General features: G+C 38.2%; 1 protein-coding gene and 9 long non-coding RNA genes across 19 annotated transcripts in view; 6 read left to right on the forward strand and 4 right to left on the reverse strand.

The window, feature by feature from the left end:
* The first annotated feature begins 17,138 nt into the window (after positions 1-17,138).
* LOC137248144 (uncharacterized) lies at positions 17,139-19,245 on the forward strand. Of its 2 annotated transcripts, none has more exons than XR_010952092.1 (4): positions 17,139-17,166; positions 17,232-17,379; positions 17,443-17,657; positions 17,729-19,245. It is a non-coding gene; the product is annotated as an uncharacterized lncRNA (long non-coding RNA). The 2 variants fall into 2 exon arrangements; XR_010952093.1 differs by having other exon boundaries at positions 17,763-19,245.
* A 709-nt stretch (positions 19,246-19,954) lies between these two features.
* LOC137250208 (uncharacterized) lies at positions 19,955-24,977 on the reverse strand. 3 transcript variants are annotated; one of them, XR_010952859.1, is made up of 6 exons: positions 24,663-24,976; positions 24,473-24,590; positions 23,891-23,933; positions 23,738-23,829; positions 23,538-23,654; positions 19,955-20,289 (listed from the first exon to the last, which is right to left on the reverse strand). It is a non-coding gene; the product is annotated as an uncharacterized lncRNA (long non-coding RNA). The 3 variants fall into 3 exon arrangements; XR_010952858.1 differs by having other exon boundaries at positions 23,891-24,590; positions 24,663-24,977; XR_010952860.1 differs by lacking the exon at positions 23,891-23,933 and having other exon boundaries at positions 24,663-24,975.
* A 696-nt stretch (positions 24,978-25,673) lies between these two features.
* On the forward strand, positions 25,674-27,675 carry LOC137248146 (uncharacterized). The gene is made up of 3 exons (XR_010952095.1): positions 25,674-25,953; positions 26,014-26,170; positions 26,242-27,675. It is a non-coding gene; the product is annotated as an uncharacterized lncRNA (long non-coding RNA).
* On the reverse strand, positions 27,505-28,632 carry LOC137248145 (uncharacterized). The gene is made up of 2 exons (XR_010952094.1): positions 27,920-28,632; positions 27,505-27,842 (listed from the first exon to the last, which is right to left on the reverse strand). It is a non-coding gene; the product is annotated as an uncharacterized lncRNA (long non-coding RNA).
* A 1,690-nt stretch (positions 28,633-30,322) lies between these two features.
* LOC137248147 (uncharacterized) lies at positions 30,323-33,405 on the forward strand. Of its 2 annotated transcripts, XR_010952097.1 has the most exons (5): positions 30,323-30,491; positions 30,551-30,622; positions 30,986-31,289; positions 31,346-32,285; positions 32,350-33,405. It is a non-coding gene; the product is annotated as an uncharacterized lncRNA (long non-coding RNA). The 2 variants fall into 2 exon arrangements; XR_010952096.1 differs by having other exon boundaries at positions 30,551-31,289.
* A 1,156-nt stretch (positions 33,406-34,561) lies between these two features.
* On the reverse strand, positions 34,562-36,522 carry LOC137248148 (uncharacterized). Its single transcript, XR_010952098.1, has 3 exons — positions 36,188-36,522; positions 35,971-36,127; positions 34,562-35,899 (listed from the first exon to the last, which is right to left on the reverse strand). It is a non-coding gene; the product is annotated as an uncharacterized lncRNA (long non-coding RNA).
* Positions 36,523-37,695: 1,173 nt separating this feature from the next.
* Positions 37,696-42,880, forward strand: LOC137250209 (uncharacterized). 2 transcript variants are annotated; one of them, XR_010952862.1, is made up of 5 exons: positions 37,702-38,004; positions 38,077-38,194; positions 38,733-38,775; positions 38,837-39,085; positions 42,546-42,880. It is a non-coding gene; the product is annotated as an uncharacterized lncRNA (long non-coding RNA). The 2 variants fall into 2 exon arrangements; XR_010952861.1 differs by having other exon boundaries at positions 37,696-38,004; positions 38,077-38,775.
* Positions 42,881-43,601: 721 nt separating this feature from the next.
* On the reverse strand, positions 43,602-45,743 carry LOC137250210 (uncharacterized). The gene is made up of 4 exons (XR_010952863.1): positions 45,682-45,743; positions 45,469-45,616; positions 45,191-45,405; positions 43,602-45,119 (listed from the first exon to the last, which is right to left on the reverse strand). It is a non-coding gene; the product is annotated as an uncharacterized lncRNA (long non-coding RNA).
* Positions 45,744-59,702: 13,959 nt separating this feature from the next.
* Positions 59,703-68,217, forward strand: LOC137250211 (succinate--CoA ligase [ADP/GDP-forming] subunit alpha, mitochondrial-like). Of its 4 annotated transcripts, none has more exons than XM_067782632.1 (6): positions 59,703-60,168; positions 60,256-60,339; positions 60,731-60,904; positions 60,977-61,207; positions 66,304-66,484; positions 66,555-68,217. In XM_067782632.1, the coding sequence occupies exons 3-5, from the start codon at positions 60,767-60,769 to the stop codon at positions 66,310-66,312; spliced, it is 378 nt and encodes a 125-aa protein (XP_067638733.1). In that variant the 5' UTR covers positions 59,703-60,168; positions 60,256-60,339; positions 60,731-60,766; the 3' UTR covers positions 66,313-66,484; positions 66,555-68,217. The 4 variants fall into 4 exon arrangements, with proteins under 4 accessions (XP_067638733.1, XP_067638734.1, XP_067638735.1 ...); XM_067782633.1 differs by having other exon boundaries at positions 59,703-60,006; XM_067782634.1 differs by lacking the exon at positions 60,256-60,339 and having other exon boundaries at positions 59,703-60,006.
* Positions 68,218-68,613: 396 nt separating this feature from the next.
* Positions 68,614-72,089, forward strand: part of LOC137250212 (uncharacterized) — an 8,017-nt gene continuing 4,541 nt past the window's right edge. The window contains exons 1-3 of one of the 2 annotated variants that reach the window (XR_010952866.1): positions 68,614-68,967; positions 69,363-69,536; positions 69,609-69,839. This is a non-coding gene — a long non-coding RNA (uncharacterized lncRNA). Of the gene's footprint in view, positions 69,537-69,608; positions 69,840-72,089 lie in introns of both variants that reach the window. The other variant, XR_010952865.1, reaches the window with a different exon arrangement.

Raw genomic sequence — 72,089 nt, forward strand, 5'->3', positions numbered from 1 at the left:
TTAAAATACTTTACTTTCCTACACCATACTACGAGTAGCACAGTTTTCGACAACCAATTTTCGCCTTACGAGTTAGTCTTTGGGAAAAAGACAACTTTGCCTAATGAATTAACAACAGAAAAAATTGACCCAATCTATAACGTCGAAAACTATGCCAAAGAAGTTAAGTTTAGGATGCAGAAAACGCACAAAATCTAATTGGTAAAAATAAATTACAAAGTAAAAATCTGTACGATAAAACGGCACGACCTCTAATTGTAAAAATCGGAGATAAAGTACTTTTACAAAAAGAACCACATCATAAACACGAAAATATTTACCAAGGTCCTTTTATTATAACTAAAATTAACGAACCTAACGTAACTATTTTCGATGAAGTTAAAAACAAAGAAAAAGTGGTGCATAAAAACCGCCTAAGTAAAGTAAATTAACATTACTCCAATTCGTTTACTTTAAATTTGATTAAAAAAGAAATCCAAAATTTACTTGCTAGCATTTAAGCAGCCACGAAAGCTTAAAACTGTTAAAACAACAAAAAGCAAAAAGAGAAAATAACACAAATTTTGTATATTCAAAAATAAACTTTTTTTTATAAAATTGTCCGTAACGCAAAAATACATACTTAATATGTAATACAAAATGTAAAACTTTAAATTGAATATGTAAAGCACAAATATTTACAAAAAAAAAAAAAAAACATTCAACATATTTTACGTATATTATTAATATTTATACCTTTTATTTAAGTTACAATGAACTATAAAAATGTAACTAAAATTTAACTATTCGATGTATAAAATCTTTTTTCAATTATTAATAAAAATGGTTCCGAAACCAACGAATTAAAAAGGGGAGGAACACCCTAATATAAATATATATTCGTTTGTTCGCAACAATTTTTATAAGTCTTTGGTCAAAGAAGAATGTGACAAAATTTATCACTTTGTCAATTCTTCTTTTTCCCCAAAGCGGATGATGTAACAGAGCCCTAATAAATATTAAAATTTCACCCTGTGTTCAAGTTGCTGCAACACCCGTTGTTTACCCACGGGTGTGGAACAACTTGAACACAGAGCAATTCGGCTCTGGATAAAGCTGGAGTCATTGGTGCCGTTTGTCGTATCGCTGTAGTCGTATCCCTAACGTAATCAGCTGTTTATCGTCACGACGGTACCAAAACCCAATTGGTTGGTTACGATACGGTTACGACCTTAGTGGCACCAATAATCGATTGCATTGATTCTCATAAGGTTGGTCGAATCAGCTGTTAAAAGGTTACCGATACGGTTACCGATAAAGCACCAATGTCTCCAGCTTAATTCAATTAAAAATTTGCCAGACGTAGCATTCAGACATGCTTGTCCGAAAAACTAAAATTAAAATAAACATGTTTAAATTAAAAGTAAAAAGAAGTGTTTTTATTTGTACCGAGTGAATGGCCGGCGGGAAAGACCGCCCTTTCTTCACCATAACCTACAGAAGAGCATCGATTTGGAGGCGGCGCCCTCCACGGCAAGTACCCAAAGAAGGCAACCTAATGCGGATAGACATCCGCCTGGTAAGGAGAGTTTATAGCAACTTAGCCACGATTATACTCCACTTGGCGCATACAATCTGGCATCATAATCAGCGTTAAAATTTATTTTTAAATAAATGTCAATTTGTATGACAAAATGTCAAAAGGAAATGGAAACAAACAAATGGCATCTCCAAATGTAAACGCCACTTAGAACTTACATAGAAAATCAAAATTCAACAGACTTCTAAAGCTCCCATTACTGATACTTAGCATAGACTTGACTTGACTTGGCGTAAACTTGGCAACTTAGCCACGATTATACTCCACTTGGCGCATACAACCTGGCATCATAATCAGCGTTGAAATTTACTTTTAAATAAATGTCAATTTGTATGACAAAATGTCAAAATGAAATGGAAACAAACAAATGGCATCTCAAAATGTAAACGTCACTTAGAACTTACATAGAAAATCAAAATTCAACAGACTTCTAAGTCAAATTAAGTGTTGCTAAGTTTTGAGTAATCAGTAACATGCAATGTTCATTTAACAGAACTGTAAGTGACAGTTCGCAAGCCAAGTCTACGCTAAGTATCAGTAATGGAGCCTTAAGTCAAGTGTTGCCAAGTTTTGAGTAATCAGTAACATGCAATGTTCATTTAACAGAACTGTAAGTGACAGTTCTCAAGTCAAGTCAAGTCTATGCTAAGTATCAGTAATGGAGCCTTCTGACATGGAAAAGTAACCAACTCCCAAATTTTGTTACAAGCGACACATAAGGAGAAGAATTTGACATTTGCTTTGGCTAAGGGTGTTGGCACATTTTGGAAGTGAAATTATTTTTCCCACTGGTTGGTAAATTTTATAACATTTTTCGCAAGTAGGTTAGGAAAGGTTAGGTTCAAGTGGCTGCCGTCCACATCGGAGCAGCACACTTAGGCCTTTATAGGGACATAGTGAAAGCACCCGGGTTTGTTCCTACTCTCCTAATCAAACCATTTCGTTGAGTTTGTGAAGCTAACTAAGCGTCGTGTATTGGCCTCAACTGTATCAGTCAGATCTACGAGAAACACCTTGCCCATAAAACCTTGCCTCCTTCTACCGAGCGCTGGACATTCAAAGAGTAGATGCCTAACAGTTTCAGGCTCTTCTTCGTTGCCGCAGCTTCTAAAATAATCATAACATGGAGCGCCAATCCTTTCCGCATGCGGTCCAATACAAACATGACCATTGAGAAGACCTACAACTAAGGAAAGATCCCTTTTACGGAGGGACATGTGAGCACCAGCTCCGTTTTATTTGGGTACACGCCCAGACCATTATCAACTGCCCATGCTTCGACCCTTCTTAATTCCACCTGCATCATATCACAGAGAGTTTGTGGAAACTTCCCACCTATCACCAAGGCAAGGTCGTCAGCATATGCTATATCCTTACAGCCCCTCTCCTCCTCCATGTCCCTTAGCAGCTGATTCATCGCCAAGACCCACAGCAGAGTGGATAGGACTCCACTTTGAGAAGTTTCTCTACTGACGAACCTGCTCACCGATACCCCTGCAAGTTCTGCATGTACTACCCTGCACAGCAGCAATTGGTGCACAAGGCCCACCAGCTGGGATTCGCCTTGCCCATTCAAATACAAAATTTCGCGAAGCACTGGTATAAATATTCTTCCTATGGAACAATAATATTTTCTAACATATTTTAGTGTCGTATTCATTTGTTATATTGCAGTTTTTACTTGCGAAAAATGTTATAAGCTTGTGTTAAACTCATCTATATAAAAAACGGCTTATGTAACGGAGCTATTACACGCATCTATTTGAGAAATGTCATTGTGCCGCGGTCTTTACTGGGATGCAAAAGATTGCACTGAACGCATTTATACTCTGCAAAAATTGTTGGATTAAGTGTTCCATTTTCTTCATGTTGGAGTACTCTAATGCGGCAGTTACTCACGAACGTACGTACCAAAAACGTGTCAGCTGACACGACCTGTCTTATGAGTGTGCAATGTAAACGAAAACACACCGACGTGCAACGCCCGTACGTATGTACGTAGCCAAAGAGGATAAATATAATAAGAGCCGTCACTCGTTATTTTTTAGGCATTTTCTCGATCTAAACTATGAGGTAGTCGCTAATTTTGTTTTATGAGGGACATTTTTGAATTGCCTTCCATTTATCCATGCGGTGTTGTCACTTTATGCAAACGTGTTTTTTGGAAAGAGAACTAAATAATTAATTAAATACAGTCGGAAAAATAAACACAAATACCCCACGAAAATGTATAGAAGACATTTATAAACATCTCGCCCAAAAAAAGTAGCGACTACCTCATAGTTTACATCGAGTAAATGCCTAAAAAATAACGAGTGACGGCTCTTATTATATTTATACTCTTTGACGTAGACCGGAACGTAGAAATCAAAACAATTTTGATTTTTTCCGTAAGAACGTGTCAGCTGATCGCACTCTCACTAGACAGAGTTGCCTAGTAAACTTTTGTGGGCTAATTTTTGACCGTTAGCAGTTTTATGCAAAAACACCTAATTAAAGTTTGAAAAATTGTGAAAATAATTCGAAATATTTATGTAAAAGTGAAGACTATAAATATGTTATCTATTTGTATTTATTTAATATTAATTCCAGCCTTTTACAACATCAAAAATTAAATTGGAAAATGTTGATGTTTCCATAAGCATGCATGCAAACTGGTAAATGGCAACAGTGCTTATCTGTAAACAATACACACAAAAATATGTTATGTACATGTACACAGACGCAAACATTAATTCCTACGGGCTTCAGGGTTCGGTCAAACGTGTTTCGTACGACAAACGTCCGTACGTACGGCACACGTCGTTAAGTAATTGCCGCTTAACAATACTCCTTTGCAATGCGTTTGCGGACCACCATCAGCGGTTCATTGCTCGTTTTTTAACGACCGTGATCACGACACGATGACGATCGAACAGAGTTGCCAAAAGTAAAATATTGCATACAAATAACCATGGTACAATAACCAAGTAAAAGCATCAGAGTTGCATTTTACATGTTTTTTTCATTCGAAGCTAGTTATAAAATGTCAAAATTTGTTTATGTTTACATTTTTTGTTTATTTACTTTTGATGTGAAAATTTATTAGGTAATTCTTTACTTTAGCTCACAACTACTAAAACTCGCCCAAAAATATCGGGAGAGGTGTCAAAAGACGCACTTTGGACCCAGGACCATGAATCCACCAACGGAAATTGAAAATTGTATTTCTTTCCAGATATAATTACAAACCAAATTTGTTTTTTTTCATGTGGCTCTTGTAATTTTGATGGTGATGTTTACCCACAAAAAAAACTGTGGGTAAAAGAGTTTTGCGCGGATATAGATTTGGTCTCTCATGGTAATTTTTTATAAGCGCGGCCGAAGGCCGCCATTGCAGAAAGGTAATCTGCGCAAAAATATTATGGATTCCACCCCCGGTTTTGGAGCGCTCCGGTGCCATTTTTCATTTTTTTGGGAATATTTTTTGACAGAAATAAAATTTTTAATTTTCGCTTTCGGATTCGTCATCCTGTGTGCAAAACACATTTTTTGACACCTCTCCTGATATTCTTGCACGAGTTTTTGCAATTGTGAGCTAAAGTAAAGAATTACCCCGCAAGATCAAGGAAGAGGAAATATTGGGAAAACGTTTATGGCGGTAGCTCCCCTAAAATGGCTTAATTTGTTCGCTCCAGGCTTTCAGGCCTGTGACCTTATTGTGGGAGCTCAGAGAGTAAATTTGATGCCCAACTCCACTCCATCGGTATATTTACCGTCTTTGATGTAAATATTCAGTTTCCCGAATGTTGTAATATAAAAAATGTAATATAATTTTATGTATGACTTAGCAGTGCTAATCAAGAGTTTGTAAAAACGGAAGTTGTCTCCTCGTCCCCAACGGTCATTCCTACAGTTATCTACCAAAATATCGGACAATACTTTCGCCGCCACAACGTGAAGGAAGCACGAAGGATAAATAATATAGTCCCTTCTACATGTTCGCTTTTTTTAATTGACACCGTTGGAGCGAAAGGCCAATACTTGGCACGGAACAGCTGCAGCACACAAACGGATATGCATGATGTACTACGAATAAGCTATGAAACCCAGACGCAGTAAGCTCCCCTAGTTTCAGGGGCACCATTAGTTTACAAAGAGCGAAAATATGATATACAAGTATACACAAAAAGTCCCTTAACAGGGCCACCACTAGTCAACAAAGAGAAAAAATTGCTAAACAATTATACCTACGAAAAGCGGCCCTTGTCAGGGCCACAAACAGTTTACGAAGAGAAAATATTGCTAGAAAATTCAGTTTTACATGCTAGAGATTTACTTTTGGATTATTTATATCATCCATATGATGACAAGAAAAAAACTGGAGTATAACCGATACTGGAGTTGAAAACGGAAATATTCCAAGCCGAACTTTTGCCGTAGCAGGTACCAATACCAGATCCAGCCTAAAACCGAAATTGCTACAAAAGCCTCCTGGCTTTAGCCAGAAGGAAAACCCGGAACCGTAATTGAAGTCAGTACTACAACCGAACTAGTGTCCAAAAATTAAACCGAAAGCAAAATCGGTTCCGAACAGAAGAGCCAAAAGAAAAATTGGATCAAAACAACCATGCAATGGCACTGAACCCGAAAGTTCTGTGGCATAGCGACTCAATTTGAAATTTTCAACACACACATGCTTTTTATACTCAGTTGAGCAGAGCTCACAGAGTATATTAAGTTTGATTGGATAACGGTTGGTTGTACAGGTATAAAGGTATCGAGATAGATATAGACTTCCATATATCAAAATCATCAGGATCGAAAAAAATTTGATTGAGCCATGTTCGTCCGTCCGTCCGTCCGTCCGTCCGTTAACACGATAACTTGAGTAAATTTTGAGGTATCTTGATGAAATTTGGTATGTAGGTTGCTGAGCACTCATCTCAGATCGCTATTTAAAATGAACGATATCGGACTATAACCACGCCCACTTTTTCGATATCGAAAATTTCGAAAAACAGAAAAAATGCAATAATTCATTACCAAAGACAGATAAAGCGATGAAATTTCGTACGTGAGTTGAACTTAAGACGCAAAATAGAAAAATAGTAAAATTTTGGACAATGGGCGTGGCGCCGCCCACTTTTAAAAGAAGGTAATTTAGAAGTTTTGCAAACTGTAATTTGGCATTCGTTGAAGATATCATGATGAAATTTGGCAATAACGTTACTCTTATTACTATATGTCTGCTTAATAAAAATTAGCAAAATCGGAGAACGACCACGTCCACTTTTTAAAAATTTTTTTTTTTAAATTCAAATTTTAAAAGAAAAGTTAATATCTTTACAGTATATAAGTAAATTATGTCAACATTCAACTCCAGTAATGATATGGTGCAACAAAATACAAAAATAAAAGAAAATTTCAAAATGGGCGTGGCTGCGCCCTTTTTCATTAAATTTGTCTAGGATACTTTTAATGCCATAAGTAGAAAAAAAATTTACCAATCCTTTTGAAATTTGGTAGGGGCATAGATTTTATGACTTTAACTGTTTTCTGTGAAAATGGGCGAAATCGGTTGAAGCCACGCCCAGTTTTTATACACAGTCGTCCGTCTGTCCTTCCGCATGGCCATTAACACGATAACTAGAGCAAAAATCGACATATCTTTACTGAACTTAGTTCACGTACTTATCTCAACGCACTTTATTTTGGTGTAAAAAATGAACGAAATCCGACTATGACCACGCCCACTTTTTCGATATCGAAAATTACGAAAAATGAAAAAAATGCCATAATTCTATACCAAAGACGAAAAAAGGGATGAAACATGGTAATTGGATTGGTTTATTGACGCGAAATATAACTCTAGAAAAACTTTGTAAAATGGTTGTGACACCTACCATATTAAGTAGAAGAAAATGAAAAAGTTCTGCAGGGCGAAATAAAAAACCCTTGAAATCTTGGCAGGTATTACATATATAAAAAAATTGGCGGTATCCAACAGATGATGTTCTGTGTCACCCTGGTCCACATTTTGGTCGATATCTGGAAAACGCCTTCACATATACAACTACCACCACTGCCTTTTAAAACTCTCATTAGTACCTTTAATTTGATACCAATATGGTACAAACCCATTCTAGAGTCACCCCTGGTCCACCTTTATGGCGATATCTCGAAAAGGCGTCCACCTATAGAACTAAGCCCCACGCCCTTTTAAAATGCTCATTACCACCTTTCATTTGATACCCATATCGTACAAACATATTAAGCGTCCACCTATAGAACTAAGCCACACTGCCTTTTAAAATACTCGATAACACCTTTCGTTTGATACCCATATTGTACAAACGCATTCTAGAGTCACCCCTGGTCCACCTTTATGGCGATATCTCGAAAAAGCGACCACCTATACAACTACCACCACTCCCTTTTAAAACCCTCATTAATACCTTTAATTTAATACCCATATTGTACAAAAAAATTCTAGGGTCATTCCTGGTCCACCTTTATGGAAATATCTCGAAACGGCGTCCACCTATGGTACTAAGTATTACTCCCTTTTAAAATACTCATTAACACCTTTCATTTGATACCCATATTGTACAAACAAACTCTAGAGTCAACCCTGATCCACCTTTATGGCGATATCCCTACATGGCGTCCACCTATAGAACTATGGCCCACTCCCTCATAAAATACTCTTTAATAATTTTCATTTGTTACACATGTCATACAAACACATTCCAGGGTTTCCCTCGGTTCATTTTCTTACATGGTTATAATCCCTTATGTTGTCACCATAGCTCTCAACTGAGTATGTAATGTTCGGTTACACCCGCACTTAACCTTCCTTACTTGTTTTAATTAAAAAATATTACATCTCAAGACATGAAGCACATATCCTTCAAAGAAATATGCACCTCAAATACCTACAAGACGAGTTTCCAACGTTAAACGTAATTATGTATATATGTATCTTCGATATTTATTGGGTTACTAAATTACTTAATTATACTCAGTTGAGGAGAGCTCACAGAGTATATTAACTTTGATTGGATAACGGTTGGTTGTACAGGTATAAAGGAATCGAGATAGATATAGACTTCCATATATCAAAATCATCAGTATCGAAAAAAAATTTGATTGAGCCATGTCCGTCCGTCTGTCCGTTAACACGATAACTTGAGTAAATTTTGAGGTATCTTGATGAAATTTGGTATGTAGATTCCTGGGCACTCATCTCAGATCGCTATTTAAAATGAACGATATCGGACTATAACCACGCCCACTTTTTCGATATCGAAAATTTCGAAAAACCGAAAAAATGCGATAATTCATTGCCAAAGGCGGTTAAAGCGATGAAGCTTGGTAGATGTGTTGACGTTATGACGCAGAATAGAAAATTTGTAAGATTTTGGACAATGGGCGTGGCACCGCCCACTTTTACAAGAAGGTAATTTAAAAGTTTTGCAAGCTGTAATTTGGCAGTCGTTGAAGATATCATGATGAAATTGGCAGGAACGTTACTACTATTACTATATATGTGCTAAATAAAAATTAGCAAAATTGGATGAAGAACACGCCCACTTTTTAAAAAAAAATTTTTTAAAATTCAAATTTTAACAAAAAATTTAATATTTTTACTGTATATAAGCAAATTAAGTCAAAATTCAACTCCAGTAATGATATGATGCAACAAAATACAAAAATAAAAGAAAATTTCAAAATGGGCGTGGCTCCGCCCATTTTCATTTAGTTTGTCTAGAATACTTTTAATGCCATAAGTCGAACAAAAATTTACCAATCCTTCTCAAATTTGGTAGGGGCATAGATTCTATGACGGTAACTGTTCTCTGTGAAAATGGGCGAAATCGGTGGAAGCCACGCCCAGTTTTTATACACAGTCCACCGTCTGTCCTTCCGCTCGGCCGTTAACACAATAACTCGAGCAAAAACCGATATATCTTTACTAAACTTAGCCCACGTACTTATCTGAACTCACTTTATCTTGGTATAAAAAATTACCGAAATTCGACCATAACCACGCCCACTTTATCGATATCGAAAATTACAAAAAATGAAAAAAATGACATAATTCTATACCAAATACGAAAAAAGGGATGAAACATGGTAACTGGATTTGTTTTATTGACGCAAAATATAATTTTGGAAAAAACTTTGTAAAATGGGTGACACTTACCATATTAAGTAGAAGAAAATGAAAAGTTCTACAAGGCGAAATCAACAGCCCTTGGAATCTTGGCAGGAATACTGTTAGTGGTATTGCATATATAAATAAATTAGCAGTACCCCCCAGATGATTTTCTGGATCACCTGGTCCACATTTTGGTCGATATCGCGAGAACACCGTCACATATACATCTAAGGGCCACTCGCTTTTAAAACCCTCATTAATACCTTTAATTTGATATCCATATCGTACAAACACATTCTAGAGTCACCCCTGGCCCACCCTAATGGCGATATCTCGAAAAGGCGTCCACCTATAGACCTAATGCCCACTCCCTCTTAAAATGCTCAGTAACAACTTTCATTTGATACCCATATCGTACAAACATTCTAGAGTCACCCCTGGCCCACCCTAATGGCGATATCTCGAAAAGGCGTCCACCTATAGACCTAATGTCCACTCCCTCTTTAAATGCTCAGTACCACCTTTCGTTTGATACCCATATCGTACAAACATTCTAGAGTCACCCCTGGCCCACCCTAATGGCGATATCTCGAAAAGGCGTCCACCTATAGACCTAATGCCCACTCCCTCTTAAAATGCTCAGTAACACCTTTCGTTTGATACCCATATCGTACAAACATTCTAGAGTCACCCTTGGTCCACCTTTATGGCGATATCTCGAAAAGGCGTCCACCTATAGAACTTTTAAAATACTCATTACCACCTTTCATTTGATACCCATATCGTACAAACACATTCAAGAGTCACCCTGGCCCACCCTAATGGCGATATCTCGAAAAGGCGTCCACCTATAGACCTAATGCCCACTCCCTCTTAAAATGCTCAGTAACACCTTTCGTTTGATACCCATATCGTACAAACATTCTAGAGTCACCCTTGGTCCACCTTTATGGCGATATCTCGAAAAGGCGTCCACCTATAGAACTAAGGATTACTCCCTTTTAAAATACTCATTACCACCTTTCATTTGATACCCATATCGTACAAACACATTCTAGAATCCCCCTGGCCCACCCTAATGGCGATATCTCGAAAAGGCGTCCACCTATAGACCTAATGCCCACTCCCTCTTAAAATGTTCAGTAACACCTTTCGTTTGATACCCATATCGTACAAACACATCCTAGAGTCACCCCTGGCCCACCCTAATGACGATATCTCGAAAAGGCGTCCACCTATAGACCTCATGCCCACTCCCTCTTAAAATGCTCAGTAACACCTTTCGTTTGATACCCATATCGTACAAACATTCTAGAGTCACCCTTGGTCCACCTTTATGGCAATATCTCGAAAAGGCGTCCACCTATAGAACTAAGGATTACTCCCTTTTAAAATACTCATTACCATCTTTCATTTGATACCCATATCATACAAACACATTCTAGAGTCACCCCTGGCCCACCCTAATGGCAACATTTCGAAAAGGCGTCCACCTATAGACCTAATGCCCACTCCCTCTTAAAATGCTCAGTACCACCTTTCGTTTGATACCCATATCGTACAAACATTCTAGAGTCACCCCTGGCCCACCCTAATGACGATATCTCGAAAAGGCGTCCACCTATAGACCTCATGCCCACTCCCTCTTAAAATGCTCAGTAACACCTTTCGTTTGATACCCATATCGTACAAACATTCTAGAGTCACCCTTGGTCCACCTTTATGGCAATATCTCGAAAAGGCGTCCACCTATAGAACTAAGGATTACTCCCTTTTAAAATACTCATTACCATCCTTCATTTGATACCCATATCATACAAACACATTCTAGAGTCACCCCTGGTCCACCTTAATGGCGATATCTCGAAAAGGCGTCCACCGATAGACCTAAGGCTCACTCCCTCTTAAAATGCTCAGTAACACCTTTCATTTGATACCCATATCGAACAAACAAATTCTAGAGTCAGCCCTGGCCCACCTTTATGGCGATATCCCTAAATGGCGTCCATCCATAGAACTATGGCCTACTCTCTCTTAAAATACTCTTTAATACCTTCCATTTGATACACATGTCATACAACCACATTCCAGGGTTACCCTAGGTTCATTTTCCTACATGGTGATTTTCCTTATTTTGTCTCCATAGCTCTCAGCTGAGTATGTAATGTTCGGTTACACCCGAACTTAGCCTTCCTTACTTGTTTTTATACTCAGTTGAGCAGAGCTCACAGAGTATATTAAGTTTGATTGGATAACGGTTGGTTGTACATATATAAAGGAATCGAGATAGATATAGACTTCCATATATCAAAATAATCAGGATCGAAAAAAATTTTGATTGAGCCATGTCCGTCCGTCCGTCCGTCCGTTAACACGATAATTTGAGTAAATTTTGAGGTATCTTGATGAAATTTGGTATGTAGGTTCTTAAGCACTCATCTCAGATCGCTATTTAAAATGAACGATATCGGAATATAACCACGCCCACTTTTTCGATATCGAAAATTTCGAAAAACCGAAAAAGTGCGATAATTCATTACAAAAGACAGATAAAGCGACGAAACTTCGTAGATGAGTTCAGCTTATGACGCAGAATAGAAAATTAGTAAAATTTTGGACAACGGGCGTGGCACCGCCCACTTTTAAAAGAAGGTAATTTAAAATTTTGCAAGCTGTAATTTGACAGTCGTTGAAGATATCATGATGAAATTTGGCAGGAACGTTACTCCTATTACTATATGTACGCTTAATAAAAATTAGCAAAATCGGAGAAGGACCACGCCCACTTTTAAAAAAAATTTTTTTTTAAAGTGAAATTTTAACAAAAAATTTAATATCTTTACAGTATATAAGTAAATTATGTCAACATTCAACTCCAGTAATGATATAGTGCAACAAAATACAAAAATAAAAGAAAATTTCAAAATGGGCGTGGCTCCGCCCTTTTTCATTTAATTTGTCTAGGATACTTTTAACGCCATAAGTCGAACAAAAATTAACCAATTCTTTGTGAAATTTGGTAGGGGCATAGATTTTATGACGCTAACTGTTTTCTGTGAAAATGGGCGAAATCGGTTGATGCCACGCCCAGTTTTTATACACACTCGTCCGTCTGTCCTTCCGCATGGCCGTTAACACGATAACTTGAGCAAAAATCGACATATCTTTAATGAACTTAGTTCACGTGCTTACTTGAACTCACTTTATCTTTGTATGAAAAATGAACGAAATCCGACTATGACCACGCCCACTTTTTCGATATCGAAAATTACGAAAAATGAAAAAAATTCCATAATTCTATACCACATACGAAAAAAGGGATGAAATATGGTAAGGTACTTGGATTGTTTTATTGACGCGAAATATAACTTTAGAAAAAACTTTATAAAATGGTTGTGACACCTACCATATTAAGTAGAAGAAAATGAAAAAGTTCTGCAGGGCGAAATAAAAAACCCTTAAAATCTTGGCAGGTATTACATATATAAATAAATTAGCGGTATCCAATAGATGATGCTCTGGGTCACCCTGGTCCACATTTTGGTCGATATCTGGAAAACGCCTTCACATATACAACTACCACCACTCCCTTTTAAAACTCTCATTAACACCTTTAATTTGATACCCATATCGTACAAACTCATTCTAGAGTCAACCCTGGTCCACCTTTATGGCGATATCTCGAAAATGCGACCACCTATACAACAACAACCACCCCTTTTAAAACCCTCATTAATACATTTAATTTGATGCCCATATTGTACAAACAAATTCTAGGGTCACCCCTGGTTCACCTTTATGGCGATATCTCGAAAATGCGACCACCTATACAACAACCACCACTCCCTTTTAAAACCCTCATTAATACCATTCTTTTGATACCCATATTGTACAAACAAATTCTAGAGTCACCCCTGGCCCATCTTTATGGCGATATCTCGAAACGGCGTCCACCTATGGAACTAAGGATTACTCCCTTTTAAAAAACTCATTAACACCTTTCTTTTGATACCCATATTGTACAAACAAATTCTAGGGTTACCCCTGGTCCACCTTTATGGCGATATCTCGAAAATGCGACCACCTATACAACAACCACCACCCCTTTTAAAACCCTCATTAATACCTTTAATTTGATACCCATATTGTACAAACAAATTCTAGGGTCACCCCTGGTTCACCTTTATGGCGATATCTCGAAAATGCGACCACCTATACAACAACCACCACTCCCTTTTAAAACCCTCATTAATACCTTTAATTTGATACCCATATCGTACAAACTCATTCTAGAGTCACCCCTGGTCCACCTTTATGGCGATATCTCGAAACGGCGTCCACCTATGGAACTAAGGATTACTCCCTTTTAAAAAACTCATTAACACCTTTCTTTTGATACCCATATTGTACAAACAAATTCTAGGGTCACCCCTGGTCCACCTTTATGGCGATATCTCGAAAATGCGACCACCTATACAACAACCACCACCCCTTTTAAAACCCTCATTAATACCTTTAATTTGATACCCATATTGTACAAACAAATTCTAGGGTCACCCCTGGTTCACCTTTATGGCGATATCTCGAAAATGCGACCACCTATACAACAACCACCACTCCCTTTTAAAACCCTCATTAATACCTTTAATTTGATACCCATATCGTACAAACTCATTCTAGAGTCACCCCTGGTCCACCTTTATGGCGATATCTCGAAAAGGCGTCCACCTATAGAACTAATCCCCACGCCCTTTTAAAATACTCATTAACACCTTTCATTTGATACCCATATCGTACAAACATATTCTAAAGTCACCCCTGGTCCACCTTTATGGCGATATCTCGAAAAGGCGAACACCTATAGAACGAAGGCCCACTCCCTTTTAAAAATACTCATTAACACCTTTCGTTTGATATCCATATTGCACAAACAAATTCTAGAGTCACCCCTGGCCCACCTTTATGGCGATATTTCGAAACGGCGTCCACCTATGGAACTAAGGATTACTCCCTTTTAAAAAACTCATTAACACCTTTCTTTTGATACCAATATTGTACAAACAAATTCTAGGGTCACCCCTGGTCCACCTTTATGGCGATATCTCGAAAATGCGACCACCTATACAACAACCACCACCCCTTTTAAAACCCTCATTAATACATTTAATTTGATACCCATATTGTACAAACAAATTCTAGGGTCACCCCTGGTTCACCTTTATGGCGATATCTCGAAAATGCGACCACCTATACAACAACCACCACTCCCTTTTAAAACCCTCATTAATACCTTTAATTTGATACCCATATCGTACAAACACATTCTAGAGTCACCCCTGGTCCACCTTTATGGCGATATTTCGAAACGGCATCCACCTGTAGAACTAAGGCCCACTCCCTTTTAAAATACTCATTAACACCATTCGTTTGATGCCCATATTGTACAAACAAATTCTAGGGTCACCCCTGGTCCATCTTTATGGCGATATCTCGAAACGGCGTCCACCTATGAAACTAAGGATTACTCCCTTTTAAAATACTCATTAACACCTTTCATTTGATACCCATATCGTACAAACGCATTCTAGAGTCAACCCTGATCCACCTTTATGGCTATATCCCTAAATGGCGCCCACTCCCTCATAAAATACACTGTATTACCTTTCATTTGATACACATGTCATATAAACACATTCCAGGGTTACCTCGGTTCATTTTCCTACATGGTTATTTTCCCTTATGCTGTCACCATAGCTCTCAACTGAGTATGTAATGTTCGGTTACACCCGAACTTAACCTTCCTTACTTGTTACTTTACAAAATACATGAAATTTTAAAATAAATCAGTACTTGTTCATGAATATACTATTAACTCAGCATTTTATATACAATCCCAACCTAAATTTTCAACATCTCTTGAAGACAGTAACGTTAGCACTCATATATACATGTATTGAAAATAAGGTCCACTACAAAAAACATTTAGCAATAGCAATAGCATTTCCCAAATAATGACCTTAGGCAGATAAAGTAGGAACTATATTTGTATCTCACTTTACATTAAACTGCTTTGGAATATAAATACATACATTAAAAGATGCATACAATACAAAACGGTCCCTTATTTATATATCATAAACAAAATTAATGTTGCGACCATTGGATATTTTTCAAATCAATTGGTTCTAGCACCATCTCCCATAATGGAGACATTTCACGTAAACTTTCGACATGTTTGATACATGTATCTGTAATATAAGCAACCTCTTCAATGGTGGTAAAACGACCAATACCAAACCTATACTTTCAAATTAACTACACAATTCAGTACGATACACTCGTATACCTTATTGAACTATGTGCCAAATCCTCATCAGTTCCAATCGCACGTAGTACGTACAAAGGTTCCATTGATGCAGAAGTACATGCTGAGGCACTAGACAACGCTACATCTTTTAAGGCCATCAGTAATGATAAATTTAATAAACCACTATAGCTTTGCTCTGAATCACCATTACATATACCATGTGTAATCTTGAACTGATGCGATCATATAAACGTTTCGAAAGAAAATCTATAAATTTCTTATCATATTCCATTTCTTTGAGTGCAAGATCACATGCAGAACCAAATCCAATAACAATAATCCGAAGGCGAAAAAGAAACATTTTAGCTCGTTCAAAAGATATTCCCAAAAAACCGAAAAATTACCCCGGAGTGCTTCGAAACCGGGGTGGGGTCCATAGTATTTTTGCACTGGCGGTCTTTGGCCGCGCTTATAAAAAATTAACAAAACTATATCTGCGAAAAACACTTATGTCCACAATTTTTTTTTTTGTGGGTACGAATATCATCAACATTACAACGCACACATGAAAGATTTAAATTGTAAATTTTCAACTTCTTTTGCAAATATCTCTTGACCAACACAAAATATTTTGCCTCCGCCTTCGGATTATTGTTGTCGAGGTTAATGCGCGTCTTTTAACACCTATCTCGATATTTGTGGACGCGTATTATCAGTGTCATGCTGTTGTATAGAATTACCAAGAATTGATGCGCTGGAAACGTTGAAAAAATGATTCAGCTGCTATATGTAAGTAAATAATAACAATAAATTAAATATATACCATTTAAAAATCTGCTATTACCTTTATTTTCCGTTAAAAATGCCTTTTTCCTCCAGCTTCATCAACAAACCAACTTTTTTCTTTTTTTGTTTTGGCTTTGTTGGCGAAAATTACATGTGACATTATTAGCCGTGTTTTTTTAACACGCGTATATCCGTTTACGCTTAAGACTGCTAAGAGACAAGTTTTTTTGTCGCTTGTGAAATAGTAGAATATAAAATCAGTACTTCCAAGTTTCAATAAGTAGTTTTTATCGACTTTTATAGTCTGTTTTACCATCCCTAATTAAAAAACAAAATATCAGCAGGAGAAATGTAAGTACTTTTGTGTAAATATTATAAAAAATTTTAAATAATGCATATTTACTCAATTTCTTCAGAAAAGAATCAAGGAAACGTTGGACGAGGGAGGAGACGCTTCTTTTGTTGCAGTGCTACAGTACCCGAAAGGACGAGTTTAAGCAAAGCAGGAAAAGGAAGTATGCTTACGTGAACGTGTTGGAAGATATGTTTGGACGAGGCTTTTTGGTATGTTTCTTTTAGAAAATTTTGTATTCAAAGGGTTGATTATGTTTTATATTGATTTTGTAGGATACCACTGTAACAATAAAGGCGTTGGAGGCGAAGATGCGTACACTTTTGATAGCGTATAAAAGCGCCAAGGACAACAACAGGCAGACCGGTGCGACATATTGCAAAGGTCCATTTATGGAAGAAATGAATGAGATTTTTGGCCGTGAGCCAATAATCTCAAATTCTCACAGCCTGAAGGCCATTATCTGAGCGCTGTTCATTGGCTGCTGTTGGTAAATATTTCACTAATTGGTTATCTATTAGTTTCTCTTAAATACAATATTTGTTTATATTTATTGATAAGTCATGTTTACTTCGTGATACCTGTTGTTGTCCAGTGAAGACTCATCATCGAACACAGAGTCTCAGCGCAATATAGCTTGCACATCAAGGTGTTTGTCGACTTGTAATCACGATCCTTTAGGAGATATGCCAGCGTCCAGTGGAAACTCATTTTCCAGCCCAGAGTCATTGTGCTATGTAGCCTCCAACCGAGTACCTTTGACTATTGGAACAAGCAATCGCCGAAAAAGAAAGAGTGCAAAGGAGAACTATTATGAAAAAAAGTTAGAGTTAAAAAGAAAATTTTACGAGGATATCAAGAATATGATTTCGGAGAAATTAAATGCTCTTTAAGCCAAGGAATTCACACTTTTGTGTACTCAGTGCATCTGTTGTATAAACTCGGGAGATCGTGAGCATATGTGTTGTGAAGTACCTGAAAAATGCTGAAATACATTGAATCAAATCCATTTGCTTAAATATATTAGTAAACAACTTGTACGTATGTTACACTTACACTTCAATATTTCTACAATCATCTTCAATTGTTGCTAAATCGTGTTAAATAGCATTTTTCAAGTACTTCACAACACATTATGCTCACGCTCTCCCAAGTTTATACAACAGATGCACTGAGTACACAAAAGCGTGGATATCACGATCGAAAAAATAAGTGCTTCGTCTTAAGATTTCTGAAACTTCACATAAAGTTTCTTAAGCAAAAATTCAAGTAGAAGGTCGGAAGTCTTAAGCTGAAGCAATTGCTCAATTTTTATTAATATGCAAATGAATTTTAAAATTAAAAAAGTAAAAAAGAAAACAATGAATTTAAAATGTGATAAGCCATGAATTTAAAAACTTAGTGATAGTCTATTTATTTCGAAATTCAGGGCTAAGGGTAAATTAAGTATTTAAAAAAAAAATAATCGTTAGTATTTTAGAATTATAAAATTAAAAAATTAAAAAAAAAAAAAAACAATGAATTTAAAATGTGATGAGCAATGAATTTAAAAACCTAGTGATAGTGTATTCATTTCGCAGGGCTGGGGTAAATTAAGTATTTAAAAAAAAAATAAAAATAATCGTTAGTATTTTAGGCAAGTAAACGAATTTATAAACTGAATTATGTTGTGAATGTGTGTAAATATGTATGTAAATTTAAAATGATTGAATTGAGGAATTTGGTTTTGTGATAATTAGACAAATATATTTTGAATTTGATAATTTAATTTTGTTACAAAAAACAAGACTAAGTATATATAGACTACATAATGGAATACCTCGGCTGCTAGTGCGAAAACTGTTTCAGAGTTTGTTTGGAAAATGCCATGCTTATGAAATAGGGCGATTTCCAACTGTCAGCCGAGGTATTCCACTCAGCAGTCGATATAGCAATAAATAAATGTATATACATGAAGTCAGCAAATTTAAATGAATTTTATGAATTAATTTTAATTTTTGTCAATCGTGTAACACAGTACCTCTTTTAAGACAGCATACAAAACAGTTAATTAAATAAAGTATACAAGTTTAATTTTACTTCTGTTATAGTACTCAGCATGGTGGGGCATTCTATTTTGCGATAGGTCGTTTTCGGGCTTTAATACCAAGATCCATCAGCTAAAAGTGACATTAGGAATGGTATTTTCGAATGAAGAAGTTCAAGAAAATTGTGGATAGGGTAGATGTCTTTGTTCAATATTACAGCTTTTGTTTCTAGATGGCGACCGCATCGGAAATTCGCCAGGCCTGTTTTTGAATCCGTAGTAGCGAATATCCTACCCGGACGTTACTATTTTCCGTATCCCTCCATCACACTAATGTCTTTTCTTACCCTCTTTCTTTTCCTTTCTAACTTTGCCTCTATTACTACTGTTGCCCTTACCATCTACTTCTACCTTTTATCTCTACCCCAGTTTAGGCCAATACCTCGGGAGCAGAATAAGATATTGAAATAAAAACCATCATTTGTTCAAATCTTTCGTTTGAAACCCATATCGTTAAAACAAAAATCCTTGGAGGTACCTCTGGTATATATATAGCTTTATATCTCCAGAACAGAGCAAGGGTATATAAACCCTCGTTGTATGGTCTCCGGGGTCCATATTTAGGTAGATATCTCAGGGCCTTGGTTACCCAAAAGTATGAAATATATTTAGCTACGTTCTCGCACACCTACCATATATACATACAAAATTCGGTTCAGTAATTTCTGAAAGAGTTGTTCCAGTAAAACCATGACACGAGATTATAATATATAATAAATACATTTTAATTCTGATTTTCAATCATACATTAAGCCAGCAATTTTTATTAGTTATGGCATTCAACGCTGTGGTGATGCTAGAAGAAAGGAGTTTTTAGTGTAGTAAGGAAGTCTCATGTTGGGACTTTTGACCTCTAAAACTCCAGGCAGTAGAGTCATTGTGTCCTTAGCAATTAGCTTGTATTCGATTCCCGGATGAACTTTCCTTCGAGACTCCCTACAAGGGATATTTATTGCTTTCATCAAATCTTTGTCGCTTCAACGTACTGGTAGGGATACGCATGTTAAATCATAGCTATTGTTAAGGTGATGTGATGCTGTAATAGAAAAAAAAAACTTATTTAAATAACAATATGATAATGAGTGGTAGTTTTGACTTTAGGGCACTATTAACTTTATCGTTTTCAACATCAATTAAAAACAAGAAAGGACGGGACTGTCTTCGGCTGTGTCGAAGACTTCATACCTTTCATGAATGGGGCTGAACAATAATCTTATCTCGTTAGTAATCTCCAAAAAATAATCGGATGTACAAGATAAGATATACAGTGAACAGATGTACATACCTACACGATTTTTAAGATAAATATAAAATAAAAAATAGGTAGGTACTTTGTTTGAGGATGCAAAGCTTCAGGTTTTTTGTGGTCTGCGTGTAAAAACTATGACTACGAATCACGCATTTCAACAATATATGACGTAAGCGTAAGTATTTGATGAAATTTGAAGCTTCTAGCCGTAAAAAAGGGCAAAAATGACAGTTTATGTGAGGTATATATCTGTATGATTTTTTTCAGACAACAATATATACAATATACGTAAGCATTTGGTGAAATTTGAAGCTTCTAGCTGTTAAAATGGGGCTGAAATTGCGAAAAAAAAATATATATATACTATATATACCACCATATATATACTATATATACCACCGACCTTTATGATTTCTTCAGACAACAATATATGCTATATACGTAAGCATTCGCTGAAATTTTTAAGCTTCTAGCTCTTAAAATAGGGCAGTAATTACGAAAAGTTTCTTATCTGAACAATCGGTTGTGGGGGATATATACTATATACACGACCGATCTCATCAATTTTTTCAGACAACAATATGTGCAATATACGAAAGTATATGTTGAATTTTGAAGCTTCAATCTGTTAAATTGAGGAAGATATGACAAAAAATCCTCTTTTGAAAAATCGGTTGTATGGAGGATATATGCTATAGTGGTCCGATCCGGCCGGTTCCGACAAATGTCTAATCGGACACCCAAATACACCCGCTCACCAAATTTTATCGAGATATCTCAAAAATTGAGGGACTAGTTTCATACAAACAAACAGACGGACAGACGGACATGGCTAAATCAACTCAGCTCTTCATCCTGATTATTTCGGTATACTTAATGGTGGGTCTATCTATTTTCCTTTAAGGACTTACAATTTTGGGTTTCGTGACGAAATTAATATACCATTTCATTTTCATGAAAGGTATAAGAAGGAAGGACGGGACATACCTTTTATGAACGGAGCTGAACTAAGGAAGCGAAAGTAGGTAATTTGTGTGAGAATACAAAGTTTCACGTTTCTTGTGGTCTGCTTGACTCAGCTTAGAACTTATCTGAATAAAATATGACGTACACGTAAATATTTGATGAAATTTTAAACTTTTAGCTTTTAAAATGGAGCAGAAATGAAGAAAAGCTCCTTATCTGAACAATTCGTTTGTATGGGGTATAGACAATATCGCCATCACAGGGCGGTGCTCGTGGCACTTGACTTGTCAAAAGCTTTTGACACAGTCAAACAGCACGCTACTCCAAGACGTACATACATATTAGGCTCACACCTGTCCCGTTTTCTAAAAAGATGGACCGCTAATTATGTGAATGGTCGGCAAGCGTCGGTTCAATTTAGGAACGAAATCTCAAAGCTAAGGAAAATTAAAAAGGGGGTCCCACAGGATCCCCGCCTAATCTCATTTCCCTTACCCACCAGAAAGAGTTACAATCATTTCCTATGCCGGCGACTGCACGAACTGGCCGGCCGATTGCATGCTATGCGTCCCCGATATGGTCGCATTTCCTATAGACTACTCTCTGGAAGAAGCTACAGGCCTGCCAAAATACCGCCCTCAGAACCGCAACGGGCTGTCTTCTTAAGTCTCCAGAACACCATCTACATAATGAGGCGATAATACTCCCCATTAGAGAGAGAAATGAAATGCTAACCAAGCAGTTCCTATTGAATACCCAGAAACCTGGGCATCCCAACAGACATCTGATTGATGAGCCTACACCGCCCAGGGGCTTAAAGAGTCATCTCCGTAAGCCTTATGAGAAAATACGGCACCTGAGATCGCCGCCGTATGAAGCTAAAAAACAAGCAGGTCCTCAGTGAAATCCACAAACAGGCGTCGGACGCCTATGACAGGAATTGTCCGGTGAATCATGTACTCAAAAAACAATACCTAAAACTAGCAGAGGAAACGCGCGTCACTCTAGCTCAACTTCTATCTGGGTACTGTAACAGGTTAAACTCTTACCTATCCAGAATCAACCCCGACATACAAAACATATGTCCTGCTTGTAATGTGTCCCCACATGACACCAACCATCTCTTTAACTGTATTGTGGAACCAACGCCTCTAACACCCCTCTCATTATGGTCCACCCCTGTGGAAACAGCAAGTTTCCTTGGAGCCCCGTTAGAGGACATTGATGACAATTTGTGATTGCTCGCACCTATTGGATGGGACGAAACACTGTTACAACAACAACAACATCTTTCTAGTTTCTTCACCCCGTGCAACCTGGCATTATCATATCATCGACAAAGGAACAGATGCCGCAAATATTGGACGTTCACGTTGATGGTGCTACACTACCAACTGTCAGTCACCCAAAGATCTTAGGGGTAACGTTCGATAATACTCTGGCCTTCAAGGCGCATGCCACCAAAACTGTATCCAAAGCACAAAGCCGCCACAAAATCCTCAAGTAGCTTGCTGGGGAAAACATCAAGAAACATTGCTAACCATGTACAAAGCAATTGACCGGCTGCTTATGAGTAACGCGTCACCAGTTTGGTCGCCTGATCTTAAAAAAAAAAAAGACTACAGGCCTGTCAAAATGCTGCAATCAGACCTGACACCTGATGTCTCCTTATGACCGCCAAACACCACCTACATAGCGGGGCCAAAGAGCACAACGAAATGCTGAACAGACAGTTTTTTATTGTCACAAACCAGGACACCCTAGGAAACAACTGCTTGATGTAGCGCCGTCTCCGAAAGGCTTAGGGGAACATCTCCATAAGCTCTTTAACGAGATCCGGCACCTGCCGACGCAGCCGTTTAATCCAGAAAAGTATGAGGCCCTAAGCAAAATCCACACAGATCGGTAAACGCCTTTGACTGGACACGCCTGGTGAACCCTATTATCAATATACAATATCCTACACGAGTCACCCTGGCCCAACTTAACGTAATACATAGTGTATGTCCTGCATGCGATGTGTCCCCACATGTCACCAACGATCTTTTTAATTGTAATGTGGAACCTACCTCTAACACCAATCTTCTTATGGTCCGCTGCTGTTCCAACTGCCAGTTAACTTAGACTCCCGATACAGGACTTTAATGACAATTTGTAAGTGGTCGTGCCCATTGAATGGTGAAGCACTGTCAATACAAAAACAACATCAATAACAATACAACACACAACCTTAAATAGGTGTAGTGCGTTCGCCAACACTTTGTATTACCATGAATCGTGACGGAATATATTCACAACATCGCGCAAATGAAAGCCAGCTACCTCAGGCAACAGCTGTCGCTCTTCATCTGTGTGGCCACACTGGGGTGGAGAAAGAATGATAGATATGATGTTGGATCGAAATAATTTGATAATTTTTTACCTATGCTTTTGAAAGACAAAACGATTTGCAGAGGTCTCCGAGCCTAAGAATGTATCGGTAATTCTATACGACAGCATGACACTGCTAATACGCGTCCAAAAATATCGAGAGAGGTGTCAAATGACGCGCCTTGACATCAGTATTAATAATCCGAAACCGGAAAATAAAAATTTTAACTCGTTTAAAAGATATTAACAAAAAACTGAAAAAAGACCCACGGGCCCCTCCGAAAGCGGGGGTGAAATCCATAGTATTTTTGCGCATAACACCTTTCTGCGTTGGCGGCCTTCGGCCGCGCTTAGAAAAAATAACCCAGGGCTACGCCATGCCAAGTCCGGGTGTGTGGTATAATGTGGCTACCGCCACGGTGATGTCCTTCTGCGTTCACAATTTTTTTTATGGGTACAAATTACAACAACCACATGAAAAGCGCCAACTTCACTGCAAATATCTCCGGACGGAGATACAATTTTTATGTTCCGGTTTCGGATTATTGTTGTCGAGATTAATACGTGTCTTTTGACACCTCTGTCGATATTTTTGGACGCGTATTAGCAGTGTCATGCTGTCGTATAGAATTACCAATGTATCATCCAAAATTTCGACGGGACACATCCATTTTGGATCACAACCACGAGATATCTCAACTTGCTTGTGTTGCAGTAAAGTCATTGAACGCATTAAATTGCCCACCGGTCACCTGAATAGAATAAGAAGTGTTATATATACATATTTATACATACTTCGTGAACTTCAATGCATTATAGCACACCTTTGGCTTTTAGATACAAATCAGATATATTATTTTGTATATTACATTCCATTCGCAACTCCTTTTCATTAGTCAATTCATAAAGGGGTACAAAACTGTTTATACCAGCCACCACTTTGCCATTGAATTCTACCAGAGAATGGCAGGATCTATCAATTTTTGTTAAATGCAATTTGTTTGACTCAGTCTTACAAATACTAAATCCAAAAATTATTCTTATATAATCCAGCTGGTAAATTTTTTAAAGACAGCCAGTATTTCTGTTTAGTAGATTGCAAATCTATAAATAGTAAACCATTGTGAATGATGACTAAGTGTGATACCTTATCTGTCAACTGCCTGACAGGATGTTCAATATGGCTACTTTTTAGCGTTTTGACAGACTGTTCAATATGGCGGCGCCTATCTTCAGCGGGTGATAGACCGGGTTCGTGACTGCATTTATATCAGTATGCTCTGTAAACTTTAGCAATCGTCGGAACCGTGTTTTGAACAAACCGAAAGTGTTTTCTACTGTCACACGCGTTTGTGAATGCCATTGATTAAAAATTCTCTGAAGTTCCGTGAGGTGTCCATTGTCTTTATATGGAGGCACTAACCACTTTGTACTAAAATATACCGAATCTCCAAGTAAAAAAGTTGAATTCGGAAACATTTCCTCATAGCTTTGTTCAGCATGTGCGAAAAGCGAGGATCTTCTAAGAACACGACTGTCATGTAAAGCGCCTGGTTCACCACAGTAAATATCTATAAACTTTTTGTCTGCATCTACAGCCGCTTGCCAAACTAAACTGTAATTTTGCTTTCTATCAAAATAGTTTTCCTTTCCCTTAAGGCCCGATTAATGGTGACTTATAACCATAAAACCATAACCAGATAAAACAGCTGATCGAACCTACCTTATGGAAATCAATGTAATCGATTAATGGTGCCATACCATAACGATAACGCCATAACGATACCATAGCCAACCAATTGAATTTTGGTTTTCTGCCATATCCACAAACAGCTGATTGTTCATTCGCCTATTTTTTTGCCATTTTGTGTATGTGTGTATAATTTTTTTGTTTGCCAATTTTTTGTTTTGGTAATTAAAAATTCTATTGTTTCGTTTATTTGAAAGACAAATTAATTTCGTTTATTGTTTATGCATATCATAATGGATGACTGCAAATTAATTGAATTTGTACGCGATTTCCCATGCCTTTATGACAAGGCAAACCGGGATTTTAAGGACGCAAATAAAAAAGTGCCGCTTGGAAGGATATAGCAGAGAATTTAGGTGCGGATGGTAAGTAATAATGAATAATCTTATAATATGTGCGTACATAGTTATGATTATTCCCAATAGTGGCAGTAGCAGTAAGGCGATGGGGGAATTTACGAGAGCGTTTTAGTAAAGAGATAAGGAGCAGTAAAAACACTTCAGGAAGTGGTGCGTCTGATGGAAGGCAGTGGGTTTTCTTATAGAGTCTTCAGTTCTTAAGAGCCCACATTATACCCCGACCGTAAGTATAATGGAATTACTTAACATGTTTGATTATGAACAAATTTTCTATTACAACAAAATGCGGCATAGCTCTCAAAATATAAACAGAAGTGTTGAAGGTGGCAAAAATACACCCACCGTTTGCGAGTCACGCCCTGCAACTCCCAGTTTACCTGACCTGCTATCTATAAATACAAAGTCCCCTCCTATTCCTACAGCGCAGCTGTCACCTGCTTTATCTCAGTCGTCTCCGATGCCACAACCGCAGTCTGAGCCATCAAGGTCCCGCGAACGAAAACGAACGACAGCTTTGCGTGGTGAATTGGACGCTGCCCTAATGGGGACCGTCCAAACTTTTAGGGATGTAGGTGCGCGTAGAGCTCGCCGGGAGAATTACAGTGCCAATATAAGTTCGTCATATCAAGTTTGAAGAAGAAAAATCAGGCGGTGGTGATGCAACGGTGCACTGATATAGTCATGCAAGCTCAGATTGAGGAGAACGACGAAGCAGAGATTGTGGAATACTTGTATGACAACCAGTAGGGTGATTACCATTTTTGTAATTTTAAAACTAAAAGGCTGGCACTACAAATGGGTAATTGTTTACTTTACTCACAACAACTAAAACACGTCCAAAAATGTCGGGAGGGATGTCAAAAGGCGGTCCTTGACCTCGGGATCAATACGAAGGCGAAAAAAAAAATTTTTGCTTCTATCAAAAGGTGTTCAGAAACAAACAAATAACCCCCGGTTGAGCCAAAAGCCTGATCCAACGCCGGGTACGCGATCTAAATTATTTCTGCATAATTGTGGTCTACAACAAAATCATCAAAATTACAGCCACATGAATATTTGAAACCGGTTTTTGAAAATATCTATTGCCTGAAATAAACTTTTTAATTTTTGCCTTTGGATTATTTATACCGAGGTCGAAACCCGTCACCCGACACCTCTGCCAACATTTCTGGACGTGTTTTATCAGTTTGGAGCTAAAGTAAACAATTACCAAAAAAGGCAGGCACACAAATATATGTAAGTAAGAAGTTTTTTTATATCCAATTTTTATACATATTTGTATGTCTGCCTTTTTACGTTTTGTAACGCCAGCCCTTCAATAGCAAAACCTATATTTTTAGTTTATAAAGAAATTGACTGATTTTTCTATTTAATTTCCTTTTAATTTGTAATGAAATCTGAATACATCCCGTGACATATATTTAATATGCCAATATGAATGCGACTGCAAATATGCCACGGGATGTTTAGTTAAGATTCCTAATGAAAGTACAAACTGTATGTATAAGTGGATGTACAGTTTTGTTCACAAAAGCAGTAGCAAAAATTATTGCAACATTTTATCGGTTATTTGTTTCTTTAATTTAATTTTATTAATTTTTATTAATTATTATTAATTTTAGAAAAAACTTGAATGTATTGTATAACGAAAACTATGTAAACCAATTTCAAAGACGTTTTCAAACATATTAGAAATATAAATTACCGAAGCAAATACTGGCAAACCAAGATGCGTAGTTCCACCCTTTTTTGGGAAAATACATCCAACCAATTTTGTACCGTATTCCAAAGCATGTTGGTTGTGGAAAGTACCTTGTTTACCGGTAAATCCTTGGCAAATGACACGTGAATCTGCATTTAATTGTAGGTTTCTTGTTGTTTTGGCATATCCTGAGCTGAATCGCACCCCGGCAGAGATGATAAATATTAGAATAATATAACATTCATTTTTATTATTTAAAAATACACATACGTATGAATGAAAAGCAGAGAGTAAATCACGTTGCTTTGGTTGTAGCGATAAGGACACTAACCGGGAGCGATTTAGTATGACCACCTGGAACCTTCTAGGCCATTCCGTCGATTCTATACAACTTTCAGATTCTAAAAACGGATCTCGTCACGCGTCTTTTGATACACCTTTGTTTAGGTTGTGCACTGTCTTGAAATCGTTACCTTTTTTAGTTTTGGAAATCGAATCTTCCAATTCCAATTGGTGGCAAGAGGACTTGGCTGCCTCTAGTTAATGCGCCAGGTTAGTTTAGAAGTGTTAAACAGCTAACACACGTCACACCTAAAAGCCCGTAGCACAAGCACTTTTTTAGTTTAATTACCACAATTATAGTTTTTCATCGTTTTAAAATGTTTCCCGGAATAATTAATAAATTGTCGTATTAAGATGACGCTGTCATTTCGATGACAGCAAGAAACGTCGATGTGTTAGTGGAGAGCGAAAAAAGCTTTGAATGTGTGGGTGAACTAGTTACCTCCGTCTTGTAGGGTATGTGATTTGTGGGTTTTTCACAAATCACTTACAGTAGATTTTGCATTCACGAGTTCAAAATTGCTTCGTTCTGCGTAACTACGTCACACTTGTCTCCTTCAGCAAATGAAAGAAAGAGAGAAAAAAACAAGACCTAAAGGAAAATGACGTAAAAACTGCTCATAAAAAACAGCTGAACTAATGTTTACATGCGCAATGCGCCACCTTCTCTTTTTCCATCATGGTGGTTTTTCATACCCTTCAAAAAACGCGAGTACTCCATAAATAGTGTAAGGAATACTCCTTTAGGAGTATAGGAGTGTTCCAAAACTAATCTGTATTCATACAAAAAATTGCTCCAATTAACATTGCGATGTCCCAGGAGAGAAGTAGGTGATCCCATTCTCGCTTTGTTTGTGAGTATTCCATAGAGTACATATGTGAGAGTACTTTCCAAAGTACTTTCACTGTAGTACTCACAGGAGCACCCACAGAGGATCATATGCCAAAGTACTAAAGAGGAATTGTGTCGGAAAGAATTATCGGAGTGAATTTAATTTAAAATGAAAGTAAATGAAGAGGGGCAATACAACTTTTATATTTTATACTACGAATATTCTTATGTTATTTAGATTTGCGTGAATAAAGAAACTAATATTTCTCTATACTATAGTATGTATACATAAAACCAGTGCGCGGTTGCATTTTATCAGAGTTGCCATAGTAAAATTTTATTATCAGTTATTTGCATGGTACAATTACCAGGTAGAAGCAGAAGTGAAAATGGAATCCTCCTGTGTATTTTGTTGTTGCCGATCGTACATAAATTGTCAATCGTTCTTTCAATTTCTTCTGTCAAAAGTGATGGAAGAAGAAAAATAGCCGTGTTTTTTAACACGCGTATATACGTTTACGTTTACGGGTAAAACAAAACGGCCATCGACAGTTGCGCATAGCCATATAAAACATTTGGCAGCACTGCCCCGCAAATGTCAAAATGCCACAAAAACTTGGCAGAACTGTATACGTATACATATTTTTTTTGGTTTATTTATGGTTTTTAATTGAAAATGGAGGCGGTAAGAAAAGTTCTTGAGTAATACAACAATTTCATACATTCGGTCATTTATTATATAAATCGTTTTCAGAATTCCGAAAGTATGTTGCGCATTATCAATGAAGTTCTAGACATAGTTGAGTTAGCCGACGAGGTAACTTCATCCAGTTTAGATGAAGACTCTGGTAGCGAGGGCGACGCGCCTGGAAGATGTCAAGACTTTGTTGGAACTATTGATGCAATGAGCGAAAAAATTTTAAGTCCCACATGAGAATCAAGTGAGGCACTGCGGATTTCTTAATAGGCAATTTGCAAAAATGCATATCGCTTCGCGAAGTCTAATGAAAATCTTAAATTACAGAAAGATACTCTCAGAGCCTTTCAGGGCTTAGTTGCACATACATTGGAAGGTCAAAAATAAGTCCCAAATGTTGTGTTTATATTTACGTGTGGTATATTACAACACAGTTGCCTTTCGTCAACTTGGTAACTTATTTGGAGTGACGAAATCAACGGCATGGCAAGTTGTTCGAGGCGCTATTTCATGGCTTATTACCATAAGTCACGAGTACATCAAATGGCCACAAGGGCCGGAAATATCAAGGAACTGCTACAAGTTTTACGAAAAACGACAAATACCCAACGTAATTGGGGCAATAGACTGCACACATATAGCCATAAACGCGCCTAAAAGCCAAATTAAACTTCCTTAACCCTAACGCCATAGTCGTAACCATACCCATATCCATAACCATCTCTATTGTGATCGATAAATGGTGCCATAACCGTAAACAGCTGACCATTGCTGTCGCGAGCTGGGAATGTTTTGTTTATAAAAAGTGATTGTGTAAAGTGATTGCAAAATTTGGTAATTTGTAATCAAAATAAAGTAAAAGAAAACATTATTAATAGTATTTTTATTAATATTGCAACAAATTGGGTGCATATCTACATAGTGAAACAATTAGGTGGTGAATAAAGCCCCATATCTACGCGTATCTCAATGTAAGCTGTTCACATATTAAAAGTTTAACAAATGAATAAGTATTTCTGTATTCTTACAGATTTAATTAAATATATCACTACATATAGGCGAAGATTTATATATATTTGAATGCAAGGACGTGAATTTAACAGTAAGTCTCTTCAAATAAAACTCGGAAACTGCCACACAAAACCTTTTGGTGCATAGAACCGGCTGCCATGGGAAGTGCATTAATACTCTGTCGTTATATTTGGTAGGGTCTGTTAGGGATTGACGGTTGACCATATATACCAACACCAGCAAAGCGGTTGCATATCCTGAGGTGCTCTTACCGTTTTGTCTGTTGGTCGACCAATTGCTTGATCTCGGCATTGAGAGCAATAATTTTCTTATCTCCTGGGTTGGGGTTTCGTCTGCCGGCGATTCCTTGCTATCGCATCTATGAACCGCACTATATATAATGGATAATTAAGAAAAGAAGTAAATAAAACATATATATCTATTCCTGTTTAAGCTAACATGAGCAGTGACGAAGAAATTGACAACTTGTTCCTCAGCAAAATGGCGTTATATGCTGAAAGAAGGAAATTAAGACAAAAAAGACGATGGCATGCCCGCCCCATTAATGCTAATAGGGCTCAAGCCGGATATCACCAAAAGACTTTTTTAAGAATTAAGGATATGGACGAAAGCGAGTTTTTTGCGCATACAAGAATGTCCCTGCCGGTTTATGACACTTTGCTAAAACTAATGGCTCCATTACTAACCAGCTTCAAACAACAATTTGGTGTAGAAGAACGTTTATCAATTACAATTCAGTAAAAAATTTCCAGATATTAACATCGTATATTGTATTAATTAGTATGATTTTTAGGTACTTGGCACATGGTATTCCTTTCAAAAAATAGCTTGGAGCCACAAAATTGGAAAGAGCACTGTGAGGATGATTGTGTTGGAGACTTGCGAGGCTATCTGGCAAACGTTTTCCCCAATATATTTAAGTGAACCCACAGAGCAGCAATAAAAAGATATAACAACTGACTTTTTCCCAAATGTGGAACATGCCAAATTGTGAAGGTGCTATTGATGGAAAGCACGTTGCTATAAAATGCCCTCCGAAGTCAAGATCACTGTTTTTTAATTATAAACAGTTTTTCAGCATCGTCTTGTTGGCAGCATGCGATGCTAAATACCAGTTTACCGCTGTAAGCGTAGGAGCTTATGGAAGTCAAAGCGATGGAGGCATTTTTCATGCAACAAGGTTTGGGGAAGATCTGTTGGAAAATCGATTAACACTTCCACCAGATACTCCTCTTCCATTATCGTCACAACCCTTTGCGCATTTCTTCGTTGGAGATTGTGCATTTCCCTTAAAAAACAATCTAATGAAACCATATAGTGGAATGAATACGACAAGGGAACAGCGAGTTTTTAATCACAGACTGTCGCGGGCCCACCGCGTTATAGAAAACGCATTTGGGATTTTGACTGCGCGATGGAGAGTATTGAAAACCAAAATGGAGTTTTATCCTGAAATTGCAGAAAAAATAGTCTCGCATGTGTGCTGCATAATTTCATTATGTTCCACGATACTAGTCGGTGGTATTACCCAGAAAACTACACTGACGGAGAATGGGCGAGTGCAGAATGGAGGAACGAACTAAGAACTTGTGGAGGTCCGCTGCGGACAGTACACTCATTTCGAAGAAGGGGCCGAAATAGTACATACGAGTATCGGGAATACCTTACCAACTACTTTATGACCGATGGTGCAGTAGCATTTCAAAATCACATCGAGTAATATATTTCAGGAGGTAAGAACGCAACTTATATACACTTATCTAGAAGTTATTTTACATTTTGTTTACCTCCTTATAGATCATTTCGGCGGAAGGCGGATACACAACAAAACAAAGCAACAACCATTGCTGCTGCACAAACACAACGCTGCTACAAAATCATAAGCTTTTAAAATTATTTTAACATAGAATAATATAATTTATTTCATTTTTTTCTGTATACATAGAGTAAAGAACGATACTGAAACAATACTTCATATATTTTTAAAACATATATTATGGTTTTTTATATATAAAGTTAATCAAAATAATTCACTAAATCAAAAATTGGTAAAAATTGTAATCCTGCCTCATGTATATTAAATAGAGCATAATATAATACCACAAAGTTTGTATTTTGCATTCTTATTCTAGTTTTGCACTTTAGTGTTTACACATACTAATATTTAGTATAAAATGGAAAGTGCAAAATTCAAATTAAATATTTTGCCAGAAAACGAAAAATTGAATTCAAAATTTTGAAGGCAACGAAAAAAAAATTTTTAAATACGTCACGAACTTTGACACTTTTTGAGCAGAACTTTTAAAAAATCTCTTGTATGCAACTTTGTTTCTTATTCAATTTTGTTATAATAATGTGCAAGTTAGAAAGTGTTAAATTTTCATCCCCTAATGCATGAACAAAGATTTACGTTTGAGCTATTACTAACCAATGGGCAACAAAGCTGCATACTCAAAGATTACATAAAAATCAATTCTGGCAATGTGTAAACTTTGAAACTTTTATATACGTATAAGATTTTTGTTATAGATTATGCTATATTTTAAATGAATATCAATAATAACACATACAGCTGTGAACACGACAATAGCAGTGTGAATTATAAACGCTATTTTTTCATTTTATTTATTATCGTTAATTTTCGAAATAACTTCAATGAATTGTATAACCAAACACATGTAAACTAATTTCGAAAACATTTTCGGGAAAATTCGAAAGGTGTTAAAAAATCTTCATGCAAATTTCAAACTTTTATTTAAAGTTTTCCGATTTTTTTTTGTGTGAAGTTTTGTAGTCCAATCAATTTTAGTATAACAAAGTGTATGTTTGAAGTCTCTCAAAAATCACATTAATTTTTGCCAGTTTTTTTTTAAAGAGTGTTTTAGATTTTCTTCCATATTAATATTTACTCTTTGTATGGAACCAAATCTAAAACAGTCTTTGAAAAAAAATTGGGAAAAATCAATGCGATTTTTGAGAGACTTCAAACATGCACTTTGTTATACTAAAATTGATTGGACTACAAAACTTCATACTAAAAAAAATTCTGAAAACTCTAAATAAAAGTTTGAAATTTGCATGAAGATTTTTTAACACCTATCGAATTTTCGCATTTTCCCGAAATTGTTTTCGAAATAAATTTACATTTGTTTGGTTATACAATTCATTGAAGTTATTTCTACCATTAACGAAAATAAATAAAAGGAGAAAATAACTGATAAAATACATCAGTAATTTTCACTGCTATTTTAGTGCTCGCAACTGTACATCAATATATGTTACGAATAAAACTATTTTCACTATTAATATGAGCAGGTGTTTACATATCTGCTATTATAAAAATTTAACTTCTTGTGTGTGTTTCTTTGTTACATTATCACAATTCAATAGTCACCATAATTTTTTATACTCGAATTAACGTATTATTATATTAGGATAGGTCAACTTTCATGTTACATGCAATACAACATATAATACATTTATAAATAAAGAAATTAATGTATCACAATTCGATTTTCAATCTACATTTTGTACTTTCTTGGGAATCTCAAATATATCTGCATACAAAAATTATTGGAACATTTTATCAGTTATTTGTTTCTTTTATTTAATTTTATTAATTTTAGAAAAAACTTGAATGTATTGTATAACGAAAACTATGTAAACCAATCTCAAAAATGTTTTCAAACAAATTAGAAAATTCAATAAGTTTTTGAAGTCTTTATAAAAAATTCAAACTTTTTACTTGGAATTTTAAAAAAAATTTTGAGTATGGAGTTTAGTAGGTTAATAAATTTTAGTCTAACAAAGTGTGTCAAAAATCAATGCGAATTTTGGCAGACTTCAAAATTGCACTTTGTTAGACTAAAATTCATTAACCTACAAAACTCCAAACTAAAAATTTTTCTAAAATATCCAAGTAAAAAGTTTGAAATTTTTATGAAGATTTACAAAAACTTCTGGAATTTTCTAATATGTTTGAAAACGTCTTTGAAATTGGTTTACATAGTTTTCGTTATACAATACATTCAAGTTTTTTCTAAAATTAATAAAATTAAATTAAAGAAACAAATAACCGATAAAATGTTGCAATAATTTTTGCTACTGCTTTTGTGAACAAAACTGTACATCCACTTATACATACAGTTTGTACTTTCATTAGGAATCTTAACTAAACATCCCGTGGCATATTTGCAGTCGCATTCATATTGGCATATTAAATATATGTCACGGGATGTATTCAGATTTCATTACAAATTAAAAGGAAATTAAATAGAAAATTCAGTCAATTTCTTTATAAACTAAAAATATAGGTTTTGCTATTGAAGGGCTGGCGTTACAAAACGTAAAAAGGCAGACATACAAATATGTATAAAAATTGGATATAAAAAAACTTCTTACTTACATATATTTGTGTGCCTGCCTTTTTTGGTAATTGTTTACTTTAGCTCCAAACTGATAAAACACGTCCAGAAATGTTGGCACAGGTGTTGGGTGACGGGTTTCGACCTCGGTATAAATAATCCAAAGGCAAAAATTAAAAAGTTTATTTCAGGCAATAGATATTTTCAAAAACCGGTTTCAAATATTCATGTGGCTGTAATTTTGATGATTTTGTTGTAGACCACAATTATGCAGAAATAATTTAGATCGCGTACCCGGCGTTGGATCAGGCTTTTGGCTCAACCGGGGGTTATTTGTTTGTTTCTGAACACCTTTTGATAGAAGCAAAATTTTTTTTTTTCGCCTTTGTATTGATCCCGAGGTCAAGGACCGCCTTTTGACATCCCTCCCGACATTTTTGGATGTGTTTTAGTTGTTGTGAGTAAAGTAAACAATTACCCATTTGTAGTGCCAGCCTTTTAGTTTTAAAATTACAAAAATGGTAATCACCCTACTGGTTGTCATACAAGTATTCCACAATCTCTGCTTCGTCGTTCTCCTCAATCTGAGCTTGCATGACTATATCAGTGCACCGTTGCATCACCACCGCCTGATTTTTCTTCTTCAAACTTGATATGACGGACTTATATTGGCACTGTAATTCTCCCGGCGAGCTCTACGCGCACCTACATCCCTAAAAGTTTGGACGGTCCCCATTAGGGCAGCGTCCAATTCACCACGCAAAGCTGTCGTTCGTTTTCGTTCGCGGGACCTTGATGGCTCAGACTGCGGTTGTGGCATCGGAGACGACTGAGATAAAGCAGGTGACAGCTGCGCTGTAGGAATAGGAGGGGACTTTGTATTTATAAATAGCAGGTCAGGTAAAGTGGGAGTTGCAGGGCGTGACTCGCAAACGGTGGGTGTATTTTTGCCACCTTCAACACTTCTGTTTATATTTTGAGAGCTATGCCGCATTTTGTTGTAATAGAAAATTTGTTCATAATCAAACATGTTAAGTAATTCCATTATACTTACGGTCGGGGTATAATGTGGGCTCTTAAGAACTGAAGACTCTATAAGAAAACCCACTGCCTTCCATCAGACGCGCCACTTCCTGAAGTGTTTTTACTGCTCCTTATCTCTTTACTAAAACGCTCTCGTAAATTCCCCCATCGCCTTACTGCTACTGCCACTATTGGGAATAATCATAACTATGTACGCACATATTATAAGATTATTCATTATTACTTACCATCCGCACCTAAATTCTCTGCTATATCCTTCCAAGCGGCACTTTTTTATTTGCGTCCTTAAAATCCCGGTTTGCCTTGTCATAAAGGCATGGGAAATCGCGTACAAATTCAATTAATTTGCAGACATCCATTATGATATGCATAAACAATAAACGAAATTAATTTGTCTTTCAAATAAACGAAACAATAGAATTTTTAATTACCAAAACAAAAAATTGGCATACAAAAAAATTATACACACATACACAAAATGGCAAAAAAATAGGCGAATGAACAATCAGCTGTTTGTGGATATGGCAGAAAACCAAAATTCAATTGGTTGGCTATGGTATCGTTATGGCGTTATCGTTATGGTATGGCACCATTAATCGATTACATTGATTTCCATAAGGTAGGTTCGATCAGCTGTTTTATCTGGTTATGGTTTTATGGTTATAAGTCACCATTAATCGGGCCTTAAGGGAAAGGAAAACTATTTTGATAGAAAGCAAGGTAATAGTCTAGTTGAGGGGTCGACTGCTAATACGCTACCAAAAATATCGAGAGAGGTGTCAAAGGACGCGTCTTGACATCAGTATTAATAATCCGAAGGCGGAAAATAAAATATTAACTCGTTCAAAAGATATTAACGAAAAACCGAAAAAAGACCCAGGGGTACCTCCGAAACCGGGGGTGGGATCCATAGTATTTTTGCGCAGAACACCTTTCTGAGTTGGCGGCCTTCGGCCGCGCTTATAAAAAATAACCCTGGGCTACGCCATGCCAAGTCCGGGTGTGTGGTATAACCGTGGCTACCGCCACGGTGATGCACACATTTTTTTGTGGGTACGAACACAACAACAACCACATGCAAATCGCCAACTTCAACTGCAAATATCTCCGGACATGGATAAAATTTTTCTTTTCCGCCATCGGATTATTGTTCTCGAGATTAATACGCGTCTTTTGACACCTCTCTCGATATTTTTGGTAGCGTATTAGCAGTCGACCCCTCAACTAGACTATTACCGAAAGCAAAATTACAGTTTAGTTTTGCAAGCGGCTGTAGATGCAGACAAAAAGTTTATAGATATTTACTGTGGTGAAGCAGGCGCTTTACATGACAGTCGTGTTCTTAGAAGATCCTCGCTTTTCGCACATGCTGAGCAAAGCTATGAGGAAATGTTTCCGAATTCAACTTTTTTACTTGGAGATTCGGTATATTTTAGTACAAAGTGGTTAGTGCCTCCATATAAAGACAATGGACACCTCACGGAACTTCAGAGAATTTTTAATCAACGGCATTCACAAACGCGTGTGACAGTAGAAAACACTTTCGGTTTGTTCAAAACACGGTTCCGACGATTGCTAAAGTTTACAGAGCATACTGATATAAATGCAGTCACGAACCCGGTCTATCACCCGCTGAAGATAGGCGCCGCCATATTGAACACTCTGTCAAAACGCTAAAAAGTAGCCATATTGAACATCCTGTCAGGCAGTTGACAGATAAGGTATAACACTTAGTCATCATTCACAATGGTTTACTATTTATAGATTTGCAATCTACTAAACAGAAATACTGGCTGTCTTTAAAAAATTTACCAGCTGGATTATATAAGAATAATTTTTGGATTTTGTATTTGTAAGATTGAGTCAAACAAATTGCATTTAACAAAAATTGATAGATCCTGCCATTCTCTGGTAGAATTCAATGGCAAAGTGGTGGCTGGTATAAACAGTTTTGTACCCCTTTATGAATTGACTAATGAAAAGGAGTTGCGAATGGAATGTAATATACAAAATAATATATCTGATTTGTATCTAAAAGCCAAAGGTGTGCTATAATGCAGTGAAGTTCACGAAGTATGTATAAATATGTATATATAACACTTCTTGTTCTATTCAGGTGACTGGTGGGCAATTTAATGCGTTCAATGACTTTACTGCAACACAAGCAAGTTGAGATATCTCGTGGTTGTGATCCAAAATGAATGTGTGCCGTCGAAATTTTGGATGATACATTGGTAATTCTATACGACAGCATGACACTGCTAATACGCGTCCAAAAATATCGAAAGAGGTGTCAAAAGACACGTATTAATCTCGACAACAATAATCCGAAACCGGAACATAAAAATTTTATCTCCGTCCGGAGATATTTGCAGTGAAGTTGGCGCTTTTCATGTGGTTGTTGTAATTTGTACCCATAAAAAAATTGTGAACGCAGAAGGACATCACCGTGGCGGTATCCACATTATACCACACACCCGGACTTGGCATGGCGTAGCCCTGGGTTATTTTTTCTAAGCGCGGCCGAAGGCCGCCAATGCAGAAAGGTGTTATGCGCAAAAATACTATGGATTTCACCCCCGCTTTCGGAGGGGCCCGCGGGTCTTTTTTCGGTTTTTTGTTAATATCTTTTAAACGAGTTAAAATTTTTATTTTCCGGTTTCGGATTATTAATACTGATGTCAAGGCGCGTCATTTGACACCTCTCTCGATATTTTTGGACGCGTATTAGCAGTGTCATGCTGTCGTATAGAATTACCGATACATTCTTAGGCTCGGAGACCTCTGCAAATCGTTTTGTCTTTCAAAAGCATAGGTAAAAAATTATCAAATTATTTCGATCCAACATCATATCTATCATTCTTTCTCCACTCCAGTGCGGCCACCACATATGAAGAGCGACAGCTGTTGCCTGAGGTAGCTGGCTTTCATTTGCGCGATGTTGTGAATATATTCCGTCACGATTCATGGTAATACAAAGTGTTGGCGAACGCACTACACCTATTTAAGGATGTGTGTTGTATTGTGTACGACCACCTACAAATTGTCATTAAAGTCCTGTATCGGGAGTCTAAGCTAACTGGCAGTTGGAACAGCAGCGGACCATAAGGAGATTGGTGTTAGAGGTAGGTTCCACATTACAATTAAAAAGATCGTTGGTGACATGTGGGGACACATCGCATGCAGGACATACACTATGTATTACGTTAAGTTGGTCCAGGGTGACTAGTGTCTCCCTTGGTAGTGTGCTTTGTTCTTCTGCGAGAGTAGGATATTGTATATTGATAATAGGGTTCACCAGTCGTGTCCAGTCAAAGGCGTTTACCGATCTGTGTGGATTTTGCTTAGGGCCTCATACTTTTCTGGATTAAACGGCTGCGTTGGCAGGTGCCGGATCTCGTTAAAGAGCTTATGGAGATGTTCCCCTAAGCCTTTCGGAGACGGCGCTACGTCAAGCAGTTGCTTCCTAGGGTGTCCTGGTTTGTGACAATAAAAAACTGTCTGTTCAGCATTTCGTTGTGCTCTTTGGCCCCGCTATGTAGGTGGTGTTCGGCGGTCATAAGGAGATATCAGGTGTCAGGTCTGATTGCAGCATTTTGACAGGCCTGTAGTCTTTTTTTTTAAGATCAGGCGACCAAACTGGTGACGCGTTACTCATAAGCAGCCGGTCAATTGCTTTGTACATGGTTAGCAATGTTTCTTTATGTTTTCCCCAGCAAGCTACTTGAGGATTTTGTTGCGGCTTTGTGCTTTGGATACAGTTTTGGTGGCATGCGCCTTGAAGGCCAGAGTATTATCGAACGTTACCCCTAAGATCTTTGGGTGACTGACAGTTGGTAGTGTAGCACCATCAACGTGAACGTCCAATATTTGCGGCATCTGTTCCTTTGTCGATGATATGATAATGCCAGGTTGCACGAGGCGAAGAAACTAGAAGTTGTTGTTGTTGTAGCAGTGTTTCGCCCCATCCAATAGGTGCGAGCAATCACAAATTGTCATCAATGTCCTCTATCGGGGCTCCAAGGAAACTTGCTGTTTCCACAGGGGTGGACCATAATGAGAGGGCTGTTAGAGGCGTTGGTTCCACAATACAGTTAAAGAGATGGTTGGTGTCATGTGGGGACACATTACAAGCAGGACATATGTTTTGTATGTCGGGGTTGATTCTGGATAGGTAAGAGTTTAACCTGTTACAGTACCCAGATAGAAGTTGAGCTAGAGTGACGCGCGTTTCCTCTGCTAGTTTTAGGTATTGTTTTTTGAGTACATGATTCACCGGACAATTCCTGTCATAGGCGTCCGACGCCTGTTTGTGGATTTCACTGAGGACCTGCTTGTTTTTTAGCTTCATACGGCGGCGATCTCAGGTGCCGTATTTCCTCATAAGGCTTACGGAGATGACTCCTTAAGCCCCTGGGCGGTGTAGGCTCATCAATCAGATGTCTGTTGGGATGCCCAGGTTTCTGGGTATTCAATAGGAACTGCTTGGTTAGCATTTCATTTCTCTCTCTAATTGGGAGTATTATCGCCTCATTATGTAGATGGTGTTCTGGAGACATAAGAAGACAGCCCGTTGCGGTTCTGAGGGCGGTATTTTGGCAGGCCTGTAGCTTCTTCCAAGGAGTAGTCTTTAGGAAATGCGACCATATCGGGGACGCATAGCATGCAATCGGCCGGCCAGTTCGTGCAGTCGCCGGCATAGGAAATGATTGTAACTCTTTCTGGTGGGTAAGGGAACTTTGATATGTAGAAATGAGATTAGGCGGGGATTGGACACCATCCTGTGGGACCCCCTTTTTAATTTTCCTTAGCTTTGAGATTTCGTTCCTAAATTGAACCGACGCTTGCCGACCATTCAGATAATTAGCGGTCCATCTTTTTAGAAAACGGGACAGGTGTGAGCCTAATATGTATGTACCTCTTGGAGTAGCGTGCTGTTTGACTGTGTCAAAAGCTTTTGACAAGTCAAGTGCCACGAGCACCGCCCTGTGATGGCGATATAGTATATACCGCATACAAACGAATTGTTCAGATAAGGAGCTTTTCTTCATTTCTGTTCCATTTTAAAAGCTAAAAGTTTAAAATTTCATCAAATATTTACGTGTACGTCATATTCTATTCAGATAAGTTCTAAGCTGAGTCAAGCAGACCACAAGAAACGTGAAACTTTGTATTCTCACACAAATTACCTACTTTCGCTTCCTTAGTTCAGCTCCGTTCATAAAAGGTATGTCCCGTCCTTGTTATACCTTTCATGAAAATGAAATGGTATATTAATTTCGTCACGAAACCCAAAATTGTAAGTCCTTAAAGGAAAATAGATAGACCCACCATTAAGTATACCGAAATAATCAGGATGAAGAGCTGAGTTGATTTAGCCATGTCCGTCTGTCCGTCTGTTTGTTTGTATGAAACTAGTCCCTCAATTTTTGAGATATCTCGATAAAATTTGGTGAGCGGGTGTACTTGGGTGTCCGATTAGACATTTGTCGGAACCGGCCGGATCGGACCACTATAGCATATATCCTCCATACAACCGATTTTTCAAAAGAGGATTTTTTGTCATATCTTCCTCAATTTAACAGATTGAAGCTTCAACATTCACCATATACTTTCGTATATTGCACATATTGTTGTCTGAAAAAATTGATGAGATCGGTCGTGTATATAGTATATATCCCCCACAACCGATTGTTCAGATAAGAAACTTTTCGTAATTACTGCCCTATTTTAAGAGCTAGAGGCTTAAAAATTTCAGCGAATGCTTACGTATATAGCATATATTGTTGTCTGAAGAAATCATAAAGGTCGGTGGTATATATAGTATATATATGGTGGTATATATAGTATATATATTTTTTTTTTTCGCAATTTCAGCCCCATTTTAACAGCTAGAAGCTTCAAATTTCACCAAATGCTTACGTGTAGAGCATATATTGTTGTCTCAAAAAATCATTGAGATCGGTGATATATATAGAATATATCTCATACAACCGATTGTTCAGATAAGAAACTTTGCCTAATTTCTGCCCCATTTTAACAGCTAGAAGCTTCAAATTTCACCAAATGCTTACGTATATTGTATATATTGTTGTCTGAAAAAAATCATACAGATATATACCTCACATAAACTGTCATTTTTGCCCCTTTTTTACGGCTAGAAGCTTCAAATTTCATTAAATTTCATCAAATACTTACGCTTACGTCATATATTGTTGAAATGCGTGATTCGTAGTCATAGTTTTTACACGCAGACCACAAAAAACCTGAAGCTTTGCATCCTCAAACAAAGTACCTACCTATTTTTTATTTTATATTTATCTTAAAAATCGTGTAGGTATGTACATCTGTTCACTGTATATCTTATCTTATACATCCGATTATTTTTTGGAGATTACTAACGAGATAAGATTATTGTTCAGCCCCATTCATGAAAGGTATGAAGTCTTCGACACAGCCGAAGACAGTCCCGTCCTTACTTGTTTTTAATTGATGTTGAAAACGATAAAGTTAATAGTGCCCTAAAGTCAAAACTACCACTCATTATCATATTGTTATTTAAATAAGTTTTTTTTTCTATTACAGCATCACATCACCTTAACAATAGCTATGATTTAACATGCGTATCCCTACCAGTACGTTGAAGCGACAAAGATATGATGAAAGCAATAAATATCCCTTGTAGGGAGTCTCGAAGGAAAGTTCATCCGGGAATCGAATACAAGCTAATTGCTAAGGACACAATGACTCCACTGCCTGGAGTTTTAGAGGTCAAAAGTCCCAACATGAGACTTCCTTACTACACTAAAAACTCCTTTCTTCTAGCATCACCACAGCGTTGAATGCCATAACTAATAAAAATTGCTGGCTTAATGTATGATTGAAAATCAGAATTAAAATGTATTTATTATATATTATAATCTCGTGTCATGGTTTTACTGGAACAACTCTTTCAGAAATTACTGAACCGAATTTTGTATGTATATATGGTAGGTGTGCGAGAACGTAGCTAAATATATTTCATACTTTTGGGTAACCAAGGCCCTGAGATATCTACCTAAATATGGACCCCGGAGACCATACAACGAGGGTTTATATACCCTTGCTCTGTTCTGGAGATAGAAAGCTATATATATACCAGAGGTACCTCCAAGGATTTTTGTTTTAACGATATGGGTTTCAAACGAAAGATTTGAACAAATGATGGTTTTTATTTCAATATCTTATTCTGCTCCCGAGGTATTGGCCTAAACTGGGGTAGAGATAAAAGGTAGAAGTAGATGGTAAGGGCAACAGTAGTAATAGAGGCAAAGTTAGAAAGGAAAAGAAAGAGGGTAAGAAAAGACATTAGTGTGATGGAGGGATACGGAAAATAGTAACGTCCGGGTAGGATATTCGCTACTACGGATTCAAAAACAGGCCTGGGGAATTTCCGATGCGGTCGCCATCTAGAAACAAAAGCTGTAATATTGAACAAAGACATCTACCCTATCCACAATTTTCTTTAACTTCTTCATTCGAAAATACCATTCCTAATGTCACTTTTAGCTGATGGATCTTGGTATTAAAGCCCGAAAACGACCTATCGCAAAATAGAATGATTTCCCAATAGCCCCACCATGCTGAGTACTATAACAGAAGTAAAATTAAACTTGTATACTTTATTTAATTAACTGTTTTGTATGCTGTCTTAAAAGAGGTACTGTGTTACACGATTGACAAAAATTAAAATTAATTCATAAAATTCATTTAAATTTGCTGACTTCATGTATATACATTTATTTATTGCTATATCGACTGCTGAGTGGAATACCTCGGCTGACAGTTGGAAATCGCCCTATTTCATAAGCATGGCATTTTCCAAACAAACTCTGAAACAGTTTTCGCACTAGCAGCCGAGGTATTCCATTATGTAGTCTATATATACTTAGTCTTGTTTTTTGTAACAAAATTAAATTATCAAATTCAAAATATATTTGTCTAATTATCACAAGACCAAATTCCTCAATTCAATCATTTTAAATTTACATACATATTTACACACATTCATAACATAATTCAGTTTATAAATTCGTTTACTTGCCTAAAATAGTAACGATTATTTTTATTTTTTTTTTTAAATACTTAATTTACCCCAGCCCTGCGAAATGAATACACTATCACTAGGTTTTTAAATTCATTGCTCATCACATTTTAAATTCATTGTTTTTTTTTTTTTTAATTTTTTCATTTTATAATTCTAAAATACTAACGATTATTTTTTTTTTAAATACTTAATTTACCCTTAGCCCTGAATTTCGAAATAAATAGACTATCACTAAGTTTTTAAATTCATGGCTTATCACATTTTAAATTCATTGTTTTCTTTTTTACTTTTTTAATTTTAAAATTCATTTGCATATTAATAAAAATTGAGCAATTGCTTCAGCTTAAGACTTCCGACCTTCTACTTGAATTTTTGCTTAAGAAAATTTATGTGAAGTTTCAGAAATCTTAAGACGAAGCACTTATTTTTTCGATCGTGATATCCACGCTTTTGTGTACTCAGTGCATCTGTTGTATAAACTTGGGAGAGCGTGAGCATAATGTGTTGTGAAGTACTTGAAAAATGCTATTTATCACGATTTAGCAACAATTGAAGATGATTGTAGAAATATTGAAGTGTAAGTGTAACATACGTACAAGTTGTTTACTAATATATTTAAGCAAATGGATTTGATTCAATGTATTTCAGCATTTTTCAGGTACTTCACAACACATATGCTCACGCTCTCCCTAGTTTATACAACAGATGCACTGAGTACACAAAAGTGTGAATTCCTTGGCTTAAAGAGCATTTAATTTCTCCGAAATCATATTCTTGATATCCTCGTAAAATTTTCTTTTTAACTCTAACTTTTTTTCATAATAGTTCTCCTTTGCACTCTTTCTTTTTCGGCGATTGCTTGTTCCAATAGTCAAAGGTACTCGGTTGGAGGCTACATAGCACAATGACACTGGACTGGAAAATGAGTTTCCACTGGACGCTGGCATATCTCCTAAAGGATCGTGATTACAAGTCGACAAACACCTTGATGTGCAAGCTATATTGCGCTGAGACTCTGTGTTCGATGATGAGTCTTTACTGGACAACAACAGGGTATCACGAAGTAAACATGACTTATCAATAAATATAAACAAATATTGTATTTAAGAGAAACTAATAGATAACCAATTAGTGAAATATTTACCAACAGCAGCCAACGAACAGCGCTCAGATAATGGCCTTCAGGCTGTGAGAATTTGAGATTATTGGCTCACGGCCAAAAATCTCATTCATTTCTTCCATAAATGGACCTTTGCAATATGTCGCACCGGTCTGCCTGTTGTTGTCCTTGGCGCTTTTATACACTATCAAAAGTGTACGCATCTTCGCCTCCAACGCCTTTATTGTTACAGTGGTATCCTACAAAATCAATATAAAACATAATCAACCCTTTGAATACAAAATTTTCTAAAAGAAACATACCAAAAAGCCTCGTCCAAACATATCTTCCAACACGTTCACGTAAGCATACTTCCTTTTCCTGCTTTGCTTAAACTCGTCCTTTCGGGTACTGTAGCACTGCAACAAAAGAAGCGTCTCCTCCCTCGTCCAACGTTTCCTTGATTCTTTTCTGAAGAAATTGAGTAAATATGCATTATTTAAAATTTTTTATAATATTTACACAAAAGTACTTACATTTCTCCTGCTGACATTTTGTTTTTTAATTAGGGATGGTAAAACAGACTATAAAAGTCGATAAAAACTACTTATTGAAACTTGGAAGTACTGATTTTATATTCTACTATTTCACAAGCGACAAAAAAACTTGTCTCTTAGCAGTCTTAAGCGTAAACGGATATACGCGTGTTAAAAAAACACGGCTAATAATGTCACATGTAATTTTCGTCAACAAAGCCAAAACAAAAAAAGAAAAAAGTTGGTTTGCTGATGAAGCTGGAGGAAAAAGGCATTTTTAACGGAAAATAAAGGTAATTAGCAGATTTTTAAATGATATATATTTAATTTATTGCTATTATTTATTTACATATAGCAGCTGAATCATTTTTTCAACGTTTCCAGCGCATCAATTCTTGGTAATTCTATACGACAGCATGACACTGATAATACGCGTCCACAAATATCGAGATAGGTGTTAAAAGACGCGCATTAACCTCGACAACAATAATCCGAAGGCGGAGGCAAACTATTTTGTGTTGGTCAAGAGATATTTGCAAAAGAAGTTGAAAATTTACAATTTATTCATGTGTGCGTTGTAATGTTGATGATATTCGTACCCACAAAAAAAAATTGTGGACATAAGTGTTTTTCGCAGATATAGTTTTGTTAATTTTTTATAAGCGCGGCCGAAGACCGCCAGCGCAAAAATACTATGGATCCCACCCCGGTTTCGAAGAACTCCGGGGTCATTTTTCGGTTTTTTGGGAATATCTTTTGAACGAGCTAAAATGTTTCTTTTTCGCCTTCGGATTATTGTTATTGGATTTGGTGCTGCATGTGATCTTGCACTCAAAGAAATGGAATATGATAAGAAATTTATAGATTTTCTTTCGAAACGTTTATATCATCGCATCAGTTCAAGATTACACATGGTATATGTAATGGTGATTCAGAGCAAAGCTATAGTGGTTTATTAAATTTAGCATTACTGATGGCTTTAAAAGATGTAGCGTTGTCTAGTGCCTCAGCATGTACTTCTACATCAATGGAACCTTTGTACGTACTACGTGCGATTGGAACTGATGAGGATTTGGCACATAGTTCAATAAGGTATACGAGTGTATCGTACTGAATTGTGTAGTTAATTTGAAAGTATAGGTTTGGTATTGGTCGTTTTACCACCATTGAAGAGGTTGCTTATATTACAGATGCATGCATCAAACATGTCGAACGTTTACGTGAAATGTCTCCATTATGGGAGATGGTGCAAGAACCAATTGATTTGAAAAATATCCAATGGTCGCAACATTAATTTTGTTTATGATATATAAATAAGGGACCGTTTTGTATTGTATGCATCTTTTAATGTATGTATTTATATTCCAAAGCAGTTTAATGTAAAGTGAGATACAAATATAGTTCCTACTTTATCTGCCTAAGGTCATTATTTGGGAAATGCTATTGCTATTGCTAAATGTTTTTTGTAGTGGACCTTATTTTCAATACATGTATATATGAGTGCTAACGTTACTGTCTTCAAGAGAAGTTGAAAATTTAGGATGGGATTGTATATAAAATGCTGAGTTAATAGTATATTCATGAATAAGTACTGATTTATTTTAAAATTTCATGTATTTTGTAAAGTAACAAGTGAGGAAGGTTAAGTTCGGGTGTAACCGAACATTACATACTCAGTTGAGAGCTATGGTGACAGCATAAGGGAAAATAACCATGTAGGAAAATGAACCGAGGTAACCCTGAAATGTGTTTGTATGACATGTGTATCAAATGAAAGGTAATACAGTGTATTTTATGAGGGAGTGGGCCATAGTTCTATAGGTGGACGCCATTTAGGGATATAGCCATAAAGGTGGATCAGGGTTGACTATAGAATGCGTTTGTACGATATGGGTATCAAATGAAAGGTGTTAATGAGTATTTTAAAAGGGAGTAATCCTTAGTTCCATAGGTGGACGCCGTTTCGAGATATCGCCATAAAGGTGGAGCAGGGGTGACCCTAAAATGTGTTTGTACAATATGGGTGTCAAAAGAAAGGTGTTAATGAGTTTTTTAAAAGGGAGTAATCCTTAGTTCCATAGGTGGACGCCGTTTCGAGATATCGCCATAAAGGTGGGCCAGGGGTGACTCTAGAATTTGTTTGTGCAATATGGATATCAAATTAAAGGTATTAATGAGGGTTTTAAAAGGGAGTGGTGGTTGTTGTATAGGTGGTCGCATTTTCGAGATATCGCCATAAAGGTGGACCAGGGGTGACCCTAGAATTTGTTTGTACAATATGGTCATCAAACGAATGGTGTTAATGAGTATTTTAAAAGGGAGTGGGCCTTAGTTCTATAGGTGGATGCCGTTTGGAAATATCGCCATAAAGGTGGACCAGGGGTGACTCTAGAATGTGTTTGTACGATATGGGTATCAAATTAAAGGTATTAATGAGGGTTTTAAAAGGGAGTGGTTGTTGTTGTATAGGTGGTCGCATTTTCGAGATATCGCCATAAAGGTGGACCAGGGGTGACCCTAGAATTTGTTTGTACAATATGGATATCAAAAGAAAGGTGTTAATGAGTATTTTAAAAGGGAGTAATCCTTAGTTCCATAGGTGGACGCCGTTTCGAGATATCGCCATAAAGGTGGAGCAGGGGTGACCCTAAAATTTGTTTGTACAATATGTGTGTCAAAAGAAAGGTGTTAATGAGTTTTTTAAAAGGGAGTAATCCTTAGTTCCATAGGTGGACGCCGTTTCGAGATATCGCCATAAAGGTGGGCCAGGGGTGACTCTAGAATTTGTTTGTGCAATATGGGTATCAAACGAAAGGTGTTAATGGGTATTTTTAAAAGGGAGTGGGCCTTCGTTCTATAGGTGTTCGCCTTTTCGAGATATCGCCATAAAGGTGGACCAGGGGTGACTTAAGAATATGTTTGTACGATATGGGTATCAAATGAAAGGTGTTAATGAGTATTTTTAAAAGGGAGTGGGCCTTCGTTCTATAGGTGTTCGCCTTTTCGAGATATCGCCATAAAGGTGGACCAGGGGTGACTTAAGAATATGTTTGTACGATATGGGTATAAAATGAAAGGTGTTAATGAGTATTTTAAAAGGGCGTGGGGCTTAGTTCTATAGGTGGACGCCTTTTCGAGATATCGCCATAAAGGTGGACCAGGGGTGACTCTAGAATGAGTTTGTACGATATGGGTATCAAATTAAAGGTATTAATGAGGGTTTTAAAAGGGAGTGGTGGTTGCTGTATAGGTGGTCGCATTTTCGAGATATCGCCATAAAGGTGAACCAGGGGTGACCCTAGAATTTGTTTGTACAATATGGGTATCAAATTAAAGGTATTAATGAGGGTTTTAAAAGGGAGTGGTGGTTGTTGTATAGGTGGTCGCATTTTCGAGATATCGCCATAAAGGTGGACCAGGGGTGACCCTATAATTTGTTTGTACAATATGGGTATCAAAAGAAAGGTGTTAATGAGTGTTTTAAAAGGGAGTAATCCTTAGTTCCATGGGTGGACGCCGTTTCGAGATATCGCCATAAAGGTGGGCCAGGGGTGACTCTAGAATTTGTTTGTGCAATATGGGTATCAAACGAAAGGTGTTAATGAGTATTTTTAAAAGGGAGTGGGCCTTCGTTCTATAGGTGTTCGCCTTTTCGAGATATCGCCATAAAGATGGACCAGGGGTGACTTTAGAATATGTTTGTACGATATGGGTATGAAATGAAAGGTGTTAATGAGTATTTTAAAAGGGCGTGGGCCTTAGTTCTATAGGTGGACGCCTTTTCGAGATATCGCCATAAAGGTGGACCAGGGGTGACTCTGGAATGAGTTTGTACGATATGGGTATCAAATTAAAGGTATTAATGAGAGTTTTAAAAGGGAGTGGTGGTAGTTGTATATGTGAAGGCGTTTTCCAGATATCGACCAAAATGTGGACCAGGGTGACCCAGATCATCATCTATTGGATACCGCTAATTTATTTATATATGTAATACCTGCCAAGATTTTAAGGGTTTTTTATTTCGCCCTGCAGAACTTTTTATTTTCTTCTACTTAATATGGTAGGTGTCGCAACCATTTTATAAAGTTGTTTCTAAGGTTATATTTCGCGTCAATAAAACAATCCAAGTATCTTACCATGTTTCATCCCTTTTTTCGTATTTGGTATAGAATTATGGCATTTTTTTCATTTTTCGTAATTTTCGATATCGAAAAAGTGGGCGTGGTCATAGTCGGATTTCGTTCATTTTTCATACAAAGATAAAGTGAGTTCAAGTAAGCACGTGAACTAAGTTCATTAAAGATATGTTGATTTTTGCTCAAGTTATCGTGTTAACGGCCATGAGGAAGGACAGACGGACGAGTGTGTATAAAAACTGGGCGTGGCATCCACCGATTTCGCCCATTTTCACAGAAAACAGTAAGCGTCATAAAATCTATGCCCCTACCAAATTTCAAAAGGATTGGTTAATTTTTGTTCGACTTATGGCGTTAAAAGTATCCTAGACAAATTAAATGAAAAAGGGCGGAGCCACGCCCATTTTGAAATTTTCTTTTATTTTTGTATTTTTTTGCACCATATCATTACTGGAGTTGAATGTTGACATAATTTACTTATATACTGTAAAGATATTAACTTTTCTTTTAAAATTTGAATTAAAAAACAATTTTTTTTAAAAAGTGGGCGTGGTTGTTCTCCGATGTTGCTAATTTTTATTAAGCAGACATATAGTAATAAGAGTAACGTTCTTGCCAAATTTCATCATGATATCTTCAACGACTGCCAAATTACAGTTTGCAAAACTTCTAAATTACCTTCTTTTAAAACTGGGCGGTGCCACGCCCATTGTCCAAAATTTTACTAGTTTTCTATTTTGCGTCTTAAGTTCAACTCACCTACCAAATTTCATCGCTTTATCTGTCTTTGGTAATGAATTATTGCACTTTTTCTGTTTTTCGAAATTTTCGATATCGAAAAAGTGGGCGTGGTTATAGTCCAATATCGTTCATTTTAAATAGCGATCTGAGATGAGTGCTCAGCAACCTACATACCAAATTTCATCAAGATACCTCAAAATTTACTCAAGTTATCGTGTTAACGGACGGACGGACGGACGGACGGACGAACATGGCTCAATCAAATTTTTTTTCGATCCTGATTATTTTGATATATGGAAGTCTATATCTATCTCGATTCCTTTATATATGTACAAACAACCGTTATCCAATCAAACTTAATATACTCTGTGAGCTCTGCTCAACTGAGTATAAAAATTAAGTAATTTAGTAACCCAATAAATATCGAAGATACATATATACATAATTACGTTTAACTTTGCAAACTCGTCTTGTAGGTATTTGAGGTGCATATTTCTTTGAAGGATATGTGCTTCATGTCTTGAGATGTAATATTTTTTAATTAAAACAAGTAAGGAAGGTTAAGTGCGGGTGTAACCGAACATTACATACTCAGTTGAGAGCTATGGTGACAACATAAGAGAAAATAACCATGTAAGAAAATGAACCGAGGGAAACCCTGGAATGTGTTTGTATGACATGTGTAACAAATGAAAATTATTAAAGAGTATTTTATGAGGGAGTGGGCCATAGTTCTATAGGTGGACGCCATGTAGGGATATCGCCATAAAGGTGGATCAGGGTTGACTCTAGAGTTTGTTTGTACAATATGGGTATCAAATGAAAGGTGTTAATGAGTATTTTAAAAGGGAGTAATACTTAGTACCATAGGTGGACGCCGTTTCGAGATATTTCCATAAAGGTGGACCAGGAGTGACCCTAGAATTTTTTTGTACAATATGGGTATTAAATTAAAGGTATTAATGAGGGTTTTAAAAGGGAGTGGTGGTAGTTGTATAGGTGGTCGCTTTTTCGAGATATCGCCATAAAGGTGGACCAGGGGTGACTCTAGAATGCGTTTGTACAATATGGGTATCAAACGAAAGGTGTTATCGAGTATTTTAAAAGGCAGTGGGGCTTAGTTCTATAGGTGGACGCTTAATATGTTTGTACGATATGGGTATCAAATGAAAGGTGTTAATGAGCATTTTAAAAGGGCGTGGGGCTTAGTTCTATAGGTGTTTGTACGATATTGGTATCAAATTAAAGGTATTAATGAGAGTTTTAAAAGGCAGTGGTGGTAGTTGTATATGTGAAGGCGTTTTTCAGATATCGACCAAAATGTGGACCAGGGTGACACAGAACATCATCTGTTGGCTACCGCCAATTTATTTCTATATGTAATACCTGCCAAGATTTCAAGGGTTTTTTATTTCGCCCTGCAGAACTTTTTCATTTTCTTCTACTTAATATGGTAGGTGTCACAACCATTTTACAAAGTTTTTCTAGAGTTATATTTCTCGTCAATAAACCAATCCAATTACCATGTTTCATCCCTTTTTTCGTCCTTGGTATAGAATTATGGCATTTTTTTTAATTTTTCGTAATTTTCGATATCGAAAAAGTGGGCGTGGTCATAGTCGGATTTCGTTCATTTTTTACACCAAGATAAATTGCGTTGAGATAAGCACGTGAACTAAGTTCAGTAAAGATATGTCGATTTTTGCTCTAGTTATCGTGTTAACGGCCATGCGGAAGGACAGACGGACGACTGTGTATAAAAACTGGGCGTGGCTTCAACCGATTTCGCCCATTTTCACAGAAAACAGTTAAAGTCATAAAATCTATGCCCCTACCAAATTTCAAAAGGATTGGTAAATTTTTGTTCGACTTATGGCATTAAAAGTATCCTAGACAAATTTAATGAAAAAGGGCGCAGCCACGCCCATTTTGAAATTTTCTTTTATTTTTTTATTTTGTTGCACCATATCATTACTGGAGTTGAATGTTGACATAATTTACTTATATACTGTAAAGATATTAACTTTTCTTTTAAAATTTGAATTAAAAAAAATTTTTTTTTAAAAAGTGGGCGTGGTCGTTCTCCGATTTTGCTAATTTTTATTAAGCAGACATATAGTAATAAGAGTAACGTTCTTGCCAAATTTCATCATGATATCTTCAACGACTGCCAAATTACAGTTTGCAAAACTTCTAAATTACTTCTTTTAAAACTGGGCGGTGCCACGCCCATTGTCCAAAATTTTACTAGTTTTCTATTTTGCGTCTTAAGTTCAACTCACCTACCAAATTTCATCGCTTTATCTGTCTTTGGTAATGAATTATTGCACTTTTTATGTTTTTCGAAATTTTCGATATCGAAAAAGTGGGCGTGGTTATAGTCCGATATCGTTCATTTTAAATAGCGATCTGAGATGAGTGCTCAGCACCTACATACCAAATTTCATCAAGATACCTCAAAATTTACTCAAGTTATCGTGTTAACGGACGGACGGACGGACGAACATGGCTCAATCAAATTTTTTTTCGATCCTGATGATTTTGATATATGGAAGTCTATATCTATCTCGATTCCTTTATACCTGTACAACCAACCGTTATCCAATCAAATTTAATATACTCTGTGAGCTCTGCTCAACTGAGTATAAAAAGCATGTGTGTGTTGAAAATTTCAAATTGAGTCGCTATGCCACAGAACTTTCGGGTTCAGTGCCATTGCGTGGTTGTTTTGATCCAATTTTTCTTTTGGCTCTTCTGTTCGGAACCGACTTTGCTTTCGGTTTAATTTTTGGACACTAGTTCGGTTGTAGTACTGACTTCAATTACGGTTCCGGGTTTTCCTTCTGGCTAAAGCCAGGAGGCTTTTGTAGCAATTTCGGCTTTAGGCTGGATCTGGTATTGGTATCTGCTACGGCAAAAGTTCGGCTTGGAATATTTCCGTTTTCAACTCCAGTATCGGTTTTTTTCTTGTCATCATATGGATGATATAAATAATCCAAAAGTAAATCTCTAGCATGTAAAACTGAATTTTCTAGCAATATTTTCTCTTCGTAAACTGTTTGTGGCCCTGATAAGGGCCGCTTTTCGTAGGTATAATTGTTTAGCAATTTTTTTCTCTTTGTTGACTAGTGGTGGCCCTGTTAAGGGCCTTTTTGTGTATACTTGTATATCATATTTTCGCTCTTTGTAAACTAATGGTGGCCCTGAAAGTAGGGGAGCTTACTGCGTCTGGGTTTCATAGCTTATTCGTAGTACATCATGCATATCCGTTTGTGTGCTGCAGCTGTTCCGTGCGAAGTATTGAGCCGTGGTTACTCACGAACGTACGTAGAAAAAACGTGTCAGCTGACACGACCTATCTTATGAGTGTGCAATGTAAACGAAAACTCACCGACGTGCAACGCCCGTACGTACGTAGCCCGGAACGTAGAAATCAAAACAATTTTGATTTTTTCCGTAAGAACGTGTCAGCTGATCGCTCTCTCACTAGACAGAGTTGCCCAGTAAACTTTTGTGCGCTAATTTTTGACCTTTGCAGTCTTATACAAAAACACCTAATTAAAGTTTGAAAAATTGTGAAAATAATTCGAAATAATTATGTAAAAGTGCAGATTAGAAATATGTAATCTATTTATATATAATTAATATTAATTCCAGCCTTTTACAACATCAAAAATTAAATTGGAAAAAGTTGATGTTTCCATAAACATGCATGCAAAATGGTCAATGGCAATAGTGCTTATCTGTGTTGTTGTTGTTGTTGTAGCAATGCTCGCCCCACCTAATAGCCGCGACCATCACAAATTGTCATCAATATCCTCTAACGGGAGTCCAAGGAAACTTGCCGTTTCAACAGGGGTGGACCATAAGGAAAGGGGTGTTAGAGGCGTTGGTTCCACATTACAATTAAAAAGATGGTTGGTGTCATGTGGGGACACATTGCAAGCGGGGCATACATTTTGTATGTCGGGGTTGATTCTGGATAGGTAAGAGTTTAACCTGTTACAGTATCCAGAACGAAGTTGAGCAAGAGTGACACGCGTTTCCCTGGGGAGTATGCGTTCCTCTTCTGCGAGTTCTGGATATTTTTCTTCCAGTACTGGATTCACCGGGCAATTCCCGACATAAAGGTCCGACGCCTGTCTATGGAGTTCACCAAGGACCTGCTTGTGTTTTTTCGCTTCATACGGCTGGGTTCTCAGGTGCCGTATTTCCTCAAAATGCTCACGGAGATGACTCCTTAGGCCCCTAGGCGGTGCTGGTTCGTCAATCAGATGTCTGTTGGGATGCCCAGGTTTCTGGGTATTCAACAGAAACTGTTTGGTCAGCATCTCATTTCTCTCCCTGATGGGGAGTATTCTCGCCTCATTATGCAGATGGTGTTCTGGGGACATAAGAAGACAGCCCGTGGCGATTCTGAGAGCAGTATTTTGGCAGGCCTGTAGTTTCTTCCAGTGGGTGGTTTTTAGGCTTGGCGACCATATGGGTGACGCGTAGCACGTAATCGGCTGGCTAATTGCTTTGTATGTGGTCAAGAGCGTTTCTTTATCTTTTCCCCAGGTACTGCCAGCAAGGGATTTGAGGATTTTATTACGGCTCTGAATTCATGGAACAATTGCGGTTGCGTGCGCACCAAAATGTAGATCCTGATCAAACGTCACACCTAAGATTTTGGGGTGGAGGACAGTCGGTAGCGTAGTGCCATCGACGTGGATGTTCAATATGGTCGACATTTGGGGCGTCCATGTTGTAAATAAGGTCGCGGAAGATTTAGTCGGTGACAATGCCAGGTTTCGCGAGGCGAAAAAACTGGAGAGATCAGGGAGATAGCAGTTTATTTTATTGCATAGCTCATCGATCTCTGGGCCTGGGCCTGTGGCCATTATTGTGCAGTCATCGGCGTAGGAAACGATTGTGACTCCTTCCGGTGGTGAAGGTAGCTTAGATATGTAGAAATTAAACAAAATCGGGGATAGGACACCACCCTGTGGCACCCCTTGTTTAATTCTCCTTTGTTTTGATGTTTCGTTTCTGAATTGCACCGATGCCTGCCGACCACCCAGATAATTTGCGGTCCACCTTTTAAGACATGGGGGAAGGGTAGACCCTTCCAGGTCTTGCAGTAACGAGCCATGGTTGACCGTATCAAAAGCTTTTGATAGGTCTAACGCTACGAGTACTGTTCTATGGTGGGGATATTGATTCAGACCGCAATTTATCTGGGTGCTAATGACATTTAGCGCGGAGGTAGTGCTATGGAGTTTTCTGAAGCCATGCTGATGAGGGGCTAGCTGCAAATGTGCTTGGAAATAAGGGAGCAAAATGGCTTCAAGCGTCTTTGCCACTGGCGATAGGAGAGATATCGGACGATATGACTCACCTACGTTAGCTGGTTTCCCAGGCTTTAGTAGCGGGACCACCTTGGCCATTTTCCATTTCTCGGGTATGACAAAGGTGGAAAGAGACAGGTTGAAGACATGCGCTAAATATTTGAAACCCTCTTTCCCTAGGTTTTTAAGCATCGGCATGGCTATGCCGTCTGGGCCCACTGCTTTGGATGGTTTTGCGCGACCAATGGCATCCTCAACCTCTCTAGCGGTGATGGTAATTGGTGACGCGCTGAGTTTGTGTTTATGTGCGTGTCTATTGGCTCTCCGTCTATCTTTGTCGACCGTAGGATGCATTATATATTGTCGGCAGAAAGCGCTCGCGCATCTTTTCGCATCCGACAGCACCTTATCGCCAAAGGCGATGGAAACTTTGTCTTTGTGCTTAGTCGGATTCGATAGGGACTTTACGGTGGACCAGAGTTTACCTACACCGGTAGAGAGGTTACAACCTCTTAGGTGCTCTTCCCATTTGCCCGCTTGTGTTCGTCCACAAGCAATCTGATGCGTTGGTTTATATCCATTATTTGGGGGTCGCCTGGATCAAGCTGTCTTATAAGGTCGCGTTCCCTCGCTAAGCTCGCGGCCTCCGCCGGGAAGTGGGGCCGGATTTCGGGAATTCTCCCGGCGGGAATGAAATGTGCCGAGGCGGATTCAATGACCTTACGGAAGGCACGCTCCCCTTGGCGGGCATCAGTCGGGATAGGGAGGGCAGCAAAGCTGCTGTCTGTTGCAGATGTATATTCTTCCCACTTTCCTTTTTTGAAGTTTATGAAAGTGCGTTTTTCGGTGACGATGAAGTCGGCGGTACGCTCGAACGAAATAAGTATGGGCAGGTGGTCTGATGCCAATGTTACCATCGGCTGCCAGTTGACGCAGTTTACGAGCTCTGCGCTCACGATTGAGATATCTGGCGAGCTATGACAGCTTCCTACCATACGTGTGGGGGCGTCTCCGTTTATTATGCAGAACGTCGTTTCGTCTATTTGATCCGCCAACATCTCACCCCTACTGTCCGCCCGCAGGTTTGAATGCCATAGGTCGTGATGGGCATTGAAATCGCCTAAGATAATGCGATTGTTGCCAGTGAGTAAGGCCGCGATATTAGGGCGGTATCCACTGGGGCAACAGGTGACAGGAGGGATGTAGATGTTGATGATTTCTAGATTTGCATCGCCTGACCGGACAGATAGGCCTTGACGTTCTAAGACATTGTCCCTGCGGTCGACGCCAGGATCAAATATATAATATTGCACAGAGTGGTGTATAATAAACGCGAGGCCGCCTCCATTTCCGCTCTCGCGGTCTTTCCTGTGGACATTATAACCAGAGCAGGTCTGCAATGCAGATCTTGCTGTGAGTTTAGTCTCTTGAATCGCAGCAATGCGGATGTTGTGCCGCTTCATGAAATCGACTATCTCCGTAATCTTCCCAGTTAGTCCATTACAGTTGAACTGCAGAATTCTGAAGTGCATGAGGGGTGACGCCGCCACTCTAGGGGTAAGTGACGGGTGACTACGCCTAGGTTGTGGAAGGCCAGGATGCAATTGCTGTTGTGGCCTTGGGACTGGGCGCCCTTGGGCAAGCATTGGGGTACCCGGATGATTTGGGTTTGCGACCTGGCAACATGGCGCGATGAAACCCGTCGAGGGGTTGCCGTCGCGGAGACCAGAACATCTAGGAAAGTGGCACCACCCAAGGCAGGAGCTGCATTGAGCGGATGTCGCAAACCTATATATTCTGTGCTGGCAGACGGTGCAAACGGAGGCAGGGACTAAGAGTCTGTTTCCCTGACCTGCACGATTGCTGCCAGAAAAGAGGGGGGGAGAAGAAGACGGGGGCAGGGGCTGATGCTCAGCATTGCTACTAGCTCTACTACGAAGGTAGTAGTTATGAGTGGTATCAGCTGTTTGAGTTGTTGGCGCCGTGGGGCGCGAGCAGCAGCGGGTACTTATTGTGGCTTGCTGAGCAGCGAAGCTGCTGGAAGGTAGTGGGGATACGCTTAGGCGTAGACTACGGGACGCCCTTGGGCGTGAGCAGCAAGGAGCCACAAAAGATATATAAAAGTTACGTGGACGTCGGGTTTTGGGATCAAGCCCAGAACAACCTGTCCGATGCAACCATCCCTTGCACGAGACACACTGAACAGAGTATGACCGTCCTAAAAAGATTCTTTTCTGGCAAATGCAGCAAAACCATTTCTCAAGACCGGGGTCAGGAGACGGACCCGGATTGGGTTCGATACCTTCCCGGAGTAAGAGAATATGTAGCAGTCCTGCTGCAAGGAGCTGCTGGGAGGATGACAATTTGTGGGAGGGACGAAACAAATTAAATGGGGTCACACTGAAATGACAGTCCTTGGTCGGGAAAAATCCCGAGTCGCTCCGGTACATAGAACCGACTGCCTTGGGAAGCGTGCTTATCTGTAAACAATACACACACAAATATGTTATGTACATGTACACAGACGCACACAATGATTCCTACGGGCTTGAGAGTTCGGTCAAACGTGCTTCGTACGACAAACGGCCGTACGTACGGCACACGTCGGTGGGTAATTGCCGCATTGGCCTTTCGCTCCAACGGTGTCAATTAAAAAAAAGCGAACATGTAGAAGGGACTATATTATTTATCCTTCGTCCTTCCTTCACGTTGTAGCGGCGAAAGTATTGTCCGATATTTTGGTAGATAACTGTAGGAATGACTGTTGGGGACGAGGAGACAACTTCCGTTTTTACAAACACTTGATTAGCACTGCTAAGGACGAGGAGACAACTTCCTTTTTTACAAACTCTTGATTAGCACTGCTAAGTCATACATAAAATTATATTACATTTTTTATATTACAACATTCGGGAAACTGAATATTTACATCAAAGACGGTAAATATACCGATGGAGTGGAGTTGGGCATCAAATTTACTCTCTGAGCTCCCACAATAAGGTCATAGGCCTGAAAGCCTGGAGCGAACAAATTAAGCCATTTTAGGGGAGCTACCGCCATAAACTTTTTCCCAATATTTCCTCTTCCTTGATCTTGCGGGGTAATTCTTTACTTTAGCTCACAATTGCAAAAACTCGTGCAAGAATATCAGGAGAGGTGTCAAAAAATGTGTTTTGCACACAGGATGACGAATCCGAAAGCGAAAATTAAAAATTTTATTTCTGTCAAAAAATATTCCCAAAAAAATGAAAAATGGCACCGGAGCGCTCCAAAACCGGGAGTGGAATCCATAGTATTTTTGCGCAGATCACCTTTCTGCAATGGCGGCCTTCGGCCGCGCTTATAAAAAATTACCATGAGAGACCAAATCTATATCCGCGCAAAACACTTTTACCCACAGTTTTTTTTGTGGGTAAACATCACCATCAAAATTACAAGAGCCACATGAAAAAAAACAAATTTGGTTTGTAAATATATCTGGAAAGAAATACAATTTTCAATTTCCGTTGGTGGATTCATGGTACTGGGTCCAAAGTGCGTCTTTTGACACCTCTCACGATATTTTTGGGCGAGTTTTAGTAGTTGTGAGCTAAAGTAAAGAATTACCTAATAAATTTTCACATCAAAAGTAAATAAACAAAAAATGTAAACATAAACAAAGTTTGACATTTTATAACTACCCTACAAGACGGAGGTAACCAGTTCACCCACACATTCAAAGCTTTTTTCGCTCTCCACTAACACATCGACGTTTCATGCTGTCATCGAAATGACAGTTCATTAATTATTCCGGAAAACATTGAAACGCAAAAAACATTCCGTTCTAGTCGTTCAGTCAAAGTGGTCGCGCGGGTCATCCTCGGCTCAACTGTAATTTGTCGGGCTTGTTAGTTGAGCCGAAAATTTTTTAGGCCTTAAGGTTGGCTTAGTGCTTCCTTTTGGCTTTTCGGCGGAGTTGAGGGATGCGAGGTTCCACTGATCTGGTGTCAGATAGGGGCTGAGCACTCTCAACAGGAATCAGTAAAAAAAGTATAACCTGGCGCGGGCCATATAACACCAAATCGTATTACAAATAATTTAATGTGAAAAATGGCGTGGTGCCAACAAAAAACCTAACTGTAAAGTTAATATACATAAACTAAAGGAATATCTGGCGTGATGCCTTAAATACATATGACAGAATGGCGTGGTGCCAATAAAAAACCTAACCTTAAATTCGGTTAAAAACACAAGAATAACCTGGCGTATAGAGTGCATTACTACTCTGCCATTATTAGCTGGTAAAACAGCTTATAGCTTGAAAAAAAAAAAAGAAACGCAAAAAAAATTATAAGCTGTTTACAACGAAAAATATCTTGTGCTTTTAGTTGTGACATGTGACGGAAATTAAAAATTTTGTTGCAGAGACCATCTTTTTGCGTTGGCGGCCTTCGCCCAAAATAATATTAAGGGTAAAGTTTTACAAGACGGTACACCACCTAATTTAAAAATATCAAATAATAATAAAAACGGAGCTCGAGGCGCGCCTTTTGATTCCACGTTTGATAATTTTTGATAAAAATTGGGTGGTGCACCGTCTTTTAAATCGTTACCATATTAAGTTGTATAGAATCGACGGGATGGCCTACAAGGTTTTATGTCAACTAAATCGCTCCCGATATGGTCGGGCTAGACCTTAATGGTTCCCGGAACGTACCCGATCTGCATCCGGAAAAGGACCAACAAAGTCGATAACGGGGAGTGTCCTTATCGCTACAACAACAACAACATTATTTACTTTCTGATTTTCATTCATACGTATGTGCATTTTTAAATAATAAAAAAAATGTTATATTCTAATAGATAGCATCTCCGCCGGGTTGCGATTCAGCTCAGAATATGCCAAAATCAGAGGAAATCTACAAAAACAAGGTACTTTACAAGCAACATGCTTTGGAATACGGTACCAAACTGGTTGGATGTATTTCCCTAAAAAAGGGTGGAACTACGCATCTTGGTTTGCCAGTATTTGCTTCGGTAATTTATATTGATTTGTAGTGATTAAAAATTGCAATAGTAGATAATGTAATGTGAATTATAATTGAATAGGTAGCCGGAGCAAAAAAGGCAACTGATCGGCATGCAACTGTTATTTATGTGGTGCCACCGGGAGCTGCTGCTGCTATCCTAGAAGCATTAGAAGCAGAAATGTCTTTGATTTTTTGCATCACCAAAGTTGTGCCTTACCATGATAGGGTTCGCGTTAAGCACGCTCTCTTAAGGCAAAAAAAATCGCGTCTAGTCAGGCCCGATTGTCCAGGAATCATCGCACCAGAAAGGGTAAGTAAATTGGCTACCATATTAAATATATAAGCAACATGTATGAATTTTTTAGTGATAATTTGTCATGCTTTTGTTGATAATCAACTGAAGAATGCAAATACGACAGAGTTCGAAGTTCATGTGAAAACCAATTAATTTTTTTAATTAGCATTTGGAGAGAAAAATACATATGTATGTATTAGAAGGGGAGGAAAAATTAATTATTATCAGTAGATTTGCAAGATTTTTGTAATTTTCCCTGCATCGCAGTTGTCATTACATTGCGTTAAGAGAGGACATCAACTCCTTACTACCCACAGCCAGTTAAAATTATTGTAAATTTTGCTCTTTTCATCACTGTTTCAAAACGTGGAAAGTTATATATCGAGCATTCCATGGAGAATGGTGCATTTTAGCAGACTTTCGCATTGCCGGCATTATTAATATTCAATCCCTAGAAGGTTTAATGTAGTCATATCAATAGTTCCCGAGATGGTTGGGCTAGTACCACAATGGTGCTTGTTACCGGAACGTAGATAGATAGATCATTTATTGTGGATTGCACAGTGACTTGCACATCTCCTTCACAGCACGTCATCCTAGCCGACTTCCTTGATGAACCCCAGCAGTGTTCTTTGCTTGAGGGATTAAATGTGGGAATGCTCTGGCCATGGTGAGCCCATAAACTTAGCCCTACGTCTTGAAATTGCGCCGCAATCTAGAAGGATATGGTCCACCGTCTGCTGATCCATCACAAAATCGGTATGTGTTGTTCGATACTATACCCAGCTTTTGCATGTGACTGTTCAGTCTACAGTGTCTTGTAAGAATAGCCGTTGGGGTTCTTAGGTTATCTTTTTGAGAGGCCTATTAATGTCCTATATCGAGTTGTGCTGTAACCCCCTAACAGTAACTTAGATTGACTCAGGCCTGGCCTATTGCGCCAGTGTTCTCTCTTTTCCCTCCCTTCTGCTAATAAATGCCCCTGTGGCCCAACTGGCAGGAACGGCTCGGGATCGATGGGTCATGCAGTTGCTGCCTCTCTTTCCGTGTTGGCCGCCTGCTGTTGTTGTAGTAGCAGTGCTTCGCCCCATCCAATAGGTGCGACCGATCACAAATTGTCATCAATGTCCTCTAACGGGAGTCCAAAGAAACTTTCTGTTTCAACAGGGGTGGGCCATAATGAGAGGAGTGTTAGAGGCGTTGGTTGCACAATACAGTTAAAGAGATGGTTGGGGACATGTGGGGACACATTACAAGCAGGACAATGTTTTGTATGTCGGGGTTGATTCTGGATAGGTAAGAGTTTAACCTGTTACGTTATCCAGCTCGAAGTTGAACTAGAGTGACTACTCTCGTTTCCCTAGGGAGAGTGCGTTCCTCCTCTGCTAGTTTTGTTCTTTGAGTACAGGAATCGCCGGCATAGAAGTCCGACGCCTGTTTGTGGAGTTCACTGAAGACATGCTTGTGTTTTTTAGCTTCATACGGCTGTGTTCTCAGGTGCCGTATTTCCTCATAATGTAATGAGGCCGTGAACAACAAGAGCCACAAAAGATTTATAAAAGTTACGAGGACTCTGGATTTTGGAATCTAGCCCAGAGCAACCTGTCCGATGCAACCATCCCTTGCACGTGAAACACTGACAAGAGTATTTATTTTTTTAATTTAATTTATTTATTATTACGGCTGTTTAGGCCCAAAACTTAAACTACTAAGTACAATTCATTGTTATAATCACTTATTTCTATTGAATATGCTGTTGGAATGCCATGTGATTCCGATCAGCATATTTACTAGCGTGACAGAGGGACGAGTCTGGGAGCCACTCATTAAAGGAAGGTTGGAATGAACGCGTTTCCAATCCTCCAATACTCCCAGCTTAAGGCAACACAATTTGGAACTTATATTTTTCAATTATATGTATATTTTAAGCTTTCGGGATGTATTAGTCTCCGATCAATGCAGCTAAACATGTCTTTGGATGTTGGAAATTGAAAATAACGTGTATCCAATCACCCCTCAACTTTGTTTAGTAAAGACGCTGTCGGAATGCATGAAGATTCCGATTAGCACAGCTCAACATATAATGGGAGGTTGAAAAGGACGTGTTTCCAATCCCCCTTGCTCCAACTTTTATTTGGCCTTATTTTCGTTATTTTTGTTACACATTATATAATTTTATTGTTATATTTATGCTGTCGGAATGCGAATGATTCCGATCAGCAACAGTAAATACCAGCTGGAAATACCGAATTCCAGCTAAATTAGTTGTTGGAACTGTCTGGAGTTACAGGTGGCGACCGATTTCCTTTTCCTTAGGGCCGGATGCATTGTATTTTGCTGCTACCATTATTACCATTCCCTTTTCGCGCTCCAGTATCGGTATATCATGTAAAAAAATAAAAGAAAAAAAAAAACTATCTTATTGGAAGGGTTTTACAATGCTCCAATAAACTTTTTTTAAAAGTATTGAAGTTATTACTACTTTTTATGTGATTAGGAAGTTCATTGAAATATTTCAGGCCCTTATATATATGACCGTCCTAAAAAGATTCTTTTCCGGCAAACGCAGCAAACCCATTTCTCAGTACTGGGGTCAGGAGAAGGACCCGGATTGGGGTCGATACCTTCCCGGAAGAGGAGAGTATGGCGCAGACCCGCTGCAAGGATCTGCTGGGGGGGGGTTGACAATTTGTGGGAGAGACGCAACAAATTAAACATGGAGTCCGCCTGCTCATTGCCCTCCACTCCCCTGTGGCCTAGGACCCAGGCCAACAGTACTACGTTGTGTGCTCCTAATTGATTCAGCTTTTCTACGCACTGAAGGACAAGTGCTGACTTTAGTTCGAACGCCGCAAGTGCCTTTAGTGGAACCTGACTGCCTGACTGAGTATGGCAATTGTTTCATTGGGGTATCAGCGCTGAAGGTTCAGCTTAGCGCACTAACTTATGGCGAATACTTCCGCTCGAAAATGCTCGGATGTGCTTTTAGAGTTACTGATATTTTGGTTCTGGGTCCGAAAACTCTGGCTCCAATCCCCTCTGGCGTCTTCGAGCCATCTATGTACCTTCCGATCTTGAGCCTAGTAATACATTGCACCCGCCTATACCTATACAGCCGTACCAAGAGACGGAGCAGCCCATTACATATTGGCACAACCGGAGCACTGTTGGACATCCATCCTATATGAAAGCTATGCATTCAAAAGTGTTTGTACCAGTGGCTGGTGCACACCGAACTGGACCAATGTATGCTATATTGAGGCCTGAACAAATACCAAGCTATGTTTATGTAAATAATGTTACCGCTAATGTCAATTTGCACGGTTGAGCACATACAGTACCTACGTTTATACAAGGTGGAACACCACACTACCTACATGGCGATGTAGCCACCGATCAGGTTGTTGTAAGAGATTAATTAAAATATGTTATTCATAAACACTGATTCTTATATTTTTATTATCATTAAACTGTAGACTAGACTCATGACGGGTATTCTTACTGGACACTGCCTTCTGGCGTCACATGCCTTTAAATTAGGCTTGGTCAGTGATAGCAGATGTAGGAAGTGCGAGTTGGAGGAGAAAACGATCGATTTCATTCTGTGCTCGTGCCCTGCGCTTGCCGGGCTAAGACTCCAGCTGACAGATGTCAGATCTAGAAGCAGCAAGTGGCTTAAGTTCTAGGAAGCCGCTAACCCGCTGGAGCCATGAGAAGCGTGAGTGCACTTTGGGTGTCCCAAGACAAGTTCCGTACCTGCTCCGAATAATTTGATAGATAGATAGATTAGATAGGGATCTGTTCTAGGTCCAACTCTTTGGAATGCGGTGTATAGCGGGGTGCTACAAATCGACCTTCCCGGAGGCACGGAAATTGTCGGCTATGCAGATGATATTGTCGTAGTAGCAGTGGCCAAGAAACTTGATCTGATCCAAGCATTATGTAATAACGCCATGGGAAGAATAACGGAATGGTTGACGAACACGGGGCTGGAGATGGCTAGCAATAAGACACAAGTGGTTCTGATGAGCTCAAAGCGGACTGTGGATGAGTTGGTCCTAACCAAAGGAGATTTTCAAATAAATTCAAAGCCCTCCTTGAAATATCTAGGAGTAATCATTGACTCAAAACTAACTTTTAGGGAGCACTTCAGGGCGGTGGGGGACAAAGTTTCTAGAGTTAGTGGAACCCTAACGCGAATAATGCCCAACATCGGCGGCCCAAGAGAAGCTACCGGTCAGCGATTATCCAACGTAACCAGCTCTATAATATTATATGCAGCACCAGTATGGCACAGATCTAAAATGGTCCACCAAAAAGATATACTAGCAGCCTACCGCATTACTGCTATACAAATAGCATGTGCTGTTCCGACGACGCGATCCATGTTTTATCCAGGAAAATCCCAGTAGATCTACTCTCAGGTGAAATGGCCGATCTGTATGGCATTGGATTCAGCCGACCATCTCAAGATGCTAAGAAAAGCGCAAGGTCACGAACAATAGTTAGGTGGCAAGAACGGCGGGAAGATTCGGGAAAAGAGCGCTGAATCTTCATGCTAGTCCGGAATATAGCGGAATGGTACTAGCGAAAACACGGCAAACTAAATTACCATCTCACACAGATATTGAGCGGGCACGGTGGCTTGAAGGAATATCTACATAAGCGTGGGATAGAGGAGGATCCTTTCTGTCCAAGCTGTCCGTCCGAATTGGAAAGCGCAGAACATGTAATATTTCACTGCCCTCGTTTTCACGGCGAAAGACTGTCTGTAAACAGAGTTTTTGGAGAGGAACCTTCCATTAGGAATTTAGTTCCACGAATTTGCGGACAAATAGATTGTTGGATTGCTGTGAGCAAGATGGCCTTTATAGTAATGACGAAATTGATGTTGCATGCCGAAAGGGAGCGTAGAGAAATGCGCATACGAAGTAGTGGCGACTAAATCGCCTTTGAAGTTACTTTACCAGGTCCTGATTCTAGTTATCTGAAATTTCTCTTGTGCCTTTGGAAAAGAGCTATGTGTGGAGCCCTATTTATGGAACACTTTTCGGCTTATATTAAAAACTTTTAATCTATTCTTCCTGATATGAGTTTCTTTTTCATTCTAGGTAATTTGATTTTGAGGATGTGAGGATAGAAATATCCCAAATATTCCAGCTGTGGCTGTAAGAACATACATTTGCTCAAATTAGAAGAAAACTGCACGGTTGAGCACATCCAGTATCTACGTTTATACAAGGAAGAACACCACACTACTTTCACGGGGATGTAGCCACCGATCACGTTGTTGTAAGAACTTATTTTAAATATGTTATTCATAAACACTGATTCTAATATTTTGTTTTGGTTTTTACTTTAGAGTCAACCTGTTATATAAGCGATGTCAGCTATGCCTGTAACTTAAGCGCCTTCAGATGTAATAGTTACCACGGACGCGGTCACAGGAGTAGTTCACTACGTGGGGATTACACTAATCAAGGACTTTCAATATCGGAAGGTTTTCCAGCACTATAACACACCAACAATATGTGCAATAACCCGAATAAATTGTACAACAAACGTTAACACCACATCATCAGCCAGCAACAACAACAACAAACGCAACAAGTTGAAACTTCTAAACTATTAATGACTAGTGAACCACCAACATATCCGCAATATGCGCAAACATCAACACCAACATGTGTCGCCTACTTTGCAACACGGTGAAGATGGCCAAGGCCATTCTGATTCTTATACTGATAAAGGCGAACCATTGGCAAATTTAAAAACTCAAACAGACCACGAAAAATGTTGATGATGGTATTAATTCTAGTACGGATAGTAAAGAATTTAAACCTAGGAAAAAAGCTAAACTTGATAAAAACAACCGAAGATGACAATGTTTCTAATTCTAATACTAAGGAAGATGAACCTTTGATAAATATGAAGCTTAAAACAGAGTTATCAAAAAATGACGATGATGATAATGATGTTGATGCAAAGTCCAATGTTGAAAATGATGAAAATTATGAAACAGAATCTGAAAATAGTATGAGTGTGGATTATAACCTGAAGCAAAACTGTCATATCCGGTACGACCAGAAATAGATGTTAAGAAAAGAGCCTACATAAAGAGGCTCAGTATATTTATGGAAAATTTATCATGAGACAATGCCCAATGTATGTATTTCAATTAAATTCAGCACATTGTTGGAAAAAGCATCTAAACTTTATGCATCGTGTAGAGAAACTAGAACATTTACAATTTAAATATAACGAACGTGGTGCAAAATGTAAATTTTGTGATATTCAAGCAGCTACACCAAGCTTCAACAAATTATTGGACCATGAGATTTCTCATATGCCTAATAGTCATTATTTAAAATGTAAATTATGCGATTGGAAGACGAAAATACATTCAAGTATGAATTTTCATTTACGTGTACAACACGCTGAAACAATTGATGTAACAACGAAAAGTTTAGAATTGAATGTTTGTCCATATTGTAATCACAATGGTATTTACGCAAACACTTAATACATCTTTTCTATGTTTAGAATGTGGTGAATAATTTAGAACAAATACAAGTTTACGTGTACACCACAAGATTTGAACGGAAATATCTTGAGGGTATGGTTACACCTATGTGGCATCTACAAGCTATTTATAATGACTAGTATGGAATGAATCCGGATATGAAAGAAAACGGAGGTGACGAAATGAATCACCATGCTTCTTTGGATTCTGGTGATACTCCTGACATGCTTCCTAATTTCCCTACGCCTGATGTTACTATACCTACCAAACTAATATGACTGCAAACTGATGAGCAACACTACCAGCGCAGGAAAAATAAGAACTTCAAAACAAGGTTTCGGAAAGGGCACGACTATGAATAGACGTTAATGTATTTATATAGTTTATAAATATAAAAATTCACATATGTAAAGTTCGCTATGAGTAATAAGGCAATAATTTAAATTGTAAAAAAACATTGTATATATGAATAATTTATAATTAAATATTATCTGAACATAAAGGACGCGTTTCATTCATAGAAAAAGCGATTTGACAGAAGGTAACCGATACGGGTAACCGATATGCCAGTTACCCGTGTTGTTGTTGTTGCATATGTTTTGGTTAGCGATAACGAAAACATAACTGATGAAGTAACTTAAAAATGTAAATAACATCGAGCGAGAAGGAATGTCGAAAACACAATAGGTAAGAGCGAGAAAGCGAGTCACACGTACACTATTTTGAGAGAGCGCATGCGTTACCTTTTTCACGACAGCAATGTAAAAGTCATTAAGACGATAATTGGTGAACAAGTTATTGGTGACGATTAAGTAATCGATTAGGGAACGGGTACCTGTCTTGTAGGGTAGCTTCGAATGAAAAAAACATGTAAAATGCAACTCTGATGCTTTTACCTGCCCTACAAGACGGAGGTAACCAGTTCACCCACACATTCAAAGCTTTTTTCGCTCTCCACTAACCCATCGACGTTTCATGCTGTCATCGAAATGACAGTTGATTAATTATTCCGGAAAACATTGAAACGCAAAAAAAATATAAATTGTTTACAACGAAAAATATCTTGTGCTTTTAGTTGTGACATGTGACGGAAATTAAAAATTTTGTTGCAGAGAACACCTTTTTGCGTTGGCGACCTTCGCCCAAAATAACATTAAGTTAATTTAAGTTGTGACATGTGACGGAAATTAAGAATATTGCTGCAGAGACCATCTTTTTGCGTTGGCGGCCTTCGCCCAAAATAATATTAAGGGTAAAGTTTTACAAGACGGTACACCACCTAATTTAAAAATATCAAATAATAATAAAAACGGAGCTCGAGGCGCGCCTTTTGATTCCACGTTTGATAATTTTTGATAAAAATTGGGTGGTGCACCGTCTTTTAAATCGTTACCATATTAAGTTGTATAGAATCGGCGGGATGGTCTACAAGGTTTTATGTCAACTAAATCGCTCCCGATATGGTCGGGCTAGTACCTTAATGGTTCCCGGAACGTACCCGATCTGCATCCGGCAAAGGACCACCAACGTCGATAACGGGGAGTGTCCTTATCGCTACAACAACAACAATATTATTTACTTTCTGATTTTCATTCATACGTATGTGCATTTTTAAATAATAAAAAAACTGTTATATTATTCTAATAGATAGCATCTCCGCCGGGTTGCGATTCAGCTCAGAATATGCCAAAATCAAAGGAAATCTACAAAAACAAGGTACTTTACAAGCAACATGCTTTGGAATACGGTACCAAACTGGTTGGATGTATTTCCCTAAAAAAGGGTGGAACTACGCACCTTGGTTTGCCAGTATTTGCTTCGGTAATTTATATTGATTTGTAGTGATTAAAAATTGCAATAGTAGATAATGTAATGTGAATTAAAATTGAATAGGTAGCCGGAGCAAAAAAGGCAACTGATCGGCATGCAACTGTTATTTATGTGGTGCCACCGGGAGCTGCTGCTGCTATCCTAGAAGCATTAGAAGCAGAAATGTCTTTGATTTTTTGCATCACCAAAGTTGTGCCATAACATGATAGGGTTCGCGTTAAGCACGCTCTCTTAAGGCAAAAAAAATCGCGTCTAGTCAGGCCCGATTGTCCAGGAATCATCGCACCAGAAAGGGTAAGTAAATTGGCTACCATATTAAATATATAAGCAACATGTATGAATTTTTTAGTGATAATTTGTCATGCTTTTGTTCATAATCAACTGAAGAATGCAAATACGACAGAGTTCGAAGTTCATGTGAAAACCAATTAATTTTTTTAATTAGCATTTGGAGAGAAAAAAACATATGTATGTATGCATAGAATTGCATAGAAGGGGAGGAAAAATTAATTATTATCAGTAGATTTGCAAGATTTTTGTCATTTTCCCTGCATCGCAGTTGTCATTACATTGCGTTAAGAGAGGACATCAACACCTTACTACCCACAGCCAGTTAAAATTATTGTAAATTTTGCTCTTTTCATCACTGTTTCAAAACGTGGAAAGTTATATATCGAGCATTCCATGGAGAATGGTGCATTTTAGCAGACTTTCGCATTGCCGGCATTATTAATATTCAATCGCTAGAAGGTTTAATGTAGTCATATCAATAGTTCCCGAGATGGTGGGGCTAGTACCACAATGGTGATTGTTACCGGAACGTAGATAGATAGATCATTTATTGAGGATTGCACAGTGACTTGCACATCTCCTTCACAGCACCTCATCCTAGGCGACTTCCTTGATGAACCCCAGCAGTGTTCTTTGCTTGAGGGATTAAATGTGGGAATGCTCTGGCCATGGTGAGCCCATAAACTTAGCCCTACGTCTTGAAATTGCGCCGCAATCTAGAAGGATATGGTCCACCGTCTGCTGATCCATCACAAAATCGGTATGTGTTGTTCGATACTATACCCAGCTTTTGCATGTGACTGTTCAGTCTACAGTGTCTTGTAAGAATAGCCGTTGGGGTTTTTAGGTTATCTTTTTGAGAGGCCTATTAATGCCCTTTATCGAGTTGTGCTGTAACCCCCTAACAATAACTTAGATTGACTCAGGCCTGGCATATTGCGCCAGTGTTCTCTCTTTTCCCTCCCTTCTGCTAATAAATGCCCCTGTGGGCCAACTGGCAGGAACAGCTCGGGATCGATGCAGTTGCTGCCTCTCTTTCCGTGTTGTCCGCCTGCTGTTGTTGTAGTAGCAGTGCTTCGCCCCATCCAATAGGTGCGACCGATCACAAATTGTCATCAATGTCCTCTAACGGGAGTCAAAAGAAACGTTCTGTTTCAACAGGGGTGGCCATAATGAGAGGAGTGTTAGAGGCGTTGGTTGCACAATACAGTTAAAGAGATGGTTGGTGACATGTGGGGACACATTACAAGCAGGACAATGTTTTGTATGTCGGGGTCGATTCTGGATAGGTAAGAGTTTAACCTGTTACGTTATCCAGCTCGATGTTGAGCTAGAGTGACTACTCTCGTTTCCCTAGGGAGAGTGCGTTCCTCCTCTGCTAGTTTTGTTCTTTGAGTACAGGAATCACCGGCATAGAGGTCCGACGCCTGTTTGTGGAGTTCACTGAAGACATGCTTGTGTTTTTTAGCTTCATACGGCTGTGTTCTCAGGTGCCGTATTTCCTCATAATGTAATGAGGCCGTGAACAACAAGAGCCACACAAGATTTATAAAAGTTACGAGGATTCTAGCCCAGAGCAACCTGTCCGATGCAACCATCCCTTGCACGTGAAACACTGACAAGAGTATTTATTTTTTTAATTTAATTTATTTATTATTACGGCTGTTTAAGCCTAAAACTTAAACTACTAAGTGCAATTCATTGTTATAATCACTTATTACTATTGAATATGCTGTTAGAATGCCATGTGATTCCGATCAGCATATTTACTAGCGTGACAAAGGGACGAGTCTGGGAGCCAGTCATTTAAAGAAGTTCGGAAAGGACGCGTTTCCAATCCTCCAGTGCTCCCAGCTTAAGGCAACAAAATTTGGAACTTATATTTTTCAATTATATGTGTATTTTAAGCTTTCGGAATGTATTAGTCTCCGATCAATGCAGCTAAACATGTCTTTGGATGTTGGAAATTGAAAATAAGTGTATCCAATCACCCCTCAACTTTGTTTAGTAAAGACGCTGTCGGAATGCATGAAGATTCCGATTAGCACAGCTCAACATATAATGGGAGGTTGAAAAGGACGTGTTTCCAATCCCCCTTGCTCCAACTTTTATTTGGCGTTATTTTCGTTATTTTTGTTACACATTATATAATTTTATTGTTATATTTATGCTGTCGGAATGCGAATGATTCCGATCAGCAACAGTAAATACCAGCTGGAAATACCGAATTCCAGCGAAATTAGTTGTTGGAAC

Source organism: Eurosta solidaginis, chromosome 4 (genome assembly GCF_040869045.1).
Source record: "Eurosta solidaginis isolate ZX-2024a chromosome 4, ASM4086904v1, whole genome shotgun sequence".
Lineage (NCBI taxonomy): Eukaryota > Metazoa > Arthropoda > Insecta > Diptera > Tephritidae > Eurosta > Eurosta solidaginis.

What these genes read in the sequence shown, in the direction of transcription:
- LOC137250211 (XM_067782632.1), top strand. Translation starts at nt 60,767, where the DNA reads ATGCCAAAATCAGAGGAAATCTACAAAAACAAGGTACTTTACAAGCAA. An exon ending in GTTTGCCAGTATTTGCTTCG is followed by an intron (nt 60,905 to 60,976) that starts GTAATTTATATT and finishes ATAATTGAATAG; the next exon opens with GTAGCCGGAGCAAAAAAGGC.